The 72,089-nt window shown below is 38.7% G+C and overlaps 2 protein-coding genes across 2 annotated transcripts; one reads left to right on the top strand and one right to left on the bottom strand.

The window, feature by feature from the left end:
- Nucleotides 1-9,634: 9,634 nt before the first annotated feature.
- On the bottom strand, nucleotides 9,635-10,678 carry LOC128735930 (uncharacterized). Its single transcript, XM_053830412.1, has one exon. It carries the CDS (start codon nucleotides 10,676-10,678, stop codon nucleotides 9,635-9,637), a length of 1,044 nt encoding a protein of 347 aa, XP_053686387.1.
- A 1,311-nt stretch (nucleotides 10,679-11,989) lies between these two features.
- On the top strand, nucleotides 11,990-13,750 carry LOC128735931 (uncharacterized). The gene has a single exon (XM_053830413.1). It carries the CDS (start codon nucleotides 11,990-11,992, stop codon nucleotides 13,748-13,750), a length of 1,761 nt encoding a protein of 586 aa, XP_053686388.1.
- The last annotated feature ends 58,339 nt before the right edge of the window (nucleotides 13,751-72,089 follow it).

Consider the following 72,089-nt stretch of genomic DNA (forward strand, 5'->3'; position numbering starts at 1 on the left):
TCGCAAACTACGCGCATTCACTCGAAGCTGCGCTGCCGGAAGAGGACGAGCTGGATGAAGCCTCTCTCGATGACTTTTGGAACACTATCAAAACATCCATCAGCAGTGTAGCGGAGAGCTCCATCGGGCATGTGGCCAGGAATCAGCGGAAGGATTGGTTTGACGATGAATGTAGGAGGGTGATGGATGAGAACGCTGCGCGGGCGGCCGAAATGCGAAATGCCACGCGTCAGAACGTGCAAAGACACAAACAGAAGAAGATGCAGCGAAACCAAATCTTTCGGGAGAAAAAGCGCTACCTGGAAGAGCAGAAATATACAGAGTTGGAGCGGCTGCATACGCGAAGGAAACGCGAAAGTTCTACCAGAAACTGAACAGATCCCGCAAAGGCTTTGTGCCGCGATCCGAAATGTGTCGGGATAAGACTGGCAGTATGACGGACGATCGTGAGGTGACCGATAGGTGGAAGCAGCACTTCGACGAACACCTGAATGGCGCCCAGGCGGAGAACCATGGCGGCAGGGAACCCGATTTCGACGGTGCAACAAACGAGGAAGAGGTGCTAGCCCCAACGACAGGCGAAGTTAAGGAGGCCATCATGCAGTTAAAGAACAACAAGTCAGCTGGAAAAGATGGTATCGGAGCGAAGCTTATTAAAATTATCGAATCACACTGAGGGCTTCGTCAATGTGATGGTCTTCCATGCCTGCTGTTCAACATAGCGCTACAAAGTGTTATGAACCGAGCGGATATCAACACGCGGGGCACGATATTCAACAAATCTAGTCAATTCGTCTGCTTTGCCGATGACATGGATATTATCGGCAGAACATCTGTGGCAGTGGCTGAACATTTCACCAGACTAAAGCGCCAAGCAGAAAAGATTGGGTTAAAGGTAAATACGTCTAAAACAAAGTACATTCTGGCCAGCGGAACAGAGGCCGAACGACACCGCTTGGGCAGTAGTATACTGATCGATGCGATGAGTTTGAGGTAGTCGATGAATTTGTCTGCCTTGGCTCACTGGTAACGGCGGACAATGATACCAACCGTGAGATTCGGAGGCGTATTATCAGCAGAAGTCGTGCTTACTATGGGCCCCACAAGCAATTGCGGTCGAGCAGACTAAGTCCCCGTACAAAGAGCACCCTGTACAAGACGCTTATTAGACCAGTTGTCCCCTTCGGGCATGAAACATGGACAATGCTCGAAGAGGACCTGCGGGTGCTTGGAATTTTCGAACGACGAGTGCTAAGAACGATCTTCGGCGGCGTACAGGAGAACGGAGTATGGAGGCGGAGGATGAACCATGAACTCGCACAGCTCTAAGGCGAACACACTATCCAGAAGGTGGCTAAAGCTGGACGGATACGATGGGCAGGGCATGTTGCAAGAATGCCGGACAACTACCCTGCAAAGATGGTGTTCGCCTCAAATCCGGTAGGAACAAGACGACCAGGAGCGCAGCGAGCAAGCTGGTTAGACCAGGTGGAGAGAGATCTGGCGGAGAGTATTCGGTGTCGGAGGAATTGGAGAGCGGTAGCCCTCAACCGAGTTACATGGAGAAACTTTGTTCAACAGGCTTTGTCTTAGGACGGCAAGCCACCTAAGTAAGTAAGTATCTCTGTAAACATTGTAACGACTTCCAAATACTTCTTAATTATTTATGCTTGCATCCGTTTCAGTACCTAAGACAATAGGATAATTGCTAGCTTCAACCTGCCTATAGATTTCACTTATTTTAATCGCGCTCTTCATTAAGCATAAGCATAAGCATAGGATACCGCCCCTGTGCTGCTACTCCGTTATTGACCAGGACCGATGAAAATTGCAAAATGATGGCTGGAAAAAGCATACTTGGGACAGCACGTTATTCCTCATTGTGCAACCTTATCAGGTCCCTGCATGCTGATCAATACCGACGCCGGCCACGTCCGAATGCGGATCCTGGTGGAATGGGAAGGAATGTTAGTCCAATACTTGTTGCTACTAAAGACCAGGGAATCCTTTGCATCTTCACAAGTATTTCGGGAAAGGCATTGTTGTTAGTAGATCTAGCAGCGCATAACCCACATCAAAAAATAAATATGGCTATCAACTTCATCAATAGAGTCGACAAACTGTCTCCCGGTCTGTCAGAAGCGACGATATTGGAGATAATGCACCGGCATTTGGAGCTGAATGATTATCCGAAAAAGCTACGCAACCGTCTCATCAACAGAAGAAACACCCGACAAAATATTGTCAACCAACCGGACCAAGACAACGCAGATACTACTTATCGGTCAATATTATACATTCCCTACCTCACTGACAAGATAGGCAAATACCTGAAAAAAGACTACTCTAGCGTAAAACACGAAACACAAACTTAGCAAAACAATATTATACACAAACAAAAAATAAAATAGCAAAAGACGAACACTGCAATGTAATTTATGGCATCCCCTGTAATGATTGTAATGCACAATATATAGGTATGACAACGAACAAATTAAAAACTAGAATTAGTGGACACAAATCAAACATAAATGCGTTACAAAAATTGATTAGCTCAGATACTAATTTCGATGATTCACAATTTACAACACTCAGTGAAAAAACAGCATTGTTGGCACATTGTATAAAAACAAAACACACTTTCAATCTTCACGACACAACAATACTCGATCAACACCAGAATATGGCAGCACTGTCCATTCTCGAGATGTGCCACATAGCGACAAACACCAACAAAGTCAATAAGAGAAGTGACATCGCAGGCCTTTGTACAACATACGCCGACCTCTTTCACACCATTGTCAACAATAACAAACAGAACGCAGGACAAACCTCTGCATAAGTGATGTGATGGCGGTATGAGCAGAATAGTTTAGTGTTTGATGTTAGTGTACGTTTTTATTTATATGCATGTGAGTTTTTTTCGTCAACACTATATGTTTATATATTAAGAAATCTTTGACAATTCATATAACAGGACGATACATTTGACGCACAATGACGATACCTACATAAACAATAATACGACAAAACGAATAGCTATGTAAGTACACTGAGAAAAATTTGTTTGTAAGAAATGTTTCCGATTAATGTAAAACGATATATATTTTGTGTACCCCTTTCCCTTACAGCCCTTTGAAAAAGACATAATATAATGTTGAAACGCTAGGGCAAAGTTAAATTTTGTTTGTTTTTTCTGACTGATGAGCCGATCAAACCTAAGTCTAAAGAATTATTGAATACAGTCGATAATCACGTCAAAAAAAAATGGTACAATTAAGCTATCTAAAGATAAGTTGAGATTAATTTGCAAATAATTTTTGTTTCTCATCGTTACAGATATACTTCGTCTGGAGCCGTTATTAGTTGTTGATCTACAGGAAGAGGAAATAACCGGCAAATTAGTCGTTTATATGTTCCATTCTTGGTTCGAATCGTTGCCACGCGGACGATACCGTCTTCACCTAGATGGACTGATTCTATTCTTGCAAGAGGCCAGCTAACTGAAGATTTTCTTCTTGGAGTAACACCATCTGTCCAGGGCGAATATCTGTTGGAGAACCACATTTTTGCCACTGTTGGTTCAATGCCGTCAAATACCCCTTCCTCCAACGTTGCCAGTGATGCAGCACCAACTGTTGCAGTTGTTGATAGTGTCGTAGTCGATTTGTTGGTATTTCAGTATATTCTGAGTCAGGAAGGTTTAGGAGCGGTCCACTGGTTAAGAAATGGTCCGGAGTTAGAACGTCTAGTTCAGTAGGATCATCCGAGAGAGGCGTAAATGGTCGTTTGTTCATGTTGGCTTCAATCTGACCGAGCACAGTAGCCATGTGTGTGTGTGTGTGTGTGTGTGTGTGTGTGTGTGTGTGTGTGTGTGTGTGTGTGTGTGTGCGTGCGTGCGTGTGCGTGCGTGTGTGTGTGTGTGCGTGTGTGTGTGTGTGCGTGTGTGTGTGTGTGCGTGTGTGTGTGTGCGTGTGTGTGTGTGCGTGTGTGTGCGTGTGTGTGTGTGTGCGTGCGTGTGTGTGTGTGTGTGTGTGTGTGTGTGTGTGTGTGTGTGTGGAACGCTTTTGATTGACCCAACATTTCTCGGAGATGGCTGGACCGATTTTAATGACCTTAGCGTCAAATGAAAGGTCTAGGTGTCCCATTGTTCGCTATTTAATTTCATACTGATCGGATTTTTAGTTCAAAAGTTATGTATAAAAATACAAAAAATATGGGACTTCATTATCTCATAGGTCCCTTAACCGATTTAAACAAAATTGATTGCAAAACCTTAACTTCAAAATTTCATGACGAATGGGCTTATGGTTTGAAAGTTACATAAAGAAATGTGGAAAAAATGTATTTAAAACTGCTTTTTTTGCATATAAGCATTAATTCAATAGGAAACATCCTACAATCTATTATCATTTGAAAGTTACTGTGGAAATCTATAAAACGAAACCAAGTTACTGAAAATCGGACGATTGATTCAAAAGTTATTCAAACTTTAACACTTCAGCGCCGTATATTAAACCGTTAAATGTATAAAATCGAAATAAATTAATCAAGGGTCGACTGTATTCAATGTATGTGTATGTATGTATGCATGCGTGTATGTATGTATGTACGTATGTATTTATGTTTGTATGTATGTATGTAGGTATGTATGTATGCGTGTATGTGTTTGTATGTATGTATGCATGTATGTTTGTATGTATGTATATGCGATTTGCAATTTTAAAATTTGCATAGAAATACAAGAAGAGTGAGAAACATTTCAATTGTCATTTTCTTTACTTGCTGTTACTCGCAATCGGACGAGCAAAGCAAAAAGCGAAGAAAAGTATTTGATTTAATCATATAGGTATAGTGGTGTATGGTATTGAAAATAATAATGAGTTGATTTTCCCAAATAAATTTATACCAATTTCAAACAAATTTTGCGCATCAATAGATGCTAGATCTTAGAAATTTTATATGAAAAAGAAGAAGAAAAGTTACTAATAATTCTGTACGATTTGTTTTCGCTAGTGACACTTTAAAAGATAGTATCATATGTCATGTATCATGTTTTAATAAATATATAAATATGGGTCCACTCATACCAGCAAAAATAACAAGCGCCGAAAATTATATCGATCATATGGCCATCCTCAAGCATGTTTATGGCGCTGCTTTTGTTTCTTTGAGCTCATCGTTTCCTAAAACATCTAACGGGTAATATCGTATACACGATACGATCAAGCGATACGACTATTTTTTCATTAAAGATAATTCAAAAGAAGCTCAAGTTTTGATTTTCATGCTAGGTCATGCAGTAGAAAGGCTAGGTCACACCGCTAGGAGGATTAATTCGGGTTTTTCTAATTGTTTGAAACGTCTTAAGGCCATATCTTTTGATTCCCCAATTTTTCATGAAACCCTATTTGCTTTGGATATTGTACAACATAATGCCCCTCATCGTTTCTTACGACTGTATTTAGGAAATGTTGTTCGCAGTCTTCCTCTTCTTGCGATCGAGGTGGCTTATTGTCATGACCCAAAATTTTTCGATAATTTTATCCAGTGAATCCGTGATAACCATGTTGCAACTAGCAACGCTAGCTTCGGACCGTTACGATTCTCCAGCAGCTACCCAGCCAAATACCGTATTGACGAATGTAGGTAGGGTAGAGGATCCATATTTCGCCAGGAGCCATATTTCGCCAGTTTGATGAATCCAAAGCTTTTTAGCATATTTTTGGTCGACTTAAAAGAAATTATTTGTCGAATTGGTAAAATTAAGGGCATGTAGTACCAAAAATAATTAATACCTTTGGCTTGTTATTAATTTATCATGTATTACTTACGATTTGAAAATGCCATCTCATACTAAGTATATAGTTTTTTACAAATTCAAAACAAGAGGTAAAAATACTATTGGGGAAAAATGTACTCTAACTGTTTTATTATTCAATTATTCTTGACTAATATGATTCTATGCACAATATTTCAACTAATTTTAATACCGATTTCACTTTAAATTTTGGATAATTTTGAAAAATTCATCAAAATTAAAGTGGCGAAATATGGTATCCATTTTTAATCATGGATCCAAATTTCGCCACCTGAATTTTTTTTAAAACCGTTTTCGTTGGATGGTCTCTAGTTATGTCATTTCTTTTGCAAAATTGCAGAAATTAGAGCAAAATCAATAAAAAAAAGTTAGTAAACTAAATATCGATCATTTATCTTGAATATTAGTTTCCTTAACGGTACAAAGTAAAAGTGGATTAAGAGTTTTATTACTTCATCAGTTGGATTACCGGTGATATGGCCTCTGAGAGACATGAGATGACCGCCAACCGCTATTTTGTCGAATGCTGATGTTTTATGATATGCGACACGACATACTGACTGACGCTGAAATGTCCCTTTACGGGAACCGGTTCCGGATTCATAGTGTCCCCCCGGATCCAGATGGTGAGCACCATGGCTCGTAATTGCGGCAAAGTAACCGATATGTCCACAGTCGATGATATGGTTACATAAATCAACAAATTTTAAATATTTGGCAATTTTATATAAAAAAGCCATGCCACGGTACCCCAGGGAACTCCGGAATAATGCCAGGGTCATAAGACATATGGCTATTATCTCTAGATATTATGAAAATAGAAAAGATTTTCGGGAAATCCCCCAAATCTGGTGACAAAATATTGAAAGATAAAAGAGTTATGACCTTTTTATTGGATTTTGCGATGCTGTAAATGATGTATACCTTAGAGGGGTTAATATAGAAGAAAATATTTTGAATTCTTTTTAATGGCTTGAATAAAATGCCGTCGCTTTTCTTAAAGTTTCCTAAGGCCTATATGATACAATTGGTATTTGACCGGAATTTCGATTTGCATATATTTACCGGAGGCAGAGAAAATTAAATTACTTCATGAGTGAATTTTAATCAATATGTAAACATATTTCTCCAATTTTTGTGCTTTTAATTGGTTTATTTGTGATTTTATTGGTATTTTTATTGGTTTTCAAAAACGTTTCATGAACAATCACTTGAAAACGAAGCAAAATATATTTAACAACTGGATTTATTAAGAATAAAGAGAAAACATTTATAAATTTAACACTGTAATTAATTTAAATCAGGTTTTTCAAAAGTGGCGAAACTTGGGTCCAGAGGCTGGCGAAATTTGGCAACTGGGTGGCGAAATTGGGGCTCAGAATACACATTTAAATAATCTATATAACGAGAAAAATACGCAATTTAGTATGAATATGATGATTGAATCAGTAAAAGAAATGTCCGAAGTATAATATTTTCATGTTATCAAATATCTGAACCTATAGAACCTCGATCTGTTTCGTTTCATGTAAACTTTTTGGATAAAGGTGGCGAAATATGGATCCGTCACCCTAATGTTTTTCCAAATTTTAAGTCTATTGGTCCTGATACAAAAAGTTCAGGGTCCGCTAATTTCATATCCACTGGCGGCTTCCAGTTTCCCAATGAAGTTAGAGATGGCTGATAGTCAGCAATTTGATCTAATACCAAAAAATCCATCGATAAAGTGAAGTCACAAACTCGTGATGAAACAACAGCGGAGACTTCGTAGCTTGTACGTTTTCGTGATCGCCCAATTCCACTAATCTCTAGTTTTCTATCAGGCCGAGACAGCTTAAGTAATTGGTAAAGTCGTTCGGAAATAATATTCGCTTGAGATCCAGAGTCGGAACAGAGATGCGGAACAGACTCATCACTAGAGGGCAGGTTATTTACTTGAATGTCTTACGTTATTGCATAAGCCGCAGCGACTGAGGGTGCGGTACTTGATCCAGGAAACCCTGGATGAAGCAGAGTGTGATGTCTTCTTGTACAAGTTCGGCATCAATACTTCGAAGGACAATCCCTGACCATGTGATTTCTACCTAAGCAATTGCTACATAGACGTTTCGAATTAGTAAGTTGCAGACGCTCGTCGACTGGGAGTTCTCCGAAAACTGAACATTGAGAAATAAAGTGTTGCAGGCTGCATGCTGGGCAACTAGAACCTCTGCCTTCTGTTGTAGTGTTGACTGCTATTCTAGATGAACGATTCCTAAAATCGACTGAAGATGCTTGGTTGCCACAATTGGATGATCGTTGATCTACTAAGCACGCGTCTAGTACTCTTGCTTGTTTTGTAAGAAAATCAACTAAAATGTCGAATGATGGTTTTATCTCGTTAGATACATGCGCTTCCCAATTCTTTTGCGTGACATCGTCTAGTTTTACTACCATCAAATGGGTCAGCATGGCTCCCCAACCGCTTGTTTGTTCACCTAGTTGATCGAGTATTTTCGTATTTCGTTCAAAACAGTTGATTGCTTCGTGGATAGCTGCTGCAGATTGCCTTCTCATCTTCGGAAACTCGAACATTGCATTTAAATGCCGTTTTTTAAGAAGGTAATTATTTGAGAACCTTGAGACCAAACAATTCCAAGCAACTCCATAATTTGATTCGCTCATTGGAAACGAATCGATCACTTTCAATGCCTCACCCCGTAAAGACGACCTTAAATAGTGGAATTTTTGAATATCACTTAGTTCTGTGGAGGAATCGATCAAGGCTCTGAAGGTATCGACGAATCAATAATGATTAGCGAATATGCGGCAGTTGCCTACAATGGAGAAAGCGAAGAACCCTTCTACGAGAAAGTACGTTAGTTGGACAGGTTCTCACCTACTGAGCCTGTCAAATAGGCCTTGAACTAATTTATGCTTCCAAGATATTCTATATAATGGTCCTTTGTAGGAGAACGATGAATCTTGTCTTGAAGCTTGGCGAATGTTGGCGCTCCAACAACGAATTTGTGTATCAGAAGGCGAATTATAGCAGCGTTCTCGAACAACTAGCTAAAATATACGAGCAAAAAGCAAAGCCTGGGTGCTAATTCCGTTATTGAAATTTGACCTTCTGTTTTTATACGACAGACTTCGCAACCAGCTGTTAGAATACAGAACAGTGCGGGGTCAGTGCTACGATCCTATTGACTCTAACAGCCTCTCCCAGCCGAGAAAATATACGAGCACAGCACCACAGAAACCAGACGTACTCAATTTGGACAGGTACTCACCTATGGAGCCTGTCAAACAAATATCTAGATGACTCGGTCCGTTATTTATAGCACAAATTCCTTATACGTATGACAGTTGAAGATAGCTCACACGATGAAATTTCATCAAAATGGCTGTTCTCCAATTAGTAGGCGGTATCTGCAGCGATGACGATAGTGGGTATATGTATAGTCGATGAATCCGATTTTTTGGAATGAAGTTGCCAATTCCGTTTCCGAAACACTGATCCTGGTCACGGCACCATGTTGTGACCCTTTCCTTCAGTGTTTGATGTGATGATGTGATATTCTATCAGAGTTATTCTAATTCTTTACTTCGTATGTATTTTCTTTTTAATTGATGTAAATCGGTGAAACTTTTAAACTTTCCTCTACGTTTCGTTTATTACGTTTCGGCCTACTTTATAGCTGTTCAGCCATCATCAGATTTCTTAAAAATAAACAATCTTCAAAATTTACATGTTTAGGCAAAACAGAAATAGCTTACATATAAACAGTTCTTATAAAAAAGTGCAAAACTTTTGTTGTCCGCTGTTATTCTTTACGGCGACGCTGCCCGTGCCGTAAGTGGTTGTCTTCTGCTCTGTTCAAACTTTCTTAGTTTGTGCAGGGCGCCGTCATATGCGTTGGAGAAACTCAGAGCGTCCCGCTGTAAATTCACCGTTTTCCCCTCGCGCAGTTTTACATGTAGTGTTTCAGCGTTCAATCGTTTGGCTTCGTTGCTCTCTCGCTCTAAAATAGCTGTTTCAGAGAACTTGAAGACATGGCCCTGTTCCACTGCGTGCTGTGTGAGTCCAGTCATCGACGATTTAGTCCGGATTGAGCTTTGGTGTTGCTGCAAACGTTTTTCAAGTGTTTGCGATGTTTGTCCTACATACACTTTGTCGCTACATCCACCACACGGTATGCTATATACCACGTTAGTTTGTTGCATTTTGGGGATCTTGTCTTTCAGCTTAGTGAAAATAGTGTCTTTCATTTTATTGCATGGTCTGTGCGACACTGTGACGTCATGCTTGCGCAATACTTTGGCCACTTTTTCACTTAAGCATGGGATGTATGGGAGTGATATGTACTTTGTGGTTTTCTCTTCCCTGTCGGTGTTTTGAAGCGTGTTGTAGAGTAGATGCACTCTGTTTGCTAGTGTACGGTTTATCAGCTGATCGGGGTAGTTGTTTTTGCGTAGTGTATCTTTAGCCACTTGTATGCTCTCTTCTCTCTTTGCCGGATCAGTTAACTTTAGAGCACGATCACAAAGCGCTGTGACTGTATTTACTTTGTGCGCAAAGGGGCTCTCCGAGTAGAAGTCTAGATATCGGCCGTCTTTCTGCTTGGGATGCCAAGATTTTCCAATTTGGTTGTTTTTTCTCGATAGGGTTAGATCCAGAAATCTTAAGCACGATTCTGTTTCTTTTTCTACCGTGAATTGTATCGTGTCGTGTAGTTTATTGAATTCTTGGAGAACGATGTTTATTTCGTCCTCTTTTCCGACTAAAAAACAATCATCGACGTAGCGCTTGTAAAACTCAATCGAGATGTTTTTTTGGGTCAATGTGGCTAACGTAGTTTTTTCGAGCTTCTCCATTATGATGTTAGCGACAACTGGAGAGAGAGGCGATCCCGTCAAAAACTAACGAAATCAGAAAAATAAACACAATGAAAATGAAGAAGATAGACGAACGTAACCAACAACCGACTTGGATCGAAAACACCACGGACACAGAAATTCCAGAATACCTCGCCAGAACACTAAAATTGGGACCAAACTTCAATATCCAAAACAAACACTCCACTCCGTACGTGAAGTTTATCGCAGACGTCGAAACCAGCATACAAAAAATACCCGAAGCTGACAACATCCGTGCAGAAGTCTCCAACATCGTTTCCAATCATATAGGGGAAGGGCGGTAAAGACGGACACTGCGGGAAAGACGGACACTTGTCATATTTCATAAACAATAATTTTTTGAAGCAAATCAATGATGGGAAATGTTTCTATAGACTGAATTAACACTTTTGAATTAAACTGCTGATTTTTAGCAGCGCAGCTGTCAAATTTATAAGCAAAACAAAGAAAAAATACGTATATACGCTTACCGATGTAATTTTGTGTGTGAAGAAAATAGCTAGTAAATCGTTAAAAAATAACATAATCATGCTAAACAGACGACATTCCGTTAGTTTGATCCTTCACTGAATATGCATTGGAAACCTGGTAAACTTTTGAATATTCAGTAAAAAGTTATTGAAGTTTGAACAAATGATATCCAAGTCGGGAAAGACGGACACCCAAAGGTAGGGAAAGGCGGACACACAGATTTTGAACCCATTTTGCCCAACAACTATTTAACATTGCAAATACTTAAATATTTTATATGTAAAAGTAACCAGAAGTCATATAGCAGTTGGAATAGGCCAACTTTTAGAAACGATTAATTCGTCACCAATTAAAATATTGAAGGGAACCATTTTATTTTCTCGCTCAAAGGGGGGATCGGGAAGGGGGTTTTCCCAAACCAATTCTTTCCTAAATACATGATGAAATATGTTAATCTTTCTTAATACTGATAATTCGACGACGCGTGACACCTTTTTGCGAGTGTCCGTCTTTCCCATATCAAGTGTCCGTCTTTCCCGCCCTTGCGCAGAAACTCTGATTTATACATGATGTTTATAATATTTAAAAAAGCATAAATTTTGGAAGAAATTTTCCAGCGCACGTTGTAACTTTATTAGACAGAGACTTAAAGGTTCAGTTTGTGCGAAAATTGCGATCAATACAGTTATATTTGAGTAGATATTGAGTCTTTACCTTAAGGTGTCCGTCTTTACCGCCCTTCCCCTAAGCTATCACAGTCAACCAAGAACCAAAGAAAACAACTGGATTCAGAAGGATATGCTCAACAGCCGAAAATTCCTCGAAGCACATCCGGATCTGTACGTAACAAAAGCCGATAAGGGAAATAAAATCGTTTTGATATCTGCGCAGGAATACCAGCAAAAAATGACCACGATGGTGAATGATGCTGCCACTTACAAACCACTAAAGGACAATCCGACCAACCGAACACTCAAAAAACTGAACAGCATCATACAATATTGGTGGGAGAATAAATATATCGACACGCACACTAAAAACAGGCTAAAAATATTCAACTGCCAACCACCCAGGATTTATGGTTTGCCAAAAATTCATAAAACTAACAGACCACTTAGACCAGTGGTATCGACGATCGGATCAGCTACGTACCGGATGGCACAATATCTAGCGGGAATTCTGGAACACCTGGTTGGAAAAACGGAGTACCATGTACGCAACAGTTTTGATTTCGCCGAAGAAATATCTAAACTGCGGATTTCAGACGGTACCGTAATGTACTCTTTAGACGTAGTATCGCTCTACACCAACATCCCAACCGACGAAGTGTACCAATGTGTGGAAGAAAAATGGAATGACTTGCGGAACCACTCAACCATCCCGTGGGAGAGTTTTAAATCAGCAATGAAAACAGTATTGGAAGCATCTTTCTTTCAATACAACAACAAATTTTTCTCCCAAGTCCAGGGTGTACCCATGGGATCGCCTCTCTCTCCAGTTGTCGCTAACATCATAATGGAGAAGCTCGAAAAAACTACGTTAGCCACATTGACCCAAAAAAACATCTCGATTGAGTTTTACAAGCGCTACGTCGATGATTGTTTTTTAGTCGGAAAAGAGGACGAAATAAACATCGTTCTCCAAGAATTCAATAAACTACACGACACGATACAATTCACGGTAGAAAAAGAAACAGAATCGTGCTTAAGATTTCTGGATCTAACCCTATCGAGAAAAAACAACCAAATTGGAAAATCTTGGCATCCCAAGCAGAAAGACGGCCGATATCTAGACTTCTACTCGGAGAGCCCCTTTGCGCACAAAGTAAATACAGTCACAGCGCTTTTTGATCGTGCTCTAAAGTTAACTGATCCGGCAAAGAGAGAAGAGAGCATACAAGTGGCTAAAGATACACTACGCAAAAACAACTACCCCGATCAGCTGATAAACCGTACACTAGCAAACAGAGTGCATCTACTCTACAACACGCTTCAAAACACCGACAGGGAAGAGAAAACCACAAAGTACATATCACTCCCATACATCCCATGCTTAAGTGAAAAAGTGGCCAAAGTATTGCGCAAGCATGACGTCACAGTGTCGCACAGACCATGCAATAAAATGAAAGACACTATTTTCACTAAGCTGAAAGACAAGATCCCCAAAATGCAACAAACTAACGTGGTATATAGCATACCGTGTGGTGGATGTAGCGACAAAGTGTATGTAGGACAAACATCGCAAACACTTGAAAAACGTTTGCAGCAACACCAAAGCTCAATCCGGACTAAATCGTCGATGACTGGACTCACACAGCACGCAGTGGAACAGGGCCATGTCTTCAAGTTCTCTGAAACAGCTATTTTAGAGCGAGAGAGCAACGAAGCCAAACGATTGAACGCTGAAACACTACATGTAAAACTGCGCGAGGGGAAAACGGTGAATTTACAGCGGGACGCTCTGAGTTTCTCCAACGCATATGACGGCGCCCTGCACAAACTAAGAAAGTTTGAACAGAGCAGAAGACAACCACTTACGGCACGGGCAGCGTCGCCGTAAAGAATAACAGCGGACAACAAAAGTTTTGCACTTTTTTATAAGAACTGTTTATATGTAAGCTATTTCTGTTTTGCCTAAACATGTAAATTTTGAAGATTGTTTATTTTTAAGAAATCTGATGATGGCTGAACAGCTATAAAGTAGGCCGAAACGTAATAAACGAAACGTAGAGGAAAGTTTAAAAGTTTCACCGATTTACATCAATTAAAAAGAAAATACAAAGGAATACGGTGACCAAAACAATTGAAGCAATTCTTTACTTCATTCCAATCCCCGAGTCGAATGTTCCTGGATAATAACCTTCCTAGTTTACCGCCATCTTCACACCTTTTATAATTTACTTGATTGAAACCACAAAGCTTTTAATTTTACACATATATTCAATTTTAGCCAAAATTATTAAATTATATTACATTTACTGAGTGTGTACAAAAACGGCTTTATTCTCTGGTAGTCCTTATATCACAATGGCTGGTCTTATAATAAAATTGTTCTTAGTCTTAACTATATTTTTATAATGGCTCTCTTCAGCACATTTTATCATTTGCATCGGTACTCAAGAGTTATAAGCTTCATCGACTCAAGAGATAACTGTAACGTTAGTGTTTCGAGCAGTATTGGGCGATGATATTCTGGCAGTGTAAACTACTCCATCGCATGCCTGTCTGTTCTAATTCCGTGTCTGAGAACAATGAGCTATTACAAAGTACAACTGTCAACATAATTGAAAAGGCACAAAAATAAAATTTTTATGCAAATCGTCATAAAGAAATTTTATTCAGAAAATCTAAAATCTGTTTTTTTTTATTAAATAGGGTACACTCAAGTTATTTTTTACACGGTTTGTTTTTTTCGATTACTCGAAAACGGTGCAGCTAAGGAACTATTTACAATCTACGTGAGGAATATCGGGCTACTCCCAAATGTATTGAGGAATAAATGAATGGTCTCTAAGTTAACCCGTTCTTAATACTCAAAAAACTAAACCGTGTAAAAAAGTACTTGAGTGTAACCATAATTTGGACACTTACAACAAAATCAAATGGAAGTGTCCAAACCATGTACAGCTGCTGATGGGGTCCAAAATAGGTTGGTTACCCTACTAGCTGACCCGACAAACTTCATATTGCCACAAATTAAAGTATGTTGCACATAAATCCTGAATTTCGGATGAGCTTTATCACAATCTCGAGTTTTGCAAGTCTCTGAGGTGTGTTTTAATATACAAATTTTCCTCCCAGTAAAATAGAAAACAACTCCCCCCATTGCTTAACCTGATAAAATAAAGCGGATAGCATTTAAATATTGGCCATCATTACAAACCATTTCGACGAATACCATTTTACGGAACACCAATTCTCGGTTGACCATAACGCGGAATATAGAGTTTCGCAGAATACCATTTCGCAAAAAACCTTACGCGAGATGGAAAACGCGTCATGGAAAATCTTCTCGAAGAAAGTACCATTTGGCAGGGGTGACCCAACTGAAGGAAAGTAATAGAGGTCAGTAGATCTAAGAAAATAAATAAACCTAGATAGAGATGATCTCGACGGGGGGCTGACCCCCCCCCCCTCCCCCCGCAGTGGCCGGCGCTTCCGACGGCAAGTCGCCGGCAACACTCGCGGCCTGTGTCCGTCTCGCACTGAATCATCTAATGTTACTATTGATAGTTTCTGGTGGTCTTGTTATTGACTAATGTTTTATGAAAGAGTTTAAAATTTCTCGAGTTCGATTAGTTTTTGAGTTACGCAAAAATGTCTGTTTTGTTTATATGAGATTCCTTATCCCCCTACCACAGGGGTTGAGGGTCTCAAACCATCATAAGAAAAATTCCTGCCCCCAAAACCCCCCACATGCCAAATTTGGTTCTATTTGCTTGATTAGTTCTCTAGTTATGAGGATATTCGTATTTCATTTGTACAGGACCCCCCCCCCACTATTGAAGGGGGGAGGGAACATAATTCCCCTCGTACAGAGGGAGGGGTCTCAATTCACCATAGAAAAATAATTTGCATACAAAAACACCCACATGCTGAATTTAGTTCCATTTGCTTGATTAGTTCTGTAGTTATGAGGAAATTTGTATTTGATTTGTATAAGAGCCCCCCACCTAAAAACGTAAGGGGTCCTAATTCATCATAGAAAAAATTCTTGCCTCCAAAAATATCCACATGCACATGGTTCCATTTGATTGATTAGTTCTCGAGTTATGAGTAAATTTGTATTTCATTTGTATAGGAGCCCCCCCCCCCGCCTCCTAAAGTGGGTAGGGGTGCTAATTCACCATAGAAAAAATTCCTGCCTCCAAAAACTGTGTGAACCATCTGATCAGAAAAGCCAAATCAGATCATGGGGACGGGACACGAGGCATACAGACGTTAGGCGTATGGACGCAAGGCATAGTACGCTAGGCATACAGACGTCAGAAATAATAGATATGAGGCATACTCGATGGAGGGCATATTGCCAAAAGGCATAATGGACACGAGGCCGAATGGATATTAGATCACCTAGACAACGATGAGGAACCGAAGTGGTTAGTCAGCTTACTAGCCAGGTGCTGCAAACAGATGATTCAGGGCGAACCGGTTCGCTTTCCTAGGACTACTGACCCTAGTTAGTTTTTCCTAGTTCTCACACCGACGACAAAGCCGCTTTCTGTTTTTTTCCAAGCTGAAAACACAGTTGTGTTCTGCTGGCACAGGGTGTGTCACCTGGCTTTGCATTTTATTCGCGAATTTCATTTTCTGTGATTTTTTGGTAGCGGAGGTGTACCAGAGGGTTTTATCACACAGCCAAAGGGCACTTGCCTAAATGTGACAGTAGCGCGAATATATGACAATTTTCCCAATTGATCGCTAAAAACATTTGAGGCGTATTCGTTAATACAATTAAATTGAGGTGACAAAAGTAAGCTCGTTTAAGCAAGTTATGAGTTATGCTTATCATAAGATATGAAACCTGTTCGCCGGTGACCCGCCGTCGGAAACACCGGCCATCCATTCGGCCTCGCGTCTATTCGGCCTTGCGTCTATTCGGCCTCGCGTCTATTCGGTCTCGCGTCTATATGCCTTGTATCCGCGTGCCTTATATCCATTATGCCTAGCGTACTATGCCTCGCGTCTGTATGCCTAACGTCCGTATGCCTAAAGGGGTGTCATCTCAGGTCACATGTCTGCATTATTTCAGATTAAGGACACATTCCACGCGTCTATCCCATGAGAGCAAATGTTGAAAGTATTTGTATATTAAAAATATTTGTAGTATGTTCAAACATACTGTAAAGCTTACAAAAATCATGAATTGAAATATTGTTTATTAACAATTCATAATAAAAAGCACCTTTCAAGAGAGAGGTTAACAATATAGATTTTTTCAACATTTAGACAACGCTGAAGAAAATTCTCTGTCAATAGTTGTGAACCAAAATAATTCAAAACTGTATATCGTCAAAACATGTTCCATTACCAGGGTAACATTTTGTTCATAGAGACTTTTTTGAAAACTCAGAACCTTTTCCAGATAAGTGGTCATAAAAAACAGGTACTTTTACAGTGGTATCCCGTAACGAAAATTTTGCATTTATTTCCGTATAACAGAGAATTCAAATCCGAAATTTTTGAAATTATGGATTTTCTTCACTCATATATGTACAATCAAAATCGCGCTGTGCTTGACTTTTGATAAGCATTTCTATGTAAAATAAAATAGGTGCTTCAAAATGGTGTCCCGTAACGTTTTGTTTAACACAAAAAGTAATTGAATGAAAAAGCACTTATCACATCATGATTCAACTAATCTTTATCGACGATAACAAATCTATTATTTTGATAACCGATTGCAAGTAAATATGTATTTACTATAAGTATGTATAAATATGATTACCTACAATATAATAATACGTTGCGCGTACGTTATTTTGGACATTTACGGCAAAATCAAATAGAAGTGACCAAAATAAAGTACACGTAAAGCCTATCCAAAATAGACAAATCAACCTAATTGTTTTGTACTCTAATAACTAGCTGCAGAGTCTCTCGACAAAGAGTGGGTCCAGGCAAAGGGTGAACATGTGCATTCCATAACCAATATTTACTAACTTCTATCCCTACGTCCATGTGTTGCCGGCTGGGGTACGCAATCTCGGTTGCTGTAGGCTAACAGTGAAAAGGACAGAGTGGCTTCCGCCCACCTTAAGATGGCAGCCACGTCAGTGAGATAGGGACTTGAGGCTAACAACCCACTGTACCCGAAAACAAAAAAAGTTAATGAAAAAGAAAGAAAGTCTCTCGATAAAGAAGAAGGGTTAAGCCTTAAAGACTATACCTAACGCCGATTTCGACTTACCTCAATACTTTATCATTAAAATACTTGAATAGTCTAAAAATTTGGAATCCCGTTTCTGAAAGTTGTTTAGTCAACTTTTTTAGCAATCATAGTGGCTTCGCTGAGCACACTAGCCAGAACGCCTAGCCCATAAAACATTTTTTTAGCTTGCAAGATGCATAGTAATGGTCGTACTTCGAACGGCATCATTTTCAAGGGTGGAGCAAGAAGTTTTCAAGTGTGGAGCATTTTGTTCATCACATTTTTGCTCTCGTTGTTCCGGCATGACTAAAGATCTCAAAAAAACGTTGCAATATAATCATCACGTAGTTTGGATGTGTACAGCTTGCAAAAGTTTACTGGCCAAAGCGCATTTCTCCAACGCTTTGAATTCTACCAATGCAACTAACGACAGTAGTGTTGAGTCACTGAAAAAAAAAATTCGTGACAGCATACTAAACGACTTACGTCAAGAAATTCGCTCCAATTTTAAATCATGGATGGACTCAGTACCAGCAACTCCTATTTCGAGACCGCGTTTCCCGTCAATTTCTTCTGTCCGCTCCAAGAGGCAGAGAGACGAAAATGACACCGACGATACTTCGCACCGTCCAATGAACCTTCTTTGTGGGACTGGAATTTGTAATCCTGAATCCAACATTGCTGCTGCACCGGCTAGCCAAGGAAACGACGACAAGTCTTGGTTGTACCTGTCTAACATTCATCCGGACGTCAGCGACGAAACGGTAACGAATATGGTGCATTCGAATTTAGCAACCAACGACGCTACTGTAATCAAACTCGTTCCTCGCGGAAAAGATTTGCGTACCCTTAGTTTTGTATCTTACAAAGTCGGGATGGCCGAGGAACTGTAATCAAAAACAATGTGTTTGGATACATGGCCATCTGGTATAAGATTTCGTGAGTTTGAGGACATTGGTAGAAAACGTGATTTTTTACGGCCAGTACTGCTGAACCCGTTACAATCGTCAACATCAGCGACTACGTCAATGGACATGTAGGTGGGTCATTCCACGTCAAGTGTCCGAGTCACCTGTAATCGACCTTCTCGGATTTTCACCAAACTCGGCCAGATTGTTCGTTTTGGGTCAAGAAGCAAAAATCCCAAGTTTGGTGCCGATTGGTCTTTCCCTCGATTTTTGGGAACCCTCCCTTTTATTAGAAAAAGCATCATTTTCGTCAAATTCACTTATTTTTTTTGCATATATCTTCGTAAATATTCAATTTAGAAAAAAAAACTTTGTTCTACATTTTCATGGGAAATCATCTGAGAAATCCGACAGAAATATTAGTTTTTTGCGGCAGTGCTGCCAAATACTTTTATTTTCGATCTGAAAACTAAATTTGTATTTTTCTCTCAATGAGTACAATTTGATCTCAAAAATTTCAACACCATCGTATTCCTCAGATTTTTTTACATAAGAATCACTCAAAACCACGAGGTGTTCTCGAGATATAGCGTTTTGAAACAAACAATTCCCAATTTCTCATGTAAAACTGTAAACAAAATTAAATTTCCTAGCAATAAGCAAATAACAATAGGAGCAAAATTAATTTGGTTTAATCTAAAGTAACATTGCGCTGTTGTGGAAGCACATAAACAGTATATAATATAACAAAAGTTTGTTTTGAGCAGAATACGAAAGTTGAGTGAAAGAAAAGTCAAACCTAAATTCACAATAAAATTCCACTATTAATTTTAATTCAACAGATACGCTTTTCACCTTCTACTTGAAGGCTTCATAAATGTCTGTTTTCGAACTGTTTTGTAGTTTAGATTTTTCTTTCATTCAAGAATATAATATAGTTTTTCCTAAGAGGGATGCCAACTTTACAGTTTTCACTAGTATTGGAACATTATAAATCCATATCAATATTTTATATCAGTATTAACAGTATTAATATATTTTTATTTCTCCAAATAATTATCTCCTTGTGCCTTTTCTGCTTACTTTTTTGATACTTTATATGTAGTCCCTGAATTTGATTCGGAAACCGTTTTCATTATAACAGAATTGATACTAACAGGAATTGCGGCATACATAGATCGGGTACCGGGAATAGATGCTGCTGACAGGAAGCGATCCTGCAATATTTCCTTTTCTTCGCAACTCCGGCGAAGAACTAATTTATTTCATATGAATTATATAGAAACCTAAACAATGATATATAGGTACTGCTCATTTCGTTAATACAATACAGATTTTCGATAAAAGCAATTAGGCATTGATAATTTATTTTACATTTTGCTTTGCGCAAGTGAATGGTATTGTTGCACAGTTGACATTATGTCACCTCTGCTGCTAGCCATCTCACATAATTGAAGGCGTGAGAATCCAGAAATTGTTTGTTTGACTTTTCGTTCACTCAATTTTCGTACTATGCTAAGACGCTCAAAAACAAACTTTAGTTGTATTATATACTGTTTATATGCTTTCACAACAGCGCAATGTTGCTTTAGATTAAACCAGAATAATTTTGCTCTGTTTTTTTATTTGCTTATTGCTAGGAAATTTAATTTTGTTGTTAATTTTAATTATGATTTTACTTGAAAAATTGGGAATTGTCTGTTTCAAAACGCTATATCCCGAGAACGGGACGGAACACCTCGTGGTTTTGAGTGATTCTAATGTAAAAAAGTCTGAGGAACACGATGGTGTTGAAATTTTTGAGATCAAATTGTACTCATTGAGAGAAAAATACAAATTTATTTTTCAGATGGAAAATAAAAGTATTTGGTAGCACTGCCGCAAAAAAACCAATATTTTTGTCGGATTTCTCAGATGATTTCCCATGAAAATGTAAAACAATTTTTTTTTCTAAATTGAATATTTACGAAGATATAAGCAAAAGAAAATAAGCGAATTTGACGAAAATGATGCTTTTTCTAATAAAAGGGGGGGTTCCCAAAAATCGAGGGAAAGTCCAATCGGCATCAAACTTGGGATTTTTGCTTCTTGGCCCAAAACGAATAATCTGGCCGAGTTTGGTGAAAATCCGGGAAGGTCGATTACAAGTTTGTATTTTTTCTCGATCACTTGACGTGGAATGACCCAGGTGTTAATCTTAGTCCGACAGAACCAGTTGAAGTCTCACCTAGTGCGAACCTTCACCGTGCCCGTCCATTAACAATTGTGTATCAAAATGTTCGTGGATTAGGAACTAAAACTAAAGCTAAAACTAAAAGTGGAGTTCACTTGGCACTTTCAACAACTGACTACGACGTCATCGCGCTAACCGAAACGTGGCTCGCATGTGATATATTTAACTCTGAACTCTCGTCCGATTATGTGATTCACCGCCTTGATCGCAATCCTTCTACATCACAACTCCTACGTGGTAGCGGCGTGCTGATAGGAGTAAAAAAGCATTTACGATGCAAGTTGATCCCACTAGCAAATGCCGGAAATTTAGAACAAGTTGCGGTGTGTGTAACGTTGCCAACGTAGTTGGTCTACTTATGTTGCATCTATATTAGGCCCAATTCTGACCAGGTTGTGTATTCCGATCATGCATCCTGTATTCAACAGCTAAGTGAACTGGCAGGTAATACCGATACTCTCATCGCTTTGGGTGATTACAATCTGCCGAGGCTTTCGTGGGAATTTGATAGTGACTTAAATTCTTACATTCCTACCAATGCCTCCTCTGAACAAGAAATTGCTTTGACGCAATCTATTCTTGCGTGCGGACTGCAACAACCCATCAAACACCAACTCGTATATCAATGTACGAAAATTATCGTTATTGACTTTTAATAAATTCGTATTTGACGATAACAAGTGATTGACCTACGACTTCCAGTACAAAATTGTATAGTATTATAAAACTAATCGCTTTGAGTCGGATCTTATCGCATACAACGACTTATAAAGTTGAATTGTTAATGTATATTTTGTAGTATGCATATGCTAGTTTTGTGCATCAGATACGATTTTTCAGGGTATATATAAGTACATATAACTCATTTGTTACTCTGATATGCATATGAAAATGTTTACTGGTAAGTTCAGGATGTGCGAAATGTAAACGAAAGATTACTTGACTTAGCATTCGTTAGTGATACTGACATAATCGAACTTTTTGAATCGCCTTGCGGACTTTTAAAAATTGACGCTCATCACAAACCTTTTATTATTAAACTTGACTGTATTCGCAATACTAACGACATCGGAAAAGACTGGTTTAATTACGACTTTCACTCTTGCGATGAACCTTCGATTCAAGCTCACTTGAACTTGAACGCTCAATAGACTGGACGACGCTATTGGCGGATTGTGACGTCAACGATGCTGTTCTCCGGTTTTATGATAAACACTTCGAGATCATCCACGAACATACTCTTATTCGACGACGCAAGGTCAGTATTCTCTACAACCAACCTTGGTGGACGCCCGAACTTCGGAATCTTTGTAACAAATTGCGGAAAACTAGGAAACGCTATTTCAAACAACGATCGGAGGAAAACAAGCGGTTACTGAGTGACATGGAGAAACTTGTTAACATCTGACTGAATACAGTCTTCCACGAATACATATTACGTAATGAGTCGAATGCTAAGCAGGATCCGTCATCTTTTTGGGCTTTCGGTAAAAAGCTGCGGCGTAATGGCGGTGTACCCCACGATGTATTCTACAAAGATGCTAGCGCTGATGCTGCTGAAGGCGCTGCAGAATTTTTTGCAAAATTTTTCGGTAATGGTGTTAGCTCGTCTAGTTTTGTGATACCATCGGGTGTCCCTCAGGGTAGCCATCTAGGGCCCTTAATTTTTATTCTCTTCATCAATGATCTGTGCAGTAAACTGCGTTCTTTTAAGCTTATGTACGCAGACGATTTAAAGATATATCGTGAAATCAAAACCACATTTGACTGCTGCGTCCTCCAGGAAGATATTCGTTCTCTTCTATACTGGTGTACATTGAACGGTATGCAAATCAATGCATCAAGATGCTGGGTTATATCATTTAACCGCTTACGCGACCCCCTGCTAAGGACTTGGGCGTTGTCACTGATACCAAAGTCAACTTCACGGCACATGTTTCCATGATTATTACTAAAGCATACGCAGCACTCGGTTTTTTGAAAAGGAACACTAATGACTTTCAAGACATCTATGCACTGAAATCGCTATACTGCACACTCGTTCGGAGCGTCCTTGAGTATGGGGTTGTTGTATGGGCACCCTATTACGCAGTGCATGCGAATAGAATTGAGTCCATCCAAAATAACTTTGTAAGATACGCATTACGTGTCCTCCCGTAGAACGATACAATGAATCGACCTCCATACGTCGAACGATGCAGGCTTATCGATATCGATACATTGTCAGCCAGGAGAAAACTACTTCAGCGAATGTTTGTTTTCGGACTAATTAACGGCGATATTGACTGCAGCTCTCTTCTTAGCCTGATATGTATACATGTCTCTCACAGCCACAGGCAACAGCGTAACTACACTCTGCTATGGCATCGTCCCCACCGTACCAACTATGGCCGTAATGAACCGTGGGCAATGTGCTGTAGAGCTTTTAACGAAACGTTAAGTGTATTTGATTTTAACATTAGTAATGCTACCTAGAAAGTTAGAATTAAGGCATTAATTTAGTAAACAGTCTGTGCAACTATATGTTGAAGATGAATAAATAAATAAATTTTCAGCTACTTTTTCTAGCGTTTCTTTTTTGAAAGTTTTCATGACCTTTCCAAACTGTTTTATTTTTTTATATTTTATATAACTGTTTTATAACTGTAGAATAATTTGCAAGCTATCAACAAAGTTATTTTAATGAATAGGCAAAATTAGTTTCAAATTTATGTGTTCGTCTTTTGTGGCAACTTATGTTATAGTTGTAGTTCGCAACATGAGTTGCTAATGTTGCATAAAAACTTTTAAATTTATGCGCTATGATACGTTAACTGATACGTCTGAAGTAAAACAAAATACCTAATTTTCGAATAATTGCTATTTAATATCATTTTGGTGTGCAGCGCAAACAAAACGTACCTTTCGCATCAAGAAGAACCTATTTTACCGTTTAAAATTTTTTTGAATAAAGTTTATGAATTTTGTTTTTTTTTGCCAAAATTATGCAAAATCTTACATAGGGGAGGGGACGATTAGTCAACAATGGGGAAAACTCGTTACATAATTAATGCACAGCCCCTACATTTTAATTACTAATGTGTCCAAACCCTAAGATGAGGCAAGCATTTCATTCTACTTCAGTATTATAGTTCTCACATGGGTATTTCTCTTTACCTGGAAGTAAACTTTGCCTTACGTATACTTCGTTACGTATGTCTTATTACCAGACTATCACACACCAAATCAGAACACTATTGTTACAAAATATAGTGAATATAGACCAGATATAGAAAATATGACGGCCTGAACAGAAATCTAGAGAAAATAAACCATATAATGCAGTTTACTTTTTTCGTTACGGGACACCATTTGCAGAATACCGTTTGCCCAACATGGTGTCCCGTTACGAAATGATTTTTATTATACAGTAGGATTTCGAATTTGGCATGGTTCGATTTTGGCAACAAAAGTGTCCGTTTTTGGCAACACAAAATATTGTACTTCCAAAAATATGCTTAAATATCAGTCAGTTTCCGCATACATACTTTAAATGACGAAAAAATATTGCCCTAAGTGTATTCACGAAAAAAAAGCTTGCGGTTATAGAATGTTTCGAACAATAATATTTTTATTGTCGTAGGACTACGTCTTACCGCAGGTCGTCAAAAACTTACTTGCACCGCACGAAAAGCTCTTGGCGGATTTTGTAAACATAAAAAGGTTGCAATTGTTCATTAATAACATTTAGTCAATTTCTAACGCACTTACATTCCATTTTTTCATATCAAAAAAGAGTCTCGATTTTGGCATCGTTTCGATTTTGGCAACATAGGCGACACGCATTTGTTGCCAAATTCGAAATCCTACTGTATCTTAAAAACTAAACACAAAACCTGAATATACTTTTACATTTTGAGTTTCAGGCTTCAGCTAAAAATTTTCTGAACATGTCGACTTTGAAAAACTTGAAACAGAGCAGAGTTTTGCAAATGTACAGTACATATACGCATTTTCTGTGATGGTGTCCCGTAACGAAAAGTATTCCGCCACTATTCAATGATGCTCATTATAATAAATATTTCGCCCTCGTATTAAGAAAGTACTACTAAATAGCAGCTCAGAACACCTATTTTGAAAGATATTCGTCAGACTGTTGGTAAAATGTGAACAAATTTGCTGCGACTAAGGTTGCTCATGGTGTCTCGTAACGCTGGAATGTGTCATTATGAATTTTTCGAAACGAATATATACCCGAGCAGGAGAAAATTACTGAAGAATACCTGATCCAGATATTTTTTTGGAGAATAACTGCATGTCTGAATTTTATATTGACGAGCTTGACATAAGAGGTAAAATAACTAAAATAATAGCTAAAAATGTTCTACAACCACTTAAATAATAACTGGTTTTGTTATTACAATATCTTAATAATATCAAATGTTTTTGCTACACGGGACGTCAATTAAGGTTTCATACCTCAATGAGGCATTTACAAGTCATTCTTTGTAGCTTCATAGCTTATTCAGTAATTCATTTGCTATAGTACAAAAATGTAAAATGACTTATTAATAGCATATCGAGGTATCATACCTCATCGAAATATTCATAAGTTATTCTTTAAAAAATGCGATAGCTAATGAATATCAAGTTGAGATAAAATATCTGAATTTGATATTCATTTGGTATGGATAAGATATTGACTCCTGCTCGGGTAGCAACATCGAAACTCAGCGGTTTGGTTTATCAATGAATTTTTATTCCAATGATACTCATATTCCGTCTGGATAAACGAGATTTAATATTGCATTGACTGAAAATCAATCATTTTGAGTTTCGATAAGGTGATTTTTTTTCACCACTGTACATTACATATGTAAGACCTATTCTGGAATATTGCAATATAGTATGGCACCCACACACTGCGTTACACGAAAGACGCATTAAATCTGTTCAGAAATAATTTCTACTATACGCGCTTCGAAAACTTAACTGGACAGTATTTCCATCACCATCTTAAGAAGCGCGCTGCATGCTCATCCATATACAAACACTTGAAGAACGTCGCGAACATGCAATGCTTTACTTTATCAATGACATTATTTCTCAACGCATCCAGTCAGCAGAATTGCTTTCTCAATTAAACTTTTATGCACCGTGTCGAACTACTGAACCTTAGAACTAGAAAAATATTTATGGAAAAATCATATATGACCAATTATGCGAAAAATGGACCAGTCAATAACATGATGCGCCTTTATAATCAAAAATGCGAAAGAATTGTCCAGAATCCAAATTAAACTACGTCTTAGCCATAGGAATAATGTATAGTATATAAGTGTATTGTTATTGTTGTTGTTATAATGTCTATTGATGTTTCTATTGCGTTTATCATAGAAACATCATATCATCGTGCCGATGACTGGATGGTTGGAGGGGTGAAAACATGCCAGTCGCGAACGGGGTGCTTTGAGGATCTTGCCCTTACTGTGCCATGCGGGGCTCTGGTACGGTCGATCTTTGTTGTCCCTTGCGTCTCGTGGGAACAACATAGGAGTTCTATCCCATTTCCCTTATGGATATTACGCCAAGTGCGTTCTGGCCAACATAATTGGCTTCACTTACAATTTTCTGTCTGATCTGTGTTGGAGATTGTTTGTGCATATACTCCGTTAGTCAAATAGTTAGAGTTGCACAAATAAATCTTCAACACAAACGGGCAGCAAATTTGTATTTATGCGAAAAACTTTTTAATAACTCTGTCACCATCGCATTGGTTCAGGAGCCATATTTTCGCAAGGGGTACTTTAATTCGACGGATATTGAAAACCAAAACTTTGCTGTTTTTAGCAAAACTGGTGTGTCAAACCCTCGTTTAATGCCCAGGGCATGCATATTGTTGCATAGGCCAATAAGTGCATGCCTTATCTCTGAGTTGACTACTTGAGATATTTGTGCAGTCACAGTGGAACTCGTCGTTGATGATGTCCATGGGCACTATGTCTACTGTTCTGCATACTTACCACACGATGAACCGTCTCCCAGCGACGATTTCAGAAATGTGGTGAGATACTGCAAATCTAATGGGCTTCCGCTCATTGTAGGCAGTGATGCCAATGCCCATGACATCATTTGGGGCAGCTCGGATATCAATCTGAGAGGCTCTGATTTGATGGAATATTTGAGTAGTACAGTTCCCCCACAATTATGGACCATTTAAGCAGAAGTATGATTTTAAAACAATCAATTGTAGCGCATACTATTATTTACAAGCAGTTTATAAACGTTTTTAGTTACAGAAATATGTAATATTTCAGTTGATTCAGTTCTTAAACCCATTTAGTGCAAGTTTTCCACGGAAATTAAGCTTATATTATGACTGATCAAATACCCAATTATGGATCACTTTTGGAAGCGGTCACAATTATGAAACAATTTTCATCATATTATGGATCAAAATAACAATACACTTTTTGCAGCGAATTGACTCAATGAAGTTTATTCAAATCATGTAATAACATAAAAATAACATGTTTCAAATCGTATGAAAGACCTTGTGTGGCTTTTGGTCTGTCTTTAGATGCCTGCCGTCCTTCTTCGAAGACACCTACCGATCAGCCTTTGGGAATGCTTTTTGCAATTTCACGACTGATTTTTTGTCCTGGAAAAAAAATCTTAGGCTCACCGGCTGCGTTGGCTCCGAAAAGACTAGTATAGGATGAAGCTTTCTTTTTTCCGAATTGTTCTTAACGATGTAGGTACAGTGGATCTCGGAAAAGTTAATCGATGCAAGAGTTTATTTTAATCGCTGCTATGATGCGACTCTGTATGAAACAGTGGAAAGGCGACAATAAACCGAAAAATGAAAAATAAACATAAACAATTTTTCTAGAAAGTTAAGGAAAAAATTAACGTTTTAGATTGTTGCATTAGAGCTAACATTCGCTTAACTTTTGCGATGAACCTTTGCATATGTACCATCATAGCGTTTTACTACCTTACGTAGCTTTCCTGTCCTGCGTAATGCAGAAACAGCATTTTCCAAAAACTTAGATCTGTGCAGCTTTCGATTCTGCTTAAAAAACGTTTGTAATAGGTGCTAAACTGTTTGAATTTGAAAAAATTACATTGGAATCAAAGTGATCCATAATTGTGAAAAATTACCTTGTTTTGGTCCCTATTATGGATCACTTTGAAAATTACTTATTTTTACAGGAAAACCATTGGCAATCCCCAATATTTCGCTGAATCGTTAAGAACTTAGCTTAATGTTTATGTGCGAGACATTTTTTGCTCGAAAATTGGTGATTATGTCACATAGCAACCTTATGAATGAGAAACGTACTGCTTATGCTGATTGAAAAAACGACAGACATTTTGATAGATTCTCGATAACAACTTTGTACACTCATTGAAAAAGCATCAATGTCGGGATTTAAAGGATGTTTTATGTGTTAAAAGCTAGTTAATAGGGTATATTTTGTTGTAAAAATGCTTCATACCTTCAAACAGTTTGTTTAACTGAGTTATTTCACTTGAAACACAAAAGTGATCCATAATTGTGGAGGGAGTGTACCAACCTTGGGATACTCAACATTGGCAATTGTCCAACTTTCATACGAGCTGGTAGAGAGCAAGTGTTAGATATAACATATATAAGATATATATATATATATATTGATCATTTGGGTGTCTCCTTGATTATTGCAACATTTCGCAATCCGAGATTTTCCGACTAGAAACTCTTTGAAGAGGAACTGGCGGCGAAATTTTAAGGATTCGAACCGACGATTGAGTCATCGATCTACTTGGATGTCGCTGTAGATGTCACAACATCTTTAATTGCGGAAGCTTTTGAAGTAGCTTGCCCGCTAAAAACTATTAAAATGACTAGAGGAACACCATGACCATGATGGAATTCTCATCTCGCCGAACTAAAGAAACGATGCAGGAGAGCCTGGAATAAACGTCGTACACAGCCTACACAAAGGCTCTACGATCTTCAGCACGCACGAGCTGGCACAGGTTCTGCAACAACGTTTCCAGTTTCGGCGAGGCAAGTCGACTTAATAAAATACTGTCAAAATTCGAAAGATTATCAGGTTAATAACATTCGAAGTTCGAACGGCGAATACTGTTCGAATGACAATGAAATCCTGGAATGTCTTTTTTACAGTCACTCTCCAGGCTGTGTAGAACCTGAAGTTCGAAATGATCCAAAAATCGTTTTAGGTGGCTTAGACTCATGGGCTTTCGCTCGGAGACTTGTCACAACCGAAGTGATTGTGTGGGCCGTGAACAGCTTCTCTCCATACAAATCCCCTGGGACAGATGGAATATACCCTATTCTACTGCAGAAAGGATTCAAATACTTCAAACACACTCTGAAAAGAATTTTTGTGTGTAGTATTGCTTAAATTAAATCACTTAAACCACTTGAGCGGGTTGTTGACCACCACATCCGCGAAACAAGCTTAGTAGAAGTTCCTCTTCATTCAGCACAACATGCTTATCAAAGTGGCAAGTCTACAACCATTTTATTACATGTTGTGGTGAATAAAATTGAGGTTGCTTTTTCACGAAAGAAATCTTTCTAAGGAACTTTTGTGAATATTGAAGGCGCCGTATGAATAAAACAGTTTGCTTTGCTTTTCCCGTGTAAATCTTATGGGAGAGTTTTCTCCAACTCTTTTATTCATATGGCCTAATGTATCTTTTACTTCCATTGTGGCGGATGGCCAATTGAGGAAACTCAATGGTCTAGGCAAGGCTAGCCGTCATATGGTTTTCTGGATGACTATCTCCTCCTAGTAGTTGATAAGTGCATAAGCACATTATTTGACTTAATGCAGCAGGAACTACGCGTCGTGGAAACGTGGTGCCGAGAGTTCCGATTCCTTGAAAAATGTTCCAAAGCTTTCGCATAATTTTTTTTCTGATTTTCGAGTCTTCGAGCTGTTTTTTTTCTAAGTGGATACCTTTCCAAAAAAATTTTTAAATTTTTTTCAAAAGAACATGCACCGATTTTACGTCGTAGTACTTGTTCTCAAGGATGGTTCGATCACTTTGACTCAATTTTGATTCATTTGACAGTACCGTCTAGCATTGGGCGATACTGCGAAAAGCATCGATATTCGAATATCGATACAATTTTTGTAAAGGTATCGATCCCGTTGAAATATCGGGCGGCAAGTATCGATACCAGTGGTATCGATATCGGTATCGATACACTGACAGGGTGCAACGAAAACCACACTTTTGTTTATTATTTAGCTTAATTTTTTAGAAAATTATATGCGTGCGCTTTTACTACTGTTGATTCTCTTTCGTTCTCATACGAAATCTCGTTAGGAACGAAATAATGGCTGATGTCGGACTGGTCAGGCCTGCGGTTTTAAACTCTTTTGACCGGAAACTGCAACGAATTGCTCAGGATTGCTACAAAATTTATTAGAAAATCTAGTGGAATGATGGAAATGAAAAATAAATTTTAAAAATCGAACAAAAAGTACAAATCCGTTTTCTTAAGTCGGTAAACCGACTTTTTGCATGATTGATCGGTCACCGGCTTTGTGGGTATGAAATGGGGAAGGCAACTAGGAAGAAGCGCCCAACATAGCTCTAGCCATCCCAAGCCCCTACCTAGCGCCTCCACGTGGCCATACCTGGAAATACTTCAATTTGTATAATTGAGTAGCCAAGCTAGGAGGTGCGGGGTCGTGCGGTTTTCAGTTCCTAACCTTACAAATGTAGTTTTAGGCAACCATTAAACCACACGACTTTATTTTCAAGTATTATATGATTTAAACTAATATTTTTGGCAAACTAATCTATTTTCAGAGAGCGAAATAAGGCGCTATATCCTTGGCCAATTGCAGCCTGGCTACTGGTCTAAATACCATTAGTTCATCCCTGAGGGTCCGGAGTATCACTTAACCTTTATTAGCAAAGATACTCCCAACGATTATAAATAAATCATTATCTATGTATACGGGAAGCGTTTGGTACGGGAGGTCCACGCTTTCTTCCTTCCCCTTGATTTCAAGGAGTTTAATGGAATTAGATATTTTTTCTGGTTCCACTTGATTCCTTGGAATTCTCTCTGCGGTACATGCTGCGCAGTTGGCCTGGCCGTTGACAAGAAAAATGGTTGATTCAAGTAATCGTCATTTTCCAGGATGCCTTCAAGAATTGGCTGCGTTAGTATGAGATTAGATTAGATTAGATTAGATTGATCGGTCACCGGCTTTGCAAGTGAAAAACCGGCCGGGCCGACCAGAAATCGACCACTCAGCCAAGCGCTAGCAAATGCTTTTATATTTTGCGTACGGTTTATGCTTCTTGATATAAATGACTTACGAAGGGAAAAGTAGACCTGACTTAGCTAGAATGCGTCGTTGAATCTGCTTACTCGTATGATTGACGGCGGTTGCCAGAGATCCCTAATTTATGAATTTATCAACCCCTTCCAGTTCATTTCCGTCAAAAGTCATTTCATGCACTCAGGGTTTCTTCACTTAACAACGCAGTTGCGGCTTCATTGACGGTCTAGCGTATCCAACCACATTCATCTTCGAGTGCCAAGACAGCTACCACCATTGAGGAAAGCAGAGCTTCACTCAGCAACTTGCGAGTTGTCTAATTGATCGCATTTGAAATTAATTTTAAAATCGGAGCTGGAATTGCACTTGAAATTTTGCTTAAAATTGAACCTGAAATTAAACTTGATATTGAACTTGAAATGGGAACTGAAATTTAACTTCGAATTGAGCGTGGCATTATGCTCAAAATTGAACTTCAAATTGATATTGATGATCAAATGATATTGGACTTCAGTTTGAATCAATTTCAACTTGAATCTTTACTTTAAATAGAGCTGGAAGTAAGACTTTAAATTTAACTTAAAATTAAACTTGAAGTGGAACTTGAATTTGGACTTCAAATCACACTTAAAATTGGACGCGAAGTTAAACTCAAGTTTGGACCAATTCAGACTTGAAATTTTGCTAGTAACTAATAGTGAATTGGATGTAAAATTTGACTAGAAATTATACTTACAACTTTGCCAGAAATTGGAGTTAAATCGGACTTATAATTGGACTTGAAATAGGATTTGAAATTGAATTTGATTTTTTTTACATCGCCCAAGAAATCCGAGTTTAAATTAGATTTCAAATTGAAATTGAAGTTTTACTTAAAATTTGATTTAAGACTGGAACTAGGAATGCATCTATTTTTGCAGAGTTTATCGAAAAAAATTAGCTGCCGCATTAATTAGGTACACCTCTTATTTCAATTTCTACGAGTTCGAGGTGGTCGGATAATATCTGCAGCAGAGAAATACGCAGAGGTATTCTTGCCGGAAGTCGTGCTTACTACGGATTCTACAAGACCCTAAAATCTGGCAAGCTTCATCCCTGTACCAAATGTACCATGTACAAAGCGCAAATAAGACCGATAGTCTACGGGCACGAATCGGGGACAATGCTCGACGGAGACTAGCCACTTTTGGACGTCGTGTGCTTAAGATCATCTTTTTTGGTGTATGTGAGTACGGTCTATGGAGGAAAAACATGAACCACAAGCTGGCGCAGCTTTTCGGCCAACCCAGTATTCAGAAAGTTGCTGAGGCTGGAAGAGTACAATGGCCGGGACATGTGGTGAGAATACCGGAAAACAATCCCGTAAAAATGATGTTTGCCTCGAATTCGGTTGGTACCAGGCGCAGAGGTACGAAGCGTGCTTGACGATTAGACCAAATGGAGCAAGTCCTGGAAAGTGTGGGACATTCGAGAAATTGGAGGCGGACAGCCATGGATCGAGTTTGTTGGCGGAACATTGTTATGCAGGTGGACATATAATATAATGGACATCGCATTAGGATAAGTAAAGTATTTTAGTTTCTCTAGCATTTACTATAAAGGTAGCGATACAAATATCGTCGTTTTAGCATCGATACTGGCCGGTATCGGGATTCTCAGTATCGATCCAAAATATCGATGTATCGGCTCAAAAGTATCGATTATTTCGATACAGATACAGTATCGCCCAATGCTAGTACCGTCTCAGCCGAGCAAAATTTGTTGAAATGAAGTATTGGACATTTGTAGAACTAGTTATTATCTACAATTTTGCTGAACAAATTTTGGCTGCATCTTTTGTAGTTACGGTTCTACAATGCTAGTACCTCTTTAGTAACTAAATGAACGTTCATTTAGTCACTAAAGAGTTACTAGCATTGTAGCGCTGCAACTACAAAAGATACAGCAAAACTTGATTCAGCAAAATTATAGATAATAACCAGTTTTACATATGTCTCATACATCACTTTGTCAAATTTGGCTCGGCTGAGGCGGTACTGTCAAATGAATCAAAATTCAGTTAAAGTGATCGAACCATCCCTGCTTGTTCTAACAAAGTACGACACCAAACCTCCGACATTTGATTTTTTAGTTAACGAGTAAAACTTTTTAACAATGGCTTAAATAGAAAGCGTTGCCAAAGCAACCGTTATTTCTCGGTTACTTCTCTAAGATGCCAATTTAAGCAAAAGGAATGAGAGTTCATTTTCCTTCGCCTACAAAGTATAACTCTTATTCACAGCATACGAAATTTATTATCGATATCCGATATATTTCTGACGCTGCGTATGCGATATCGTATCGATAAAATATGCGCGATAATATCGATATTATCGGATTTATTGATATCGTCCCAACCCTAGTCCAAATTGATGTCCTGAAAATAAAAGATAAAGTATAAAACTAGCCTTTTTCTTCAACCAAGTTTATATTTAAACATTGAAACTAGTTCTATGTCCTATGTTCTATGTCCTGAAAGTGAAACGTCATAGAAAAGTGAGCGGTAAGCCGTCCGTTTTACCAGATTGTATCCATGTATCCATGAAAGAATTTGTTCGGAAGTGTCGTCATACACGGAAACAGAGCTGAAGGGATATGTGTGCATGTGACGTAAAGTATCAATTCTTAAAGCGAGGAAAATCAGCGACTCTCTTATCCGAGAATAGTTTAGAAAGTTTACATAGTTTCAATAGTGAAGCATCACAGTTTTTTTCATGTTGGGTATTTTTATCACTGCGACCATTTGTTTGATCTATTGTGATATATTCCCCGTTTTATTATAGCTAACTATAGCTAATTATAGCTTATTATAGGGATGGGGTCTTCCAGCCTGTAATCGCAGGCATGTATGATTACAATTTTGAACTTTCGATACCTGACCATCCTTCCTGTTCCAGTATACCGGCGCCGTGCTCTACCGAGGAGCAATCGAAGCTTGTTACAAACGACGTTTCGCTCATGTGCCAGAATGTACGCGGGCTGCGAACAAAAATCGACGATATCTACTTGAGTACCGTTGACTGCCTGTACGATGTCATAATGTTTACCGAAACAGGCCTGGATGATCGTATTAATTCAATTCAACTGTTTGGTAATTCGTTTAATGTTTTTCGATGCGATAGGAGCCACTTGAATAGTGACAAACGGTCGTTTGGAGGTGTTTTGATTGCCGTGGCAAAACAGTACCCATCTGCTCTATTCGAACCCGTACATGGCAAACATCTGGAGCAGGTCTGTGTTAAGGCGACCATTCATGGTACTAAATTTTTACTTTGTGCCCTGTACCTACCGCCCGATAAACGAAACGAAGTAGCAATTGTCGATGCCCACATTGCCTCTGTACGTGAACTTTGCGGGAGCAGCTCTGACAATAGCACTGTGATCGTTTGCGGTGATTATAATCAGCCGCACATCGCTTGGACTGCACACAGCAGCGTGATGCAGCACAATAATTCCGTACAGCTTTCTGTGGCAAGCGCAGCACTGATCGATGGCATGGACTTTTTAAACCTTTGCCAGGTTAACATAGAGCGCAATCATCTTGGCCGGGTTCTCGATTTGGTGTTTACTAGTGAAACCGATTTGTTGGTCGAAAGGCTCGTCGTGCCATTAACACAGCCGGATTTACATCATCCTCCCTTACTTATCTCACTCCCCGCCACTCACCATCAAGTGATCGCTCCAGTATGTGCTGCTTCAGTGAGATGTGAGTTGAATTACCGGAAAATCGACTACGATGCTCTTATTACACATCTTTGTGATATTGAATGGACCAGGTTATTCGGAACAGACTCTGTTGACACCATGGCTGCGCGCTTTTGTGATGTTATTCGCTTATGGTTCTATGAGAATTTGCCCTTTGTAAAACCCACTTCAACTCCTGCGTGGAGCACAAATTTGCTTCGTCGTCTAAAGCGCGTGCGCAACAAATTCCAACGTAAGCATCGTCGGTGGCGTACTAACCAAACTAAACAAGATTTTAAACGGGCTAGTGAAGATTATAGGCGGCTAAATGCAAGCTTTTACAAGTCGTACGTCTTACGCGTTCAAACAGACCTACGCAGAAACCCGAAAAAGTTTTGGTCATTTGTAAATTCGAAACGAAAATGTTTCTCGGTTCCTTCCGATGTTTACCTTGACGATACCGAATCAGCTACCGAATCTGATTCGTGTGAACTATTTGCTACGTTCTTCTCGTCTGTTTTCGCCTGCGATCCTGGACCAACAAGGGCTACTGATTGTGGTGCGTCGCTAGTCCCAGCCGATTTCGTCGACTTCGATGTCTTTGAGATTACCCCGGATATGATTACTGCTGCCGCAAAAAATTAAAATCATCGTACTGTGCTGGGCCTGATGGAATTCCTGCCGTTGTATTTTGCCGTTGCGCTGAAGCTTTAGCTATACCGCTTTGTTGTATATTCAACAAATCATTTGCGCAAGGGAAATTTCCGAAGATTTGGAAGCATTCCTTTATGTTTCCGGTCTTTAAGAATGGTGACCGCCGAAGTGTCAGAAATTACCGTGGCATTACAAATTTGCCCGCTGCCTCCAAATTGTTCGAAATAATTGTGAGTGGCGCCTTAATTCAACGTGCTAGGCACTACATTTCTTTGGACCAACACGGTTTCATGGCTGGCCGCTCCGTGACAACAAATCTCCTAGACTTCACCTCTAATTGTATTGCCGAAATGGAACGTAAGCTACAAGTAGATGTGATATATACCGATTTAAAAGCCGCCTTCGACCGCATAAATCACCGCATACTGCTTGACAAAATCTTGCGACTGGGTGCCTCGCAACAATTTGTCGCATGGCTTCGCTCGTATTTGTGTGATAGGGTTCTGCAAGTGAAACTTGGGTCTAAGTTATCGTTGCCGTTCACAAATAAATCTGGTGTACCTCAAGGCAGTAACTTGGGTCCACTTTTGTTTATTTTATTCTTCAACGACGCTGCCTCTGCTCTAGGAACTGGTTGCAGACTGGTATATGCTGACGATCTTAAAATTTACTTGACGATTCGTTCTATCGAGGATTGTCATCGTCTTCAGTTACTGTTGGACACATTTGTGAACTGGTGTAAATCGAACCACATGACCATCAGCATTACTAAATGTGAGATTATGACATTCCACCGTATCAAATCGCCGATCGTATATGACTACAGAATTAACGGACAGGTACTGAGAAGGGTGGATTGCGTTAACGACCTTGGTGTCACACTAGACTCGAAAATGGCGTTTGATCGTCATCGTGCACTGATAATCTCAAAAGCAACGCGCCAGCTTGGATTTATAGCCAAAATTGGCCGAAACTTCAGTAATCCGCATTGCCTCAAAGCACTTATTGTGCTTTAGTCCGACCGATCCTCGAAAACGCATGTATAGTTTAGACTCCACACCAGCTCTATTGGACCCTTCGAATTGAACGAGTCCAGAGAAAGTTTATACGACTGGCTCTACGTAATCTGCCTTGGCGTGACCCAAACAATTTGCCTCCGTATCCTGACCGCTGCCGTTTGCTTGGATTAGATACATTAGAATGTCGACGTAAGGTTCAACAGGCTTTGTTCGTAGCCAAACTGTTAAATGGCGAAATTGACTTACCGAAATTACTGTCGCTTATGAATTTCCGTGCACCTGAAAGGACTTTGAGGCCGTCATCATTGCTGACTAACCCGTTTCACCGTACCGAATTTGGCCGCAACGAACCAGTTACATCGTGTGTCAGAGTTTTTAGCTGTGTTGAGGAGCATTTCCAATTTGGCGAATCACTGAGTAAATTTAAGCGGTTGGCGAGAATAAATTTATCATAGATTGTTAGAGTAAGTTCATTTAGACTAATAAGTCAGATGAAGTGTAAAACAAACAAATAAACAAATAAATAAACAAATGTTGTCAAGATGACGCACCACTATCAGAAGTGATTGTCATTGTTTGACTAATAGCATTTGTCCAGCTCGGTGATACATTTCGGATGAAGTGCACTACTGCGCTGGGAGTTGTTCTCCAAATATCAAAGGGTTCTAACAGCCCTCTTTCGAAGAACCTTAATCTTTTATTGAGAATTGCCGGACATCGGCATAACAGGTGTTCCGAGTCTTCTTTTTCTATGCCACAGAAGCGACATATATCATCCTGAAGTTTTCCCATTAGCTTCAGATGATAGCGGCTCGGACAATGTCCTGTTATAAGACCAGTATAAATGCTTAGATCTTTCTTCGAAAGCTCCAGGATTTTGCGAGTAATTGAAGCATTTGAAGAGATGAAAAGTTTCGACTGCCTAGCATTGAAAGTGTTATTCCAAGCATCACAGTTAGTTTAATTTATTTCGAAAATGATGAACAAGACAAGGCAAGAGGGATATTTAGTGATGCTAATGCTTATTTGACCGTCAACTTAGTATAAGGTAACGGGTGACAACTAAAATTTTGGAATTTTTTTAAGCCTCTATACTCAACAACAAACGAGCTCAGGGAGAAAAGAGAGTATGTATGTGTTAGCTCTCTCTCTCTCCTCTTTTTGTAAATATTTTTTGTTTTGTTTATGCTTGGCCAGTTTTGCTAAAAATGGCGCCGAAAAAAGAAGCATTTCGGGAGCGCGTTGTACACTTCTACGAACTACCACAGGAATCTCGTCAAAAAGCATACGGTACAATATTTAAAAAACGAATATGTTGCGGCTTCGACTGTTTACCATATCCTAAGATGCCCAACAACTATTCGCAAGCAAGGTAGTGGAAGACTAACCAAAATTATGGACGCAGAAGGACATCGTTCTCTTTCTCGTTTCTTTAAGCCCTCTGGTTTGGCTATCAATTAAGATGCACCAGACAAATGTTTGAAGAAAATTTTGATCCCGTTTCTACAAAAACATCATGCAGATGGACAATACGTGTTTTGGCCGGATAGAACATCATCACATTACGCTAAATAAACACAATCGTTCCTGAATACCCACTCGATCCTCGATCCCGACTCGATGAATACCCACTACAGGCCGGACTCGATTATCCGGGGATTCGATTAACCGGGGATTCGATTATCCGGGGATTCGATTATCCGGGTTTTTAGACTCGATTATCCGGGTGAAAAAAAATTGTTTTTTTTTCAATGATTTATTTTAAACCTTAATGTTATAGTTTTCATGCTACATGATGATTCCAACTTGACAAGTATTGATACACCTCCCTAAAGCTACAAAATTCCTTTCTTATATTCCTTTTATCGGCGAACAAAACAAAAATAAATCCTGCGATGATGGAATCAGTTTTTTTTACTTAAAAATCATCATCATCATCATCATCGTAATCATCAATAAAAAATTTGCAAAAAAGGAATTTTATGACTTTTGGGGAGATTAATCAATAAAAAAAACCCGAATTAATCCACCTAGCGGCGTGACCTAGCCTTTCTACTGCCTCAATAATTATTATTTAATTTCTCAGAAACATCTATAATTAACTTGACTATTTTCTTCAATATCCGTTCCGTATTCCTCAAATTCCTCAAAAATTTGCCAATAAAATTCACAACGTATTGCGTAGAATAAATATATTTTCTTTTCTTCGGTGCGTAAATACTTGTAAGCGTCATTTATGTTACTTGATGAACACCTTATTTAGTTTTATAATATTTACGTGAAAAAAAAAAAAAAAAAAAACGTGATTGATAGAAAAATAATGTTAACTCAAAAGATAATTTATGCAGACTTGAATGAATATATATAGAAAATTAGAAATTAACCCTCTAACGGGTCTACAGACGGCCTTAACTTTCGAGCTTCAGAGCAACATACGAAACTTGTTTTGAATTGATAAAAAAGAAGTAAAACAAAAAGTTATTTATATCCTTTAATTCTACTACTGTGCTCTATTGATAAATACGTATTTCGGTCTCGACGTGTGACCTTCATCAGTATCTAACTAACTTAGACTGTTTTGTTTTGAATTGACAATATGAAATATGTGTTCATAGTAGATGTTTTGATATTTTCCAATACCATGCGTTCAAAAGTTAGCATCTTTGAAAAACAAGAGTTCAGAATTTTTTTTATTATGCTTCGCTTTTGAAGAAAAAGGATATCTACAACAAAATGATTAATCTGAAAATTTTGCTTTTAGTTTGCTTGGCTTCAATTTTGCAACATATCTGGATTAGAAAAAATAACTGAATAGAGCATTAGATATGAAAAAGAGAAATTTATTAGCTAGTGCTCCTTCAGATAATTATTTTTGCATAAAAATCAAAACTTGAGCTTCTTTTGAATGTACCTTCATGAAAAGATAGTCATTAGCTTGATCGCATCGTTTTTACAATGTTAGAGGGTTAGGAAAACAAGACGAGGTCAAACAATAGTGCAAAAGTTGCGCCATAAACACGCTTGAGAATGAAAAATATAATCGACATGATTTCCAGCGCTTGTCATTTCGGATTTATTAAAACATGATACATGACATAAGACATCTGTCCTTTAAAATGTCACTAACGAAAACAAGCCTTACAAAATTACTACCGCGCAACGTTTACTTCCTATTTTTCATATAACATTTCTAAGCTCTAATATCTAATGATTGAAAAGAGCATCTATTGATGCGCAAAATTTGTTTGAAATTTGTATAAATTTATTTGGTAAAATCAACACACTTTAATCCTATACACCACTTTACCTACATGCTTAAATCAACTGCTTTTTTTCGCTTTTTGCTTTTCTTGTACAATTGTGAGTAACAGCAAGAGAAGAAAATGACAATTGAAACCTGAAATCAAAGAAAGAAAAAAATTTTCGATTGAATCCCACTATTTAATATTTATTTGCAACAGATACGTAGTTCGCCTACGACGTGCAGGCTTCATCAGTGTCTTATTTCAAAGCGTATACGTATCTGTCGCGAACGAATATTAAATAGTGGAATTTAGTCGGTAAAAGTTTTTTCTTGTCTTTAATTTCAGAGTTCGTATTCCACTAAGAGGCTTCAAAAACTTCAGACAATTGACATGTTTCTCACTTTTCTTGAATTTCAATGCAAATTTAAAAATTGCAAATTGTCATCACATACACACTTACATACATACATACATACATACATACATACATACATACATACATACATACATACATACATACATACATACATACATACATACATACATCACACACATTGAATACAATCAACATTTGATTGATATGTTTTGATTTCACACGTTTTAACGGTTTAATATACGGTACTCAAGTGTTAAAGTTTGAATAACTTTTTCATGAACCGTCCGATTTGCAATAACTCGGTTTCGTTTGATAGATCTCAGCAGTAATTTTCAAATAATAATAAAATGTGTGATGTTTTTCATTGAATAATGTTTATATGTTTCAAAAATATGTTTTAAATACTATTTTTTCCCATTTCTTTATGTAACTTTCAAACTACAAGTCCAATCGTCATGAAATTTGGAACTTAAGGGTTTGCAAGACTCCTCTTTCATATGCATTAAATTTTGTTCAAATCGGTAAAGGGATCTATGAGATAATGAAGTCCCATATTTTTCGTATTTTTTTACATAACTTTTGAACTAAAAGTCCGATTAGTATGAAATTCAATAGCGACAAATGGGACACCTAGACCTTTCATTTGACACTAAGAACATTAAAATCGGTCCAGCCATCTCCGAGAAAAGTGAGTGAGATTGAAAGCGTTACACACACACACACACACACACACACACACACACACACACACACACACACACACACACACACACACACACACACACACACACACACACACACACACACACACACACACACACACACACACACACACACACACACACACACACACACACACACACACACACACACACACACACACACACACACACACACACACACACACACATACATACATACATACATACACACACAGAAAATGCTCAGTTTTCGAAACTGAGTCGAGTGGTATATGACATTCGGCCCGCAGGACCTTCTTTCCATTTCCGGTTTTCCAAGTGATTTCTATACCTTTATACTATATATTTATATAGTAGAAAGGCAAAAACGTTTATAATACCTAAATATTGAAAAACATCACATATAAAAATTAATATGGTACCAAAAATAATATCAGTGGAAAAAATCGTAAGAAAGGAATTTTCTGACTTTTGGGAAGATAGATCAATAATAAATAAAACATTTCTGATACCTAAAAGTCAAAAAACTTGACTTGCAAAAAAAAAATTTGTACCAAAAATGATGATTCGATTATCCGGGTGATTCGATTATCCGGGCTGAAAATAAAAATTGTCACCCGGATAATCGAGTCCGGGCTGTACATAAATATTGAAAAACATAACATACAAAAAATAATATTGTACCAAAAAAAAATTATCAGTGGAAAAAATCGTAAGAAAGGAATTTTCTGACTTTTGGGAAGATAGATCAATAATAAATAAAACATTTCTGATACCTAAAAGTCAAAAAACTAGATATGCCTAAAAAAATTTTGTACCAAAAATGATGATTCGATTATCCGGGTGATTCGATTATCCGGGCTGAAAATAAAAATTGTCACCCGGATAATCGAGTCCGGGCTGTATTTGTACCCAAAAACCACGAGTCGACAAATCTGTCTCAGTGCGCCCAATCGAAGATTTCTTCGGGATTTTGAGTTCTTTGGTGTACAAAAATAACTGGAGAGCCACGAATTGCAAACAATTGATTGGTAGAATCAAGAGATGCATTCGCAAAGTTGACATGGCGGCCGTACAACGCTCCAGTTCGGACATCAAACGGAAGCTTCGCCGAACAGCCGATTGCGGACCGTTTTCAAATGTACTCTAATTTTTTTTCGACAATGGATAATTGTATCTTTAATTTCGGTAAATCAGATCTTCTTCATGTATCTTTGTCTTTTTTTGACAGCTTGAGAAAAAAATTTTAGTTGTCACTCGTTAGTAAGGTACAGCACATTTTGCAAACAACTTTAAGTTATATAGTAGCTTTCAAACATGAAATTGAGTAAAACGATGTAAAAATACCAAATTAATCCACCAAGCGGTATGACTTGGCCTTTCTACTGCAACAATAATTATTTCTCAGGAATATCTCTAATTAAGTTGAGTCCGTTTTCCTTTTATGGGCCCTTGTGGTTTACAATAGGATGACGACCGGGTCCATTATAGAAATTCTAGTGTATTTAGCATGGAGAGGGTGCACTAATGGCGACATATGTCGAATTGTAAATCGTATAAGGACCCTCGCTTGTTCGATTTTAATGCATTAATCATTAAATTCAGTTAAAATTTTTTAAACGGAAATGTTTTATGGGGTCAGTCCCGGCGTAGTGGTCAGCATTCACGCCTCTCACGCCGATGACCCGGGTTCAAATCCCAACCCCGCAGAAGTCACGAATGACATAAGCTGTTAAAGTGACTATAATCTAACAAAAAAAAAAGTTTTATAAACTGAACTGTCATATATCCTCGGATATAAGAAGTACAAACTAATAAACCAGGCTGAGACCAGGCTGCTATACCACAAACAGTCTAAGTTAGTTAGATACTGAAAAAGTTACGTTGAGACCGAAATACGTATTTATCATCGAAAGACAAATAGTTAAATTAAACGATACCAACAAGATGCCGAAGACAAAAAAGAGTACCGAGTTACAGAAAACACGGGTCAAACGCATATATGACACAAAGCGAGAAAAATGTGGCAATAGCTTAGCTTAGCTTAGCTTAGACTGATTGCACATATCAATGGTTGCACTCAGCGATTGATCCGAATCAGTGAAATTGCGCAATGAATCAAACGAATGTGGTTGGGAGTGACCGGTCATTCTCACTGTGCAAAATTCAGTGACTCGATATATGAAGGATCAATAACTGCGCCGGCCACGTCCTTGCAATCAGGTGGGATTGGGGAAGGAGTGTTAATGTAATCTTTGTTTTTTTTTTTGGGACCGTGTTAACCTCTGCATCCCAGCAAAGATTACAGGAAGGAGTTGAATTTTGTTAGTAAGGTAGGCTTGGTTGGATCGGGATTCACCTTGATAAGTGATGTGATCGGTTGTTTTTTTTATAAAGATATTATTATGTATTTTTTATTATTTTTTGGCGTTATTCTTATATTCGACTTTTAATGAGCCGGCTGTTTCGAGAAGCTTGTTTAAGATAATTTAGACATGTGAACAGATTTATGTTTGGAGATAGTTTAAACCAACAGTCGAAATATTGATGATTTTTATTAATTTGTTTGTTATTTTTTAAAGTACTAATAGTATGAAGATTTAAAAGATAAATTGTTTTATATTTTTGTTTTACAGATTTGAAGATTTTTATTACAGTTTATTGTCCATTGATTTATAATCAGCTGAAAATTCAACAGCTAAAAGCATGGAGAATTGTTTCTTGGTGATTTATTAACTAGCTCAAATTATGATTTATCATTTTGTTCTTGGTAGCAAATTAAACTCCAGACGTCCGACGAAAGGAGTGTTGCTACTTCGTCTCAGCTGTAAATTTATAAGAATTTTTTTAGGATTAACGACAAGTTCACATGCGCCAACTTGAAACCAAACCGCACGCGATCCAACAAGAACGCCCAAACAAACAATATACGTAACGATAAATGCAAAAACGATAAACGGTAAAACACAACAGAACGCGACAGAAAGTGAAACATGTTTATTATAAAAAAGCTGTTATAATTCGACCGATTCGTCGGACGCGAACATATGCGCTGGCGATCTACGAATTTTATATAGGGTTTCGAAAGATGACAGGTTTTAAAAATCAAAAATATCTATGTAACTTAGCTTGAAAACAGGATCAGGATAGAGAATACGATGACCACGGGGAAACAGCAGCATCAAACAACTCATGCACTAACGCTGACACGATCGTTCCTCAGCAGAATCAAGTAGTAGGAACAACAGGCGCACGCCAAAGCAACTCGAAACAGGACCGAACAAGTCGAAACCGAACAGAGCGACAGAAAGCCGGCATAACGCACATAGGATAGCAATAGCACATCCCTCAAACTACGCGTACAGACAATGACTATCACAAAGCGAGAAAAATGTGGCAATAGCTTAAAAACCAGAAAATTATAAATATATCGTGATATATTGGTTACCTGGCGCTGAGAATGAAAAAATGGGTTTAAGTGAAGAACAGCGTAAAGAGAATAAGACGTAAAAGACAGGACGTGAAAGCAAAAATCCAGAGAAGACAAATCATACACAACTCGCATAATACACAAAACAGAAACTAAATTCAACGCGAATTGGAAAACTGAAGACTAACAATGTCTATGTATCGTTAGAAACTGAAATTACCAGGCAACGGATGAAACTGAAAAGATCTTCAGTTTCATCCGTTGCCAAGCACGCGGATAAAATTATTAAGAACACAGAATAAAAAGTACGCAGATCGAGAGAAGGACAGCAATAGTAAACAAATGAAAAGAGCGGTAGATGAAGAATATTTCAACCAAGAGAAGGACAATAATAGTAAACGAATGAAAAAGAAAAGATCGATAAATCGGTATAAATTTGTATGGGAAAATCTATTTACAGCCCGGACTCGATTATCCGGGTATTCATTTTTATTTTTAGCCCGGATAATCGAATCATTATTTTTGGAGCAAAATTTTCATGATATGTCAAATTTTTTGACTTTTAGGTATCATGAATGTTTTATTTATTATTGATCTATCTTCCCAAAAGTCAGAAAATTCCTTTCTTACGATTTTTTCCACAGATGATTTTTTTTGGCACAAAATTATTTTGTGTGTGTTATGATTTTCAATATTTAGGTATTATAAATGTTTTTTTTTATTATTGGTCAATCTCCCCTAAAGTCATAAGATATCTTTTTTGCAATTTTTTTATTATTGATTACAATAATGAAGATGATGATGATCATGATGATGGTGATGATTTCTAAGTAAAAAACTATAAGGTATACAGCCGTAAGGGTTGTACGAAAGGGTGACGTAGGACTATATCAGATCATTAGATCAAAGTCTAATGTAGACTGCATTTCAGGCAAATGTATGTTTATAAGAATCTGTGAGTGCCATTAAGAGAAAAAGTAAAATATTCAGATTCAATTCTTCATTGAATGCAATGGTGGCTTTGAAAATATGTGGAGGGGGGTTCATAAGTACAATGCTTAAAACCATTGAGATATAGAGATTGATTTTAAAAATCATTTGTGTGCATCATAAAGGTTGAAATAGTAATGAATGACCAGCCCACAGATTATTGTATTGAATATGATTATGCGTAGTTTGACATGTTTCAATAACCTTACTTTAACTCCCTTGTGGCCTCTAAAAGGGCCATTGGTTACAAGTATCATTAAAATCAAAGCACGTCCATCGTAAATATGACGAGCCATTCGAATGTCCTTCTCTTTTGACATGAATGGCACGTAAGTTAGCGACGTCGATTCACTATCTTTTGCTTCGAGAAGGTTTAACTAGTTTACTTTCACACCTTACCGCTTGTTACATAGCAGAAAATATGGCACATACGCAAAAATTTCTGTTTTATTTGTATGAGAGTCCTTATCCTCCTAGCACATGGGTGAGGGGTCTCAAATCATTATAAAATAAATTCATGCCTCCAAAAACCCCCACATGCCAAAGTTGGTTCCATTTGCTTGATTAGTTCTAGAATTATGAGGAAATTCGTATTTCATTTGTATGGGAGCCCCCCCCCCCCTCTCTTAGAAGGGGAAGGGGTCTCAGTACACCATAGAAAAAGTTCTTACCTCCAAAATCGCTCACACGCCAAATTTGGTTCCTTTTGCTTGATTAGTTCTCGAGTAATGAGGAAATTTGTATATTATTTGTATGGGAGCCCCCCCTCCTATAGAGGAAAGGGGTCATAATCCGCTATAGAAAAAATTCTTTCTTTCTGGAAACTCCACATGCCAAATTTGGTTCCATTTGCTTGATAAGTTCTAGAGTTATGAGGAAATTTGTGTTTTATTTGTATGGGAGCCCCCCCCCCTCTTCCCTCTTAGAAGAGGAAAGGGTCTCAGTACACCATAGAAAAAAAATCCTGCCTTCTGAAACCTTCACATGCCAAATTTGGTTCCATTTGCTTGATTAGTTCTCGAGTTTTGAGGAAATTTGTGTTTCATTTGTATAAGAGCCTCTCCTCTTACGCCCTCCTTAAAATTGCTTTCTTACCCCCCCCCCCCCCCCCATAAAATTGCTGGTCATTTTATCTATCCAACGACATATAAATTGTTTAGTTTTATACAGTAGTTCAGTAGTTATTACACTTTGAAATCTTTCATTCAAAAGTTACACTTCTATTTTCGTTTTCACAAAGTGCTACCCAGTCCCAGTATAGTAAACAAAGACGTAGTCCTACGTCAAGAATTGATTTCATAATCACAGGATTTATTTTTGTTTTGTTCGCCGATAAAAGGGATATAAGAAAGGACTTTTGTAGCTTTAGGGAGGTGAATCAATACTTGTCAAGTAAGAATCATCATGTAGTATGAAAACTATAACATTAAGGTTTAAAATAAGGTTATATAAAAATAATTTTTTTTCACCCGGACAATCGAGTCTAAAAACCCGGATAATCGAATCCCCGGATAATCGAATCCCCGGTTAATCGAATCCCCGGATAATCGAGTCCGGCCTGTATTAGCATTTTCAATCTTATACATCACAATACCTATATGTTTAAATGCTTAAATGCTTAAGTTTTAATATCTTTTGAATGAATCGTTCGATTGTTAATAACTTGGTTTTGTTTGAAAGATGTGAACGGTAATTTTCAAATAATAATGAATTCTAGGATGTTTGGCATTTAATTAATGCAAATATGTTAAAAAAATATGTTTTAAATGCAGTAGAAGGCCAGGTCCCACCGCTAGGTGGATTAATCCGGTTTTTTTTTCACATTTCTTTATGTAACTTTCAAATCACCAGCCATCAATCATCATGCATTGGAGGTTATAGCTTTTAAAAGGTCTCCTTTCATTTGCAATCAATTTTGTTCAAATCGGTTGAGGGACAGCTAAGAAAATGAATCTTTTATTTTTCGTGTTTTTATACATAACTTTTGAACTAAAGGTCCGATCAAAATGAAAAGTGACCTATGAAGCAACTAGACCTTTCATTTGATACCAAGATCATCAAAATCGGTTCAGCCATCTCTACTAGGGACATCATAATCATTGGATATTATGTATTGCAATATTTTCAAAAATTTCTCCAGGAATTTGTAATGGCGCGTTGAAATACTCCTCATTGTACCTAAAAACTTGTGTTGTGCTTCGTTTATACTTCAAATAATTGTTTTTGAAAAAAAATGCATGTATCTTTTACAATTGAACAAATTTTTTTTTCGATTCCACCGGCATGTCCTTCTTTACGACACCGTATGCTTTGAAAACTTCATCACATACTTTTCGGATTTTTTCGACGGAGTTTCCTTGCATATTTTTCCACAAAGAAAACAATTCGCGTAATGAAACAAACGTGTTTATAGTGTCTCCAGAGCGAAAAAACAGGTAAGGGATGGCCCTGAAGTGACGCTTACGGGTCCATGGAACAAAACAAGCTATAATGGAAGCCAATTATAACAGAATTTGAACCCAACTTTTCCCCAGGCCCTGCGGATCGTAGATCTTCGTGAACCTTTGAACTACAGCGGGCTGAATATGGAGAAATACTCACTTTTCAAATACGTTTTTCTACAGAACAGGAGAAGCGTGGAAAGACGTCATTACATGAATTTTGAAGATCTAGGTACATACTTTTAGACCATTCATTCCGTTTTCGAAAATATGTGCCAGCGGAAGTGTAAGACGCCGTGGAAAACTATATTTTGAATCGAAAACCTCTATATCTTCCTTCAGACAATAGATAGCAACTATCTAGAAGCATCATTATACCCTCTACAAGTCACCCGAACACAGTTTCAAAATTGGGTTTCAAATAAAAAAGTTAGAGCAAAAAACTGCTTTTTCAACATTCACCTTGACTTAATCTAGAAAATTCGTTGTATAGCGATGCACAGATGTGATACAGTTATGGTTTTTTCAGCAAAGTTTATGCTAAATTAATTATTTACAACTTTGTAGTAGAAAGTATTGCTCTATATCGCAATACTAAAAAGTTAAAAAAAATATAACGAGTAGAAGTGGACCACCCCAATGACTAATCATACCAAAAGATAGGTCTTTTTTTCTACACATCTTCTGAATACATAAAATATGTAGAGCCAATGGTTTTCGAAATACTGATTTTTGCCTGGAATTTTTGCTTTTTCGACCATAGTGCACTGTGCAGTGTCATATTTCAAAGACTTCTAGGAGGCTAAATGCAATGTAAGCGATTTTTTTGAAACCCGAATGCATCCCTAAACGTGTATTTACATATCCGCGATTTTAAACAACTTCTCGAATAAGTCAATGTAAAAAAGTTTACTGAAAATTTCACTTTGTTACTTCTGCCAGGAAAAACATATAAAACTGTTTATGTGGGTTTCTATATAAAACCATAGCATTTACCTAAAGGCCTTTCCAACGTCTTAGAAGGTGTTCTTACAACCGGTAACGAAGATCTTTGCTTTCCTCCTCTACGAAAACCGGTACTTGCAGTTTCCACCTCTGACATGATTCCAGGATCATCATCAAAAAGAGGCCCTTGATTACTCATTGAGTAAGTTCTCATGAAAGGTGTCTGAAAAAAAATTTGCCATTAAATATACTATATTATGAATATACTTCTCATATCAAACAACTACCTCCAGTGATCTTGGATGAACTGATAATTCTCCTTGAGTTTGAAAATGCACATCGCCACCCAATGTATGACGTCGTAAGTCCTCTCTAACCTTTGTGATGCGCCTTCTTTCATCAACTATAATTTGAAAATTGCAAAAGACCAAAAAACATTAGGGAACATGAAATAGCGATGAATTGTATTGATGAAATACAAACATATTCATATTTATTCAATAGCATTGTTTCATTTAGTTAATGACAATGTACACCTAAATTGATGTATGTTTCTTGTAGCCTTTTTTCTCAGCCATCCAAAATGAACTTCAAATTAAAATCGGTTGGTACGCACATGGAAAAAAAGGCCGCAACTCCATCCTCCAGGAAAAAGGTGCTCTTAAAATTTCTGATTACACCGCAAGATGTAAAGAAGGCTCTAAACGATTTTAATGTTTTACGAATTCCTTTAGAGTCTTCTTTACATCTTGCGGTGTAATCAGATATTTTAAAAACACTTTTTCTCCGGGGGAATGCAGGGCCGGCCTTTTTTGCCATGAGCGTACCAACCGATTTTAATTTATAGTTTGGAAGGTTGAGAAAAAAGCTACAAGAAAAATTTATCAATTTAGGTGTGCGCTACTGTTCGCTTCTGAACGATCTTCTGGCAGTGGACTATATGGTAGCGGCAGCGAAAGCAAAAGCAAAAGTCTCGGTAGAAAATTAACTCTTCATATAGCGCTTATAAGGGCTGGGGCTTGACTTTGCTCGCTCTCCTTTCAGTGGGAAAATCCGGTGGGAAAGTGGACGGTGGACCAAACAAACACCGGCTGCTATCAGGGCCCGGCATCGTCGAAACAAATAAATGAAACTGACTTTCTCTTACCTTCGCATCATAGATGAAGTGAATTGCTTCATTTGTTGAACTGAACGTTTCAAACAAGCTTTAGTTGAAGTTGGTAGCTGTTTCAATTGACGACGGCAGAAAGTCAGGCACGATTTGTCGACATTGACAAGGTTAACTTTAATATGCGTTGCATTGTAGGAATTGTTATTAAAATTCAATTCATTTGCATTCGTAGTTGCTGGCCTTCTTCTGAATATTTGATAAAAAAGTACAAATGAAAAGTTGAAACCGATAGTCATGACGAAGCGAAGCCCGTTTCGCTGACGCTGACTGAAGCTAGTTTGAAAATGAAGCGGTGCTGCTTCTGTAGAAACCGAAGCTCCACTGCTTCATTGTTGGGTGACGCTATGCAATTGAAGGGGACGTTGTCGGGCCCTGGCTACTATGCTAACAAACAGGTTTTATTCTCTCTTTCTTCGATGTAATTGCTACTGCTGAGGTGTGAACAGTTGGATGGTTAAAAATGGAATTTATGATTTTCTCTGGGTGGGCTGCTTTAATAGCTGCGGAATGATGACAGTTTATATTGCGCCATGCCAGCAATGACTTCTGTGTGACTGAATCACCCACTTTGGAAAAATGAGGCATTTCACACAGCAATTGATTCATACACAGAAACCAAAGACCCAACGATTGCGAATATGAAGAAGTTTTTGAATACGAAAAAGCTAACTATGAAAGTATTAAAGGTAGATTAAACTGTGTTAATTGGCAACATATTCTCAAGAATGAAGAAAATGTCGACACTGCTGTCGACATATTTTATAAAATTTTGTTAGAAATAATGATACAGAACATACCGTCAAAGAAAAGAAGACGTCACAAAAATTCAAAAAGCCCGGTCTGGTATAACAGCCAAATTAAGAATCTCAAAATCGCAAACAAAAAGCCCATAAAATTTTAAAAAAAACACGCCAATAGTGAAAATTTAGCAATATACTTGGACATATGCAACCAGCTTAATTTAGCAATCAGCAATGCATTTGAAGAGTACAACTCAAAAATTGAACTTGAAATAAAGTCCAGTCCTAAAAACTTCTTTAATTACGTGAAAACCAAACTAAAATCTGACAACTTTCCATCCATAATGCATCTTGATGAAAGTGTTGGGGATAACTAGGAAAAGATTTGTAATCCCTTTACAAAATTTTTTTAAGAAATCTATACAACATTTTCTGAAGAAGATCGCGATCGCGACTATTTTGCATTTTATCCGGAATTTTCAGTGGATATAGGTGTCAACCAACTTCATGCCCAGGACATTTTGCATGCCTTAAAAAATTCAGATGCCTCAAAAGGCCCTGGAGCCGACGGAATCCCTCCAGTTTTCATAAAAAATCTTGCAATGGAGTTTACAGCTCCTTTGTTTTGGCTTTTTAACTTATCACTGGAATCCGGAATCTTTCCAAAAATATGGAAAAGCTCTTTTCTAGTACCTATCTTTAAATCAGGTCGGAAATCTGACGTACGTAATTATCGTGGTATTGCCATAATCTCTTGCATTCCAAAACTTTTCGAAGCAATTACTAATGGAAAATTATTCCTGCAAATTAAAAACAGAATTATAGAAATGCAACACGGTTTCTTGAAAGGACGCTCGACTTCGACAAATTTACTGGAATTTATTGACTATTCATTGAATGCAATGGATAATGGAAACCATGTAGAAGCACTTTATACGGACTTTAGCAAAGCATTTGATCGCATTGACATACCAATGCTGCTTTTCAAATTTTAAAAAATTGGAATTCAACCAGGGCTCCTGAAATGGCTTGAATCGTATTTATCTAATCGCAAACAAATAATTAAATTTAACGGAAAGAACTCGAGTCCAATTCAAGTCACTTCTGGGGTCCCTCAAGGCTCTCATTTGGGACCTCTTCTTTTCATTTTGTATGTAAACGACATTTCCTTCATTCTCAAGAAACTTAAAGTGCTAATATATGCCGATGACATGAAGCTCTTTTTGGAAGTAAGAAATGAAGAAGACATCAATGTATTCCAGGATGGAATACACATATTCTACACATGGTGTAAAAAAAGCCTATTAGAACTTAATGTAAAAAAATGCAATCTAATAACATTTACCAGAAAAAGAACTACACTAGAAGTATCAATCAGATTAGGAAATCAAACTGTAGAAAAATGTGAACAAGTTAGGGAGTTAGGAATTATCTTAGACCCCAAGCTAAATTTTATCGACCATTATAACGCAATAATACACAAGGCAAACAACATGCTAGGTTTCATTAAACGTTTTAGCTACAATTTTTTGGATCCATACACAATCAAAACATTATACATTGACTATGTGAGGTCAATACTGAAATACTGCAGCATTGCATGGTCACCTTTTTCCGCACGAAGAGAGAATAGAATGAGTACAAAAACAATTTCTCTTTAATGCCGTTCGTAAATTAGGTTGGACAACATTTCCTCTTCCATCATACGAAGCACGCTGCCTGCTTATAAAAACACAATCATTAAAAGAGCGTCGTAAATATGCAATGGTCTTATTTGTAAACGATATCGTTTCGCAGCATATTGACTCAGCAGCACTTTTAACAAAACTGAACTTTTATACACCCACTCGGCAACTTCGTTATAGAAATTTATTTGCCATAAACCATTATCGCACAAATTATGCAAAATTCGGTCCATTAAATCGTATGATGGCCTCGTACAATCAATATTGCGAAACCATTGACTTTACAATGTCTCGGCATAGACTTAAACATTACTTACAGTCAACACGTAATCGTAACGCGTAGCGAACGATACAAAAGAATAAGTACACTTTTTAAGCTTCATTTAATTATAAGACTTTTATGTGAGGAAATTGTATATATATTATACTAGTCTACATCGGTTGACGAAATAAATAAATAAATAAATAAATAAGCAGTGTAAGCTGCTGGGGTCGGGTTTTACTTTCGGCTGGAGACGGAACATCCTCCCCCGGTTGAAGGATCCGCGGTTCTCTGGACATCGCTTGATTTTTCAATTAACAAGTAGTCTTCGATAGGCACAATGGAGCGTCGGACGACCAGGCCCTTGTTTAATCCAGAAGGGACCGGCGTAATCCACACCGGTAATGACGAATGGAGGCGATGGCATTACTCTGGCTGGCAGGTTTCCCACTAGTTGATTAGTTGTCGTTGAATTGGTTCGGAAGCATTTAACGCATCGACGGGTGATGAAACGAATGGTGGATCGACCTTTCGGGAGCCAGTACCTTTGACGAAGAGTGTTCAGCAGACCTGTTTGCCTGACGTAAAGAAGTTCGATGTGCATCTGCTGGATGAATCGATGAATCTCCGGATCCTTATCCCGTTAGATAATTTGATGGCGACTTTCAAAAGGTAGTAGCGACCGGTCAAGTCGGCCACCAACACGGAGCAAACCGTTGGTGTAGATAGGACGAAGATTTCCTAACCTTTTGCATGGTTCGTTGTGGAGGACTCGTTTGATTTCGTCAGCAAAGTGTGCATGATGGTTTCTGTTGCACGGCGAAGCTCATGGACGGTCAGATGGGGTCTCAGTTCTCAGTCGGCTGGATTCTGCTTACGGCAATTATCAGCAAACCGACGACCGTAGCCAACTATTCGTTGTAGCTTGCAGAAATTGCTGTAATTGGAGAAGAATGAAGGCATATCTATTCTTACATCGGAAATTGCGACGGCAGCTTTCAGTTCCGGTAGCGCTTCCTCAGGTATCTCGTCTGGAATAGCTACTTCGTAGCACACCACTTCAAGGTAACTCGGACCATGCCACCAGAGGATGTTGGTTGCCAAATCTTCTGAAAGCTTTCCGCGAGAGATGACATCGGCTGGATTCTGATAGAATCGGACATGTTTCACCGGAACTTGGCTGTACGCTGCTGGATCACAGCAACTCGATTTCGCACGAAAAGCTGCTACTGGTTGAGGGGTTTCTTTAACCAGCCTAAGACAATCGTACTGTCGCTCCACAGCACAACATCCTGAACCGGCATATCTAGGGCTGGCAATACCTTCATCAGTAAACGAGTCAACAAGAGGCCGGCGCACAATTCTTTCCGTGGCATGGTGAGCTCACTCAAAGGGGTCAATTTGGATTTACCGGTGAGAAGACGAAGCCTTGCCGAACCATCGGCAAAAAGAGTCCATAGGTAGATACATGCTCCGTATGAATTGCCACTCCCGGCGATGGAGCGCAATTCCAGAACTTTCTTTTAGGAAAATAAAAGATGTAACTACAATACTGACAATCGACCATACGGGTCGACTGCCAAAAATATAATCTCCCGTATATTATTAAATTTCGTTACAGGGTAATTTTCTTCCCTATTCTAGACTCCAACACAACTTCTCCTAGTGAGAATCGTGTTGTTCTATTCTGCCCCGCGGCAGACTTCACCCGTACATCGGCCTCCCGCGCTTGCAATTTCGGCCCTCAAATTCGGGCTTTGTTTGTCAACAATCGACAAACACTCATGAGAGGGCTCGTTGAGCGGCCAACCCTTTCATGCCAATTCGCCATCGGTTGAGTCACGTGGCTTTGGCACCTCGAACAGTCATACGATTCATTATTTACCTACTCGGTGAAATGCGATAGTGCATTTGCTTTGGAAATTGTATAGTGGTGAGTCGGTTTTTTCTAACCGCCCGTTTCTCCGTTGATACCGCCGTCGCGTGTTTTGTGAAAGACATTTAAATAGAATAAATTGTGTTTTTTTTTGAATTCGCTACGGGCATCGGGCATAAATTTTGATCGGCCTAAAAATCTAATCGAATTTTGAGTAAAAAAGTGCTGATAAGTGCGAGAAAAATTGAGAAATTTTTAGCGCTGTTGCGTATTGAAGAATAAAATTTCATTACATTCGCATGTCTGATACCTCCCTAAAGCAAGCATGAGAAAACGATGTCGAACCGGTTTTAAAAGAAAAGTGAAAAATGGTTTTTACGGTAAAAGCGAGTAGGGGAGAGACGTCTACAGTGAGACACTTTTTTTCCAAAAATTTTAATGTTCTGTGTTGTACTCCCTGACCTAGCGTAATGAGTCGCTTTTGTTGTATGTGTGTTGACGAGGCCTTCGGAATTAAATTTTGAGTTCGTTTTTTTCCTGCCGAGTGGTAGTGGGAAATGCGTTGCATGCCAATATCGGTGCCATTTATCCGTGAATAGTGAAGACTCACATCACAAAAGCGGAGTTTCGGGGATATATTGGTTTTTCTGAATGCCGCGTCCATTCATAAGCTGAGTATATACCTTTTTAATTACAAGGGCGCCTTCAATAATAATACTTATTTGGTGTAACTACTGCAGTACGGTTTCATATTTTTGCTTCTCTTAATGTGTGTGGCATATGCAGTGTTTTGTCAGTATGTTTAGCTTTAGTTTATTTTTATACTCGCAAGATTTAAAATTGGAAACATCTAACTCATTTCGGCATATTGATAAATACCAGAAAGAAAAAAAAATTGTTAAGCGGTAGTTACAAGCGCTGTAGTTGACCATGAGTGCGCCCCTCACGACTCAATGTTTTTTTTGCACAACTTGCCTTTGGTGCCGATGGCACCATTAGTGCCAGATGCACGAATGTGCAACAGAATTGCAGATTCTGGGTTCCGTGAACAAATCTCAAAATAAGTGTAAATTGTATTACTTTGTTATATATATCTATAAATATATATATATATATATATATATATATATATATGTATATATATATATATATATATATATGTATATATATATATATATATATATATATATATGTATATATATATATATATATATATATATATATATATATATATATATATATATATATATATATATATATATATGTATATATATATATATATATATATATATATATATATATATGTATATATATATATATATATATATATATATATATATATATATATATATGTATATATATATATATATATATATATGTATATATATATATATATATATATGTATATATATATATATATATATATATATATATATATATATATATATGTATATATATATATATATGTATATATATATGACAAGAAAAAAACTCTATGAAACATGGGGTCGCCAATTGCTGGTTACAGAAATATGAGCATTTTACTGTTTTTTTACGTTTTTGCACATTATCTAATTTATGTTGAAAATGAATGTACTAATTTGTGTTTATTTTATGTTAAATGGAAAGTTGAGAAGATTTTCTGTTAGATCGTGTATAAATATTACAGAAAAACATGAAACAAAAACACTTTTCAAGAAAAAACTTCTCATGGTATCTCATTTATCACAGGTTTTTTACAATTATCAAGTAAAGTAGCTCGTGAACCTAGTCTTTCATAAATTTATAAAGAACGGCCATTGATTCATCTACATTTATCTCTTTTACACTATTCTTCTATCTCCATTAATTTGAGAGATATTTCAGATTTAATCTGAATGCTGTTGAATGCAGTTTAATTTTTAATTAATTTTAATGTTGAACACACCGTGAAACTTCGACGTCCCTTGCCGTACTTGCTCGATCGTACATTGCACATAGCGGCGCATTATATCTCTATGGAGACAAACACACAGAGTCAACAAACGCAACTCATCAACATTATTTTCTCGAACCAACCATAGGTGTTCACGTGGTGATATCAGTAAAGTCTGCGTCATCAGTTCTGTTGGCACTGGGTTCTAATCCCCAAGTTTTGTTATTAATCACTTTTTTTTAATTACAATCAATAAAGCTTGTGATTAATGGATGTTTGCTTCATGCGATCCCAAGTGGTTACGTGGAGGTATGAATAAAGTGTGCGATACGAATGCGGTAAACTTTGGGTTGTATTCCACAATAAACCAACTTTTTTTTCATAATGCAAATCAGAAAATAACAAGATGGGAATTATAAAAGAAAACTGAGTATTAAATTGATAGACTAAATATCTTTTTTTCAAATTGCAATCAGTTATGACAGAATTATTCAAGGTTCAAGTACTGCGCATACACTTAAAACATTCGATAAAATTTTACCGAAATCTAAGCTGCTGAACGTTCAATGAAAATTTCGATAATGCATATTGACCTTTACGGATTCACGTTCAAACGTTCAGCTGTTTAGACTTTGATAAAATTTTACCGAATCCGGTGTTTTTTTAAGTGTGCAGTCGTGGAAGAATCATGTGTCCAAAAAGGTAGTTTTTTATTAAATTTTTGATTGTCATATCAATCCGCGCAGTGAGCCTTATGAATATTATGACGACAATTGAAGATAACATTTGATCGTGAAATATGATATGTATTTTTATTATTTTTGGGCAGTATTTACCAAATTTTATATTTTTTTAACAAAAGCAAACATGTAGAAGTCGACTTAATGTGCTGAATATTTGTTATAACACAAACAATTTCGAATATGTTTTTGAGTTTATCGCATAGATCTTGGGGGCGTAGTACTTTTTACACCATATTTTTTACCTTATTTCAAACATTTATTTCTCAATAATGCGAAAAGCCAATCGAATCAGGTTTTTTGCATCTAAAACATTACATTTAATACTAATATTTACAATTTTGTTTTCATATGAGAACCTCTTCCCCTTTCCTCTACGGCTCCATGAAGAGTCATTCAAAAAAAAACATGAATTGCGGTAGCATGGATTGGCGCTGGGCAGGGGCGGACTGGCCCACCGGGCAACCGGGCAAATGCCCGGTGGGCCCCAGTAAAAATTTCGTTGTTACACAAAATGAGATTTTCCAAAATTTTTATTTCAGCTAAACTCTTTCTACGACTCACGAATGTTCAATTCCTGGGGCCCCATGATTCATGAAATCAACCGATTTGATGATTGAAAATTCAGCTTCAAATGGGACTGTTGGGGCCCCGAACTTCAAACCAAAATTTCTCTTTCAATTAAACTTTTTCTATGACTCACGAATGTTCGATTGTTGGGGCCCCATGATTCATGAAATCAACCGATTTGATGATTGAAAATTCAGCTTCGAATGGGACTGTTGGGGCCCCGAACTTTCCAAAATTTCTATTTCAAGTAAACTTTTTCTATGACTCACGAATGTTCGATTGCTGGGGCCCCATGATTTATAAAACCAGCCGATTTGATGATTGAAAATTCAGCTTCAAATGGGACTGTTGGAGCCCCGAAGTTTAAACCAAAATTTCTCTTTCAGTTAAACTGTTTGTATGACTCATGAATGTTCGATTGCTGGGGCCCCTTGATTCATGAAATCATACGATTTGATGATTGAAAATTAAACTTCAAATAGGACTGTTGCGGCCCGAACTTTAAACCAAAACTTATACTTCAATTAAACTTTTTCTATGACTCACGAATGTTCGATTGCTGGGGCCCCATGATTCATGAAATCATTAAGTTGAGCTGTTGGGGTCCAAGCTCCGAAAATATTACCAGCTTCAATTCGAGTATTTAAAATTAGAATTAGTATTTCATCCGCAGTTATTTGACTACTTATAAATATTGAACTGTCGGCTTAAGCTCCATACTCAGTTTACTTCAGTGGCGACGGTCCGTTATCGATCCTGCGCCGAATGAATTATGGTCCTACCTTTCTTCAAACCTCTCGAACACCAGCTGAACGTGCATCATCCTCGATAGCACACATCTATAAGTGCGATGTCTACTCCGAAGTTTACAGCCTCTTCTTGATTCTCTGCTTACAATAATTTTGGCTCCTCTTTCGACGGGCCTTCTAGACACGTGACCAATCCAGCGCAGACTGCCACACTGTGCTATCTTCATTATAACAGCATATTTGCATTCTTAATATAGCTCGTGGTTCATGCGTCTGCGCTACACTCCATTTTGGATTTTGCCAAATTATACGCTAAAACCCCAAGCATTCGTCGATCAGCTTCTTTTAGCGTCCATGATTCATGTCCGTAAAGGGCCACCGAGAGGATTAGTGTTCTCTAGAGCGTCTGTTTTACGCGAATTTGCAAGCTACGGGACTTCAGCTACAAAATGTAATGCCTGCGTAAAGGCCTATTCGCAGCTGTAATTAGTCCTTTTATTTTGCGACTTACATCGTTGTCACATGTCACGAGCATACCAAAATATATTCAGTTCCTCTTCGACACCAACACCATTTGGATTTCCACGCCATGTACTTCGTTTTGGCGGTGTTAATGGTAAGTCCCAATTTCTCAATAAATGACCTAAAGGCTTCTTTCGCTGCTTTACTTTTGATTTTGGTATATCGACGTTATCCGCAAAATCAAAAAGCACGTGAGGTCTCATCTGCTATTCTGACTCATAATTTTTACTCATCCAGCGTCACACGAATCAACGTAACTAGTCCTGTGGGAAAACCATGTCCTAGCGTTAACTGTTACAGCTCATTTCGTTTGACTGAATCGTATGCCGCCTTGAAATCCATAAAAATATTATGAGTCTGCAAGTTGTACTCCCGGAACTCGTCAGTTACTAGACGCATGGTAAATATCTGATCCATCGTGAAGCGACCCTCATGAAAACCAGCTTGATACTCGCCAACGAAGAACTCAGCTAACGAACTCAGTCTAAAACACAGAATAGGGAGAGCACCTTATAGGCAAAATTGAGTAACGTAATGCCTCGATAGTTTTTACTCTCATGTCGATGTCCGTTTTTAAAATTATGGGAAATGAGGCCAATCAACCACTCCTCCGATATTTATTTTCCTCCCATATTCTGTTCCTGACAATGAGGTGGCGCTCGCTCCCCGTTTTTAGAAGTTCAGCCAGGATACCATCCTTTACAGCAACCTTACCGTTTTTCAGCTTACTGATTGCTCTTTTGGCCTCCTCCTGTGTTTGCGGCTCCACAGCTTGGCCTTCGCTCAAAATTCTTATCCTGTAGCTGCTGATCTTCGTGTTTACTTCTCTATTCAACAGCGTCTGAAAATACTCTTCCACCTGGGTGCTACCGTCGTTTGGTCAGTAAGCAGGTTGCCAGCACTATCATTGCACATTACAGGCATGGCAAAATTCTTGCACCTGACCGTTTTGTGGAAACTCCGTGTGTCGTTGCTGACGAACCTCTCCTCTGGACTGGCGAGCACGTGCTCTTCGTACTGGCGTTTTTAGACGGTGGGTTCTTTTTTCCGCAGCTCTACCAGGATGAACCAAAAAGATTCGCGTAGAGTCTCGGGCATTCCTCACATTGAAATCGTGTGAAGAAATTCTACAGAGGATTCGCACAGAATACCTTGCTTATAGAAGCATGATTCTTATAGGAGAATCCAAGAGTTGAATCCCAGGGATAGCTATAACTCGGAACGGGAATCGCCTGCACTATGAACTGTTCTGTTCTGACGTGTAGACGCAGTAAGCTACTCATATATATTGAACTATTGACATCATATCATTTATCACGCAAATCAAATCAAATGTTCACGCTGTGGCAGATCCTCCAAAAAGTCCATGAATAGAGAATTCAACGGACAATTATTTCATTGATTTCAAAGTTGCGTATGATACCTTCGACCGTAAATTATGACCATTCTAACCTCGCAGGGGACTTTCTCAACGTAATGGTTCCTTGTGTGGGCTGTTCAACATGCCGTTACAGGATGTTATCAAAGGAGCAACACACAGGCGCAATCTTCAGCAAATCTAGTTAGTTCGTCTGTTTTCCCAATAAAATGCATATTGTCGATAGAACAGAATCTGGGGTGGTGGCTGAACAAACTAAAACTCAAAGCAGCGAAGATTGGGTTGAAGAAAAATGCGTCTAAACTAAAGTACCGTGAACCGCTAATATGACGCACATGCTAAAAGCTGGTAACTCGGTCCTAATAACGACTGAGTTTGTTTTGTTTCGAGCATCGAGCCGCTATGCTGCCCGTTCTCCCGATACTCGACACTCGACAGTGCCTGAGTCGAGTCGAGTTGCACGACATGACTTACAAAATAGAGCCCATATTCATTCGATTTACTGTCCTTGTAACGCTGATGTCTTTAGAGTAGATGTCTTTTTTTGTGTTAATTTACTATCATGAGAATATTGCAAACTGGGGCCCCTAATATCAAAGGTCCGGTGGGCCCTTTGGCTCCCAGTCCGCCCCTGGCGCTGGGGGGCTTATCCGAATTGAAAAATTCCAAAACGATATGAAAGTATATTAAATTATCTCGTGTTTGACCCATCCTTTTTTTTTAATTCGAACGCATAACAAAATGGCGGACATTCAAACATAAAATTAAGGTTTTTAGTAAAATTGACTTTAAACATTTCTAAAAAATACAAAAAATGCAATATCGAAAAAAAATTGGGTCAAACACTAGACAATTTTGTTGGATTTCAAACGAAAAAGAATCATGAGAATTGCTTGAGCCGATATTTATAGTACCGACTTTCAAAACCTCTTGAGATATTTATGGTACCGACTTTCAAAACCTGGTTTCGAGAAACACGGCGTTGAAGTTTTTATTCGCAGTGTAATCGCTCCAGACATGCACGGTACAAATAGCTGTAACTTTGTCAATTTTTGGAATTCATCCAAATGACTTCAAACACATATGGCCAAAATGTTAATCTTTCGAAATAATCAAAAAAAAAAATTCGGTTTTTATAAATTGAAAAAGTACTATGCCTTCTTAATGCGTTTTTGTTCGATACCTACTTTTTGATTCGAGCATCTATTCTAACTTCAAAACGCTGTCGTACTCCAGCAGAATTATTTATTCCTTAGACTTAGGTAATTAAATTTTGGCAATAACTCGCAATCTGAGTAGGCCAGGAATCAAAACTGATGACAGTTGCGTCTATACACTGCACTATTTTTACAAAATGTATTCTTCAATAGAACTGGCAGACATGCACTTTGTGTATGGGTTTTGTAACGGATCTGCGGAGGCAGCGAGACGCGAGTATCGTCGGCGTTTTCCAGATCGACGCTTACCCTCTGCAGGTAAGGTGATATTATGTTTTTTTAAATAAGGTTTACCACAAAACAGTCCTTATAGATTCGTTCTCTAGAACGCATCGTCGAATGAGGGAAGGAACACTCTTTTCTTCTTCATTGTTTGCTGAACAACCACGACGCCGTATTTCGCCAGCGGTGGAGGAGGATATCCTGGCTGTAGTGGAAAACAATCCTAGTATTAGTACTAGAAGAATTGCCATGCAGCTAGGACAATCTCACTGGACGGTATGGAGGGTACTGCACTCCGCTGGAATGCATCCGTACCACATAATGCCGGTCCAGGGGCTGCTCGATACCGACAAACCGCGAAGGGTGACCTTCTGCGAGCTGATGGTCGAAAAGGATGCCAGAACTGAACATTTTTTAGAAAATATTCTATGGCCTGACGAAAGTACTTTCACGCGTGAAGGGTACTTCAATGTCCATAACGAGCACAGCTGGTCAGAAGGGAATCCGCGTTTGGTGAAGCCAACGCGTTTTCAGAGTCGATTTTCCGTAAATGTATGGGCCGGTATTGTTGGTAATCGGCTTATCGGCCCATACATTTTCGAAGGTACGCTTACTTCTGCTGTTTATCTCGATTTTTTAAAGAACGAGCTCCCAATCTTGCTGGAAGATGTCCCATTACGAACACGACAGCGACTGACATTCCAGCAAGATGGAGCTCCGGCACATTCCACTTTAACCGTAAGAGAACAACTGAACTTAGTGTTCCGTGAACCTTGGATAGGTAGAAATGGGCCTATTTTGTGGCCTCCACGTAGCCCGGATTTAACTTCGATGGATTTTTTTTTGTGGGGGTTTATGAAAGCCGAGGTCTACAAAGTACCAATCAACACAAGAGATCAGCTCATCACGAAGATCTTTGCTGCAGCAGAAGTGGTCCGAAATAAATTAGAAGAAATTAGTATTTCTGATGAAGTACGACGAAGAGTTAATAAATGTATCGAAGTCGGTGGTGGACATTTTGAACAATTTTTAAAATAAAAATAATAGAACATATCTTTTTGTACAATTTTATTTAAAATAGCAAGCATGCAAAAAAATACTCTGTTTATAAAACTCACTATTTTCCCAGAGAGTATAACATGTCGGTTATATCTGACATTAAAATACACCACCGGTACGGCAAAACAAAGAGATGAAATTAGATCTCCTTAGGGTTGGGATACCGGGAGTACCGGAACCGGGAATACCGGTACTACCGACTAATTTTCTAGTACCAAAATACCGGTACTGGCATAAGAGAATACCGGTACTTTCGGTACTGATCAATTATGAATTTTTTGAGACATTCGTCTATAAAATCGAAAATTAGCAACAATTTAAAATAATTTCCGGGATACGAGCAACCTAAGTGGAGATCGGGTAACCAACCCCGGTGCAAACTAGGTCGTAAACGGACAGGGCACACATGCTTCTGCTGAGTGTTGGCAAAAGGAACAGCCTTGTCAGCCGTGAGCCTCTGTCTACAGGTTAGGGATGGCTCACGACGGTGATCCCACTGCACGGCGAATCGCCGTTTTCGTATGTGGTATGAGGTATGCGGCTGTATCCCAGGTTAGGGACGGCATACAACAGCGACTGATCCGGAGCGGGCAGCTGACTTATGATACACTGTGTCTCACCAGCTATACCCAAGACGACAGTCCTGTCCGCAAGACTATGCATTGCAGCCCCAGTAAGGCGGTATGCTTGCAATTTCAGGACTCTACTTAAACCGGCGTGCGGTTATCCAGGCAAAAGAGCTGCAGAAGATGAAGGTCGATGTTGCAGCCATCCAAGAAGTGCAATGGCCGAAGATGGGAAAACGCAGATTCCGCGCAGTAGATCCTATTGCGAGTACGACATTCAAGTATCACATCACACAGCGGCGGCAACAAAGCAGAGCATGGAGTCGGATTCGTACCCGTTGGATGAGCGCTGTTGACGTGGATGCTTGAGCAGCGAGTGTCAGGGGCGACTAGAGAGCGACAAGACCGAGATATGTGGAGACGGCTCCTGAGCTCGGCATGGATTCGATAAGCGGATTGTCGCCGAAAACGTAAAGTAAAGTAAGTAACTTTATTAACCGTTATGTGTGCTACAAAATATACCTTAAGCAGGGCGACAAGGGTACTCGGATTCCCAAAATTTATATTGTTATTACATTAACAATTTTAAACCGATTTTGATGAAATAGGTGTCATTTGATTCGTTTATTTATCTAGTTTTAAATTCTCTGACCATTTGGCCATTAAAAACATACTTACTTACTTAGGTGGCTTGCCGTCCTAAGACAAAGCCTGTTGAACAAAATTTCTCCATGTAACTCGGTTGAGGGCTACCGCTCTCCAATTCCTCGGACACCGAGTACTCTCCTCCAGATCTCGCTCCACCTGGTCTAACCATCTTGCTCGCTGCGCTCCTGGTCGTCTTGTTCCTACCGGATTTGAGGCGAACACCATCTTTGCAGGGCAGTTGTCCGGCATTCTTGCAACATGCCCTGCCCATCGCATCCGTCCAGCTTTAGCCACCTTCTGGATACTGGGTTCGCCATAGAGCTGTGCGAGTTCGTGGTTCATCCTCCGCCTCCATACTCCGTTCTCCTGTACGCCGCCGAAGATCGTTCTTAGCACTCGTCGTTCGAAAACTCCGAGCACTCGCAGGTCCTCCTCGAGCATTGTCCATGTTTCATGCCCGTAGAGAACAACCGGTCTAATAAGCGTCTTGTACAGGGTGCACTTTGTACGGGGACTTAGTCTGCTCGACCGCAATTGCTTGTGGAGCCCATAGTAAGCACGACTTCCGCTGATAATACGCCTCCGAATCTCACGGCTGGTATCATTGTCCGCCGTTACCAGTGAGCCAAGGTAGACAAATTCATCGACTACCTCAAACTCATCGCCGTCGATCAATATACTACTGCCCAAGCGGTGTCGTTCGGCCTCGGTTCCGCTGGCCAGCATGTACTTTGTTTTAGACGTATTTACCTTTAACCCAATCTTTTCTGCTTCGCGCTTTAGTCTGGTGTACTGTTCAGCCACCGCCACAGATGTTCTGCCGATAATATCCATGTCATCGGCAAAGCAGACGAATTGACTAGATTTGTTGAATATCGTGCCCCGCGTGTTGATACCCGCTCGGTTCATAACACCTTGTAGCGCTATGTTGAACAGCAGGCATGAAAGACCATCACCTTGACGAAGCCCTCTATGTGATTCGAATGAACTTGACAATCCACCCGAAATCCGAACACAGCACTCCGTACCATCCATCGTAGATTTAATCAGTTTGATGAGCTTCCTGGGGAAGCTGTTCTCGTCCATGATTTTCCATAGCTCTTTCCGGTCGATGGTATCATATGCGGCTTTGAAGTCAACGAATAAATGATGCGAATAAATGATGCGTGGGAACTCTGTATTCACGGCCCTTTTGGAGGATTTGCCGCAGTGTAAATATTTGATCCGTTGTAGACCGACCTTCGACGAAGCCGGCTTGATAAGTTCCCACAAATCTATTCGCAATTGGTGATAGACGGCGGAAAATGATTTGGGACAGCACTTTATAAGCGGCATTGAGAACGGTGATCGCTCGATAGTTCTCACAGTCCAACTTGTCGCCCTTTTTGTAGATCGGGCTGATAACCCCATCTTTCCACTCCTCCGGTAGCTGTTCCGTATCCCAAATTCTAACAATTAGTCGGTGTAGACAAACGGCCAGCTTTTCTGGTCCCATTTTAATAAGCTCCGCTCCGATGCCATCTTTTCCAGCTGACTTGTTGTTCTTTAGCTGCATGATGGCCTCCTTAACTTCGCCTATCGTTTGGGCTGGCACCTCTTCCCCGTTTGCTGCATCGTCGAAATCGCTTTCCCCGCCGCCATGGTTTTCCGCCTGGGCGCCATTCAGGAGTTCGTCGAAGTGCTGCTTCCACCTATCCGTCACCTCACGATCGTCCGTCAGAATACTGCCAGTCTTATCCCGACACATTTCGGCTCGCGGCACAAAGCCTTTGCGGGATCCGTTCAGTTTCTGGTAGAACTTCCGCGTTTCCTGAGAACGATGCAGCCGCTCCAACTCCGCATATTCCTGCTCTTCCAGGTTGCGCTTTTTCTCCCGAAAGATTTGGTTTCGCTGCATCTTCTTCTGTTTGTGTCTTTCCACGTTCTGACGTGTGGCACTGCGCATCTTGGCCGCCCGCGCAGCGTTCTCCTCATCCATCACCCTCCTACATTCATCGTCAAACCAATCGTTCCGCTGATTCCGGGCCACATGCCCGATGGAGCTCTCCGCTACACTGCTGATGGCTGTTTTGATAGTGTTCCAACAGTCCTCGAGAGGGGCTTCGTCCAGCTCGTCCTCTTCCGGCAGTGCAGCTTCGAGTGAATGCGCGTAGTTTGCGGCGACGTCTGGCTGCTTCAGCCGCGCGAGATCTAACCGAGGCTGGCGTCGGTACCAAATGTTGTTCACAACGGAGAGTCTTGGGCGCATCTTAACCATCACTAGGTAGTGGTCCGAGTCAACGTTAGCGCTTCGATAGGATCTGACGTCGATAATGTCTGAGAAGTGCCGACTATCGATCAAAACGTGGTCGATCTGTGATTCTGTCTGATTTGGTGACCTCCAGGTGTACTTATGGTGGATTCTGTGCTGGAAAAAGGTACTACGTACGGCCATATTCTTGGAGGCGGCAAAGTCGATAAGTCTTAGGTCCATTTCATTGGTTCGCTGGTGTGCACTGAACCTTCCAATCACCGGTTTGTATTCCTCCTCCTGGCCGACCTGAGCATTGAAATCCCCGATGACGATCTTGATATCATGTTTTGGGCAGCGGTCGTATTCACTCTCCAACTGCGCGTAGAATTCATCCTTGTCGTCATCGGTACTTCTGAGGTGAGGGCTGTGCACGTTGATGATGCTTATGTTGAAGAATCGGCCCCTGATTCTCAACCTGCACATTCGAGGATTGATTGGCCACCACCCAATCACCCGTTTCCGCATCTCGCCCATCACTATGAAAGCTGTACCCAGCTCCGGGACGCTTAGTAATCCGGGACAAGTCATCCGAATCCGGGACAGTCCCGCATAATCCGGGACGTCTGGTCAGCCTACCTTAGGGCGATGTGCATCGTGGTTAATAACGTGTTTGAATTGTTTGACTTCGATTAATCGAGTAATAGTTTTAAAAATAGACTAAGGCAAATAATGTAATATGCTAAGTTAGAAATGTGTCAATGTTAAGCTAAGTTGTACTATGTTGATATTGTATTTGTATGTAGTATGTACGTCAGATTTGTAATAGTGTCAAAAGATAGTGGGATTTTTACGCGCACTTGAGAGTCGACCTCAGTTTCATTGAGACCCACAGAGGTCAGATAAACAAATACAAATACATAAATAAAAAACTAGACAAATTTACAAATCAAATGCCATTAGTTTCATCCAAATCAAAATAGCCAAAGTTATGAACATAGCAAATCATGGGTACCCGGGTACCCTTGTCGCCCTCTTACGTAATAAAAAAGTTTAAATGCCTCTCATTGCTAATCCCCTTGATAGATATGCAGGAAATTACCTCATTTACTTAAGATCAATGAGTTTAACGATGTCAGAAAATTTCAGTGACGTATCTTTCAAATTGAATGAGTTATAACTATTTTCAAACTGAAAAGGTACCTGGGTACCCTGTCACACACATAATGGTTAAGAATACACATTTTTACAAGGGCCCTATTCTCATAGTCACCTCACTTACATTTTTTAGATGAGAACACAATTAGCGGTTCTAAAAGTCACCTGAGACTCCGGTTAGCTAAGTGGTAGTACAAATGTAATGGTGACTGCAAGGTGCGGAGGGGTGACTTAGAATAGAGCCTCAAATAAATAAGTATTAGTAAATTTTTCTTTTATTTAAAGGATTTTCATTTCACTTTGGGTACCCGTACAAGTACCAATATTACCGGTACTAATGCTTCCTGTACCGATATACCAGTTTTCAAAAATGCTTTCGGTACTCCTAACCCTAACTCCACTGCCGCCGGTTACCCGCCGTGGCCTTTACCTGTCGCCAGGATAGGTTCTCGTCTACAGCCCAAATGTCGTTGGCTAAGCTGCACCGCCCTGTGCCTCTGGAACTGTATCTCCTACGCTGTCCTTGCGGATCCCAGTCGAGTGCTTTTCTGCAGATCTCGTTCGCTTCCTTCCTCATGGTGTGTCCTGATGGTCACCGTGAAAGGGTTATGCCCGCAACACGATACAGTGATGTGGCCTGCGACCTCGTACAGTCAAGCAAATTACACCCTCACCCCGATCAGGAAAAAGGAGCTCATTTTGGCTGTCAGGGGTCTAAAAATGAAGAAAGCTCCCTGTCCTGACGAGGCACTGAAGGCGGCGATCCAAGCATATCCTGATATGTTATTTATTTATTTATTAACTTTTTTTTAATGGGGCTTTCAACCAGTGGTTGGTTCGCTCCAATCCTAATATGTTTAGAGAGACGCAAAAGATTCACAAACTCTTATAACTCATAATGAGCAGAACTTACAAAGTTTTTTATGATTCTAAACAAAACACACTAGTTAGTGATTCTTGTTACCGTTCGTAACATTTATACTGCAGGTTGTAAAATTATTTGAGTAAAATTGTCTAATAAAATATTTGTAGTCTCCGGACCACTGAAAACAAATACGGCCAATTCAAATGTACACTAGACAAATAGGGATAGAGTTAAGCACATACTACACTAAAAACGAAAAAAGTTCAGTTCAATGGGTGGTTGGAAAAGGAAGTATAAGGAAACAGTGAAAGAGATGTCGAATAAAGTGGAAGGATTGTACAAACTCATCAGAGGAAGTTAATTGGTGACGAACCACAGACTAAAACACATTGAAGTGGACCAAAAAACATGGTTTTAGACAGAGTGAAGGGAAAAGTAGTTAAAACTTAGATCTAGATAGATTATTTAAAAATAAAAAGTGTAAGTTACAAAAAAGGGAAGAGTCGAATCAGGTAAACTAAAATGCCACAAAATACTGTTACTAGCGGTGCGAAAATGTTCAGGGGAAAGTCTTAACCAAATACCGTGCAACTCGTTTTTCCCCTTGGACCCGTTTAAATTGGTTTATTTGCCCGGTAATCAATTACGGCGATTCCGAAGGACCAGTCGGATTGGAGAATGGCTAGAGCCTATTTAGAGGCCATAGTCCCCCAAAGTTACAGCGATCGAATCGAATCGAAGTGAAATCTCAACCAACCCTTCACCACGTGTCTCCACAGTCTCAGTCAGTCCACAGTCTCCAGGGCCCGGATCAGAAGGTCGCCGCGTATACTTACGAGAAGCTACCGTTGCTGTTCGGTTGCTACTACCGGCCGCAGCTACTGAAAGAGGCAACCGTCGTTGGATACCATAGGCCGAGCTGGCCTCAGCCTACGGAGATTTGAATATTCCCTTGAATTACATCGTCGGCCACCCGTCAGTGTAGTCATTCCGTCATCGTCGCCATCCCGTCATCATCGTCACCCCGGCAGAAAGTCGAAAAACCACCGTACTGAACCACCCATTTATTACTCCAATACTCACACACAGTTCTATGTATCCGTTAGGGAAAACTAAAAGGATAAATTATACACAGTAGCTTTTCTTTCGAACACTTATCACAGTCCTGGTTAACGGAATAAGCCAGAGCCGACCTTGAGCTTTTTCAGTCTCTCGCTCGTGCTCGAGCGTGAAAAGAGGTCGTGAGCACCCGCCCCAGACGGTCCCCAGTGATTCGACCAGCGACCAGGGGTATAGTAGGTGGAACCCCTCTAGTTTCGCCAGTAACATTCTAAACAAAACACACTAGTTAGTTCATCAGTACCCATGAATGAAGCTATCTAGTTATTTGCTTATTTTCTTATTTATTTATTAATCTATTACTAACTTACCATAAATACATTTTTTTTAAGTGCGACAAAGTACGAATTTTTATGCATGAGAACATCTTAAATAGTGTCGAATTCTGTTCACAGTTTTATACTAAACAATGGCATCGGGGTTCCCAGAAAAGAACGTGAAGAATAATTCCCATCTTGTTATTTTCTGATTTGCATTATGAAAAAAAAGTTGGTTTATTGTGGAATACAACCCAAAGTTTACCGCATTCGTATCGCACACTTTATTCATACCTCCACGTAACCACTTGGGATCGCATGAAGCAAACATCCATTAATCACAAGCTTTATTGATTGTAATTAAAAAAAAAGTGATTAATAACAAAACTTTGGGATTAGAACCCAGTGCCAACAGAACTGATGACGCAGACTTTACTGATATCACCACGTGAACACCTATGGTTGGTTCGAGAAAATAATGTTGATGAGTTGCGTTTGTTGACTCTGTGTGTTTGTCTCCATAGAGATATAATGCGCCGCTATGTGCAATGTACGATCGAGCAAGTACGGCAAGGGACGTCGAAGTTTCACGGTGTGTTCAACATTAAAATTAATTAAAAATTAAACTGCATTCAACAGCATTCAGATTAAATCTGAAATATCTCTCAAATTAATGGAGATAGAAGAATAGTGTAAAAGAGATAAATGTAGATGAATCAATGGCCGTTCTTTATAAATTTATGAAAGACTAGGTTCACGAGCTACTTTACTTGATAATTGTAAAAAACCTGTGATAAATGAGATACCATGAGAAGTTTTTTCTTGAAAAGTGTTTTTGTTTCATGTTTTTCTGTAATATTTATACACGATCTAACAGAAAATCTTCTCAACTTTCCATTTAACATAAAATAAACAGACTAATCTCAAGTTTTTTAGTCTTGACCTTGAAATGCGGTCATACATATATATTAATATTTTTTGAAACGATGGTTCTACAATTGATGAAGGGACGGTAGGGAAAGAAATGAAAATTTTTTGGTGAAGGTTGGGAAGAGCGGAAAGGAAGGGGGGGGGGTATTGGTAGCTATGCTTGACAAGTAGTCATTTTGACTCCTACCTTTTGTCCAATACTGGAAGGTGCGTGAGTCGAACCAAGCTGTAATCTGAGATTACAACCGGATTCGAACCCACAACACCCGCCAGGGCATGTGGTTCGCTGGTACTTGTACCTTCACCAAAAAATTTTCATTTCTTTCCCTACCGTCCCTTCATCAATTGTAGAACCATCGTTTCAAAAAATATTAATAAAATAAACACAAATTAGTACATTCATTTTCAACATAAATTAGATAATGACACATTCCAAGCGCATCTATCCCATGAGAGCAAATTTTGAAAGTAGTAATATTAAAAATATTTGTATGTAATATGTTCAAACATACTATAAGGCTTACAAAAATCCTGAATTGTCATATTGTTTATTGACAATTCATGCTAAAATGTACCTTACAAGTGGGAGGTTAACAATATAGATTTTTTCATCATTTAGGCAAGGCTGCAATTAATTCTCTGTCAATAGTTTTAAGCCAAAATAATTTAAAACTGTATATCGTCAAAACATGTTTCATTACTAGGGTAATATTTTGTTCATACAGAGTTTTTTGAAAAATGAAAGCTTTTTACTAGATAAGCGGCCTTTAAAAACAGGTACTTTTATAATGGTGTCCCGTAACGAAAATTTTGCATTTATTTCCATATACCAGAGAATTTAAATCCGAATTTTTTGAAACTATGGATTTTCTTTAATCATATATGTACAATCAAAATCGCGCTGTGCTTGACTTTTGATAAGCATTTCTATGTAAAATAAAATAGGTGGTTCAAAATGGTGTCCCGTAACGTTTTGTTTAACGCAAAAAGTAATTGAATGAAAAAGCACTTATCACATCATGTTTCAACTAATCTTTATCGACGATAACAAATCTATTATTTTGATGACCGAATGCAAGTAAATATGTATTTACTATAAGTATGTATAAATATGATTACAATATAATAATATATTGTAATATTAAGGAATGTGCGGTAAAGACGGGCACCTCAAGATTAAAAT

Source organism: Sabethes cyaneus, chromosome 2 (genome assembly GCF_943734655.1).
Source record: "Sabethes cyaneus chromosome 2, idSabCyanKW18_F2, whole genome shotgun sequence".
Lineage (NCBI taxonomy): Eukaryota > Metazoa > Arthropoda > Insecta > Diptera > Culicidae > Sabethes > Sabethes cyaneus.

What these genes read in the sequence shown, in the direction of transcription:
- LOC128735930 (XM_053830412.1), bottom strand. Translation starts at nt 10,678, where the DNA reads ATGGAGAAGCTCGAAAAAACTACGTTAGCCACATTGACCCAAAAAAAC.
- LOC128735931 (XM_053830413.1), top strand. Translation starts at nt 11,990, where the DNA reads ATGCTCAACAGCCGAAAATTCCTCGAAGCACATCCGGATCTGTACGTA.